Source organism: Schistocerca serialis, chromosome 1 (genome assembly GCF_023864345.2).
Source record: "Schistocerca serialis cubense isolate TAMUIC-IGC-003099 chromosome 1, iqSchSeri2.2, whole genome shotgun sequence".
NCBI lineage: Eukaryota > Metazoa > Arthropoda > Insecta > Orthoptera > Acrididae > Schistocerca > Schistocerca serialis.
This window is the reverse complement of record NC_064638.1, coordinates 1262973195-1263045283: the sequence shown is the minus strand read 5'-3', so window position 1 is coordinate 1263045283 and position 72089 is coordinate 1262973195.

Below are 72089 nucleotides of genomic sequence, written 5' to 3'. Positions count from 1 at the left end.
ACCTTACTATACCGTTTGTATTGGGCTGCTGCATTTAGATTTTGACTGTTTGTAACGTTTTGATATAATTGCCACTTTGTTCTACAGGATATTCTTATCCCTCTAGTCAGCCACCCAGGCTGCCTGTTTGTGCTAGTACCCTGTTGTGAACGTTCTAACAGAAAGAAACTTTCAAAGAGCACGAGAAAAGTCTTGAGGAAAGCATTACATTTATTGTCTACTGTATCAGCACTATAAACATCTTGCCACCCTTGTTCCTTGATAAGGATTACAAAGGTCTCTACAGCAACTGGATCAGCTTACCTAAAAAGTTGATAACTATATTTAACATGTGTTGCAGAACAAAAATCTTTTAGAGTTAAAACTTGTGAATCGTGACCTGAGAGGCCATTCACCTTTTTGCTAACAGAATGCCGTTCTAGTAATGAGGAATGAAGAAAAATGTTGTCAATGGTTGTTCTACTGTTCCCTTGCACTCTCGTTGGAAAGAATACGGTTTGCATAAGATTATATGAATTAAGGAGGTCTACCAGCATCCTTTTCCTTGCACAATCACTCATACAATTAATATTGAAGTCACCACATGCAACTAACTTTTTGTATTTCCTATAAAGTGAACCAAGAACCTCCTCTAGCTTTGGCAAAAATGTTGTGAAATCGGAGTCTGGGGATCTATAATGAACAACAGTTAGGAGTTAAACTCCACTAAATTTAACGACACCTGTACAACATTCAAACACCTTTTCAGTGCAGTACTTTGGAACATCAATTGACTCAAATGTGATACCGTTTTTCACATACCTGGCTACTCCCCCACACCGCAAAGAGCTCCTAGAAAAGCTGCCAGCCAACTTGTGTCCTGGTAAAGGAAGCCTCTGAATTATCTCCTTATTTAAGAAGTGTTCAGATATACTAATAGTTTCAGAGTCAACATCTATAAGCAGTTCACTAACTTTATCTCTAATACCTTGTATATTTTGATGAAATATACTAATTCCCTCATTACTCGGATACCTAATCTTTGGCTAAAGTGGTTTCTTTGTTAGAGAGACTTCCCTTAAGCAGGAATACCTATCAGCTGACTTCAGTCTAAAAAAGGTGCAGCTCTAACACCCACCAGTACAGGCATTTTCCCATGAGTGATCCCACCACCCGCACCTATGTTGTCACCTATAAGCTTTGCAAACCTCCCCTTTCCATACCTGTTGAGGTGCAGGCCACATCTAGTGAAACCTGTCCTGCTGATAGACTCCACCGACACCACTGAAATGTGACTCATGCCTTCTGTCATCAGCGCACCCGTAAGTCTCATGTTATTACGCTTGATGGCTGTATTAAAATGAGGCCGATCGTAACGCTGAAACAGTTCCACGAAATGCACATTCGTGTTGCCAGTCTGAGTGGCTATCTTTTGCAGGTCACCATCTATGTCATACTCCCCATCCCTATCAATACTATTACCAGCCCCTCCCACAATCACTACCGGATCCTCTTTAGTAAAATCCCTACATAACTCCCATATGTTAACAGTCACCTGAGCCAATCCTGCATTAGGCTTCACAATGCTGGTGACCTGGTACTCACTCCCCAACACTTCCTGCAACTGCTGGCCTACACCCAACAGCAGAACTTTCTTCTTTCTCCTAGACTTTCCAACTGTCCTAGCCACCGTGACTGCTGAGGTCTGCTGCATACTTTCTACATCTACTTCTACTAGAGATTCCTCTCCACTAGACTCTGACAATTGATGATATCTATTGCAAACATCAATAGTAAAACTATCTGAAAATCTACTTCTCCTAGCAGATCTCTTGCCAACAGCCAGCTTCCATTCCCAAACCCCCTTCTCCCTCCTCATCCTATCTAGCTCCTCCTGCGCGTTTTTCAACTGCACCTGAAGGGCACATATCTTACGCTCCTGCTCCTCTATCAACTTACTCTTGCTACATAACCTGCAGTTCCAGGAGAGGATCTCACCAGAATCTGGCTTCCCCACTGCATTCCCCCCAGTGAAAATACTTCGAACGTGTCTCACACCGCAATCCACTACTCACGAACCTACGGAAAAGCTCACACTTCTCACTCATGGTGAAATTTTACAGTTATTGAAACAAGAAAACTACTTTATCTAAGTTTCGCTACTACAATAAGAAGATGTTAAAAATTGACTACAATAGTCACAATCTTACTCTAGAAGGGAAGTAACTACTATTATTAACAGTATTATTCAATAGAAAATGAAAATATAACAAAAGACTAACACAGAAAGAAAATCAAACGTCTAATGACACATTAACGAAACTGAAAACAGTTCCCAAAAATTTTTTCTGAAATTATTTCACCAGAAAACACCAAAAACACTGGTTGAAGACTACTAAAGTTCCTAAATAAACCACTATACACAAACAATTAATTAGTACTTGGCTTTCGATGCAACTGGTCAGCGCGGAATTCAAACACAGGTAAGAGGTTAAGTTGCTCGATACGAAACACTCACAAATATCAGATCACAACACAAGAAAGGCGCAGGTGAATGGAGAAACCACTAATAAGTCACTTATATAGTAAATATTATCACAAAAACCGTTAAAATATATATCTGAAACCTAAAAATATATAAAAACTTAGAGAGCGGTCTCACACGCAGTCACGCTCTTGTGACGTCACACCACACTTGAAAGTCGCTTTCCCGGTGTCGACGGATAAATACAACATTGCAGTGCATGTGTTATTCCGAGCTATGATGCAAAGTTTCTTTTGACATCATTTATGTCCGAAGGAACTTTGCTTCGTAATTCAGAATAGCACAGTCACTGCAATGTCGCATAGTAGCTTTCATACAGTCCTGAGCCACCACCGTCTAAGGTGGCTGGGACATGTCAGGCGCATGGATTCTGTGCGAAAACCGAAAAAACCTGAAGTGTGAATAACTTAAGGAGCGTTTGAGGCCAGTGGGAAGACCGCAGCTTCCCTTCAAGGACGTCTGTAAGAGACATCTGAGCAAGGCCACTATTAATCCAAGTATCTCCGAAGGTACTGCTGATCATCGTGTCAAGTGACAACCAATAATGCGAAATGGAGTCAAACTTGTAAGGGACGAACGCATACAAGAACAAATCAGGAAGAGGACAAGACGTCAACGGAGAGTGGCTTCTGTTCGAAGTCCCTCAGGTTCCGCATGCCCAAACTACGATTACAATAGGGACTTCCACTCCGAGTGAATTTTTCAGCCAAAGCGTACATTGCAGACTCTGAGCCAAGTATGCTACACCACTGTCCTTTGAGCGCAGAAGAACGCTATATATGATGGTGCGTTGTTATCATACATTTTCACCAATTCAGTGTGGTATGTTGGAATTTTTTTTTCCACCGTCAAATGCTGAAACTGTATTTGCGCAAGATACTCCAATTTTCCAATGAGCTACCACCTTCTGCTTTGGCTCGTTTAGGTGCGTGATACAGTGGCAAGGGGATTTCAGTATGTGCTACTATTGGAGACATGTACCTGCAAGCAAACAGAAATGTAGATACGTTAGTATATATTATCAAGGACTTGAGTCAGCATTTTAATACCTCTCGTACTTATTATTGGTATTCAAATGTGGATTTGATCAACCACTCTTCAGAATACCCGAAACAGTAAACAAATTTTTCAATAATCACGTTTTATCTTGTAAGGTGGCTATAATATCTCACCTTACAAGCACCTATCCACATACTTTGTTGCGATCTACAAACACAATTAGGTATCATGTAATAGGTTATACATCGTATATACGAATATACAGGGTGAGTCACCTAACATTACCGCTGGATATATTTCGTAAACCACATCAAATACTGACGAATCGATTCCACAGACCGAACGTGAGGAGAGGGGCTAGTGTAACTGGTTAATACAAACCATAAAAAATGCACGGAAGTATGTTTTTTAACACAAACCTACGTTTTTTTTAAATGGAACCCCGTTAGTTTTGTTAGCACATCTGAACATATAAACAAATACGTAATCAGTGCCGTTTGTTGCTTTGTAAACTGTTAATTACATGCGGAGATATTGTAACCTAAAGTTGACGCTTGAGTACCACTCCTCCGCTGTTCGAGAGTGTGTATCGGAGAGCACCGAATTACGTAGGGATCCAAAGGGAACGGTGATGGACCTTAGGTACAGAAGAGTCTGGAACAGCACATTACGTCCACATGCTAACACCTTTTTATTGGTTTTTTTCACTGACGCACATGTACATTACCATGAGGGGTGAGGTACACGTTCGACGAGCGTTTCATAGGACGTGGAGGACGCATAAATTGGCCAGCCCGTTCGCCTGATCTTACACCTCTGGACTTCTTTCTGTGGGGTACGTTAAAGGAGAATGTGTACCGTGATGTGCCTACAACCCCAGAGGATATGAAACAACGTATTGTGGCAGCCTGCGGTGGCATTACACCAGATGTACTGCGGCGTGTACGACATTCATTACGCCAGAGATTGCAACTGTGTGCAGCAAATGATGGCCACCACATTGAACATCTATTGGCCTGACATGTCGGGACACACTCTATCCCACTCCGTAATTGAAAACGGAAACCACGTGTGTACGTGTACCTCACCCTTCATGGTAATGTACATGTGCGTCAGTGAAAAAGACCAATAAAAAGGTGTTAGCATGTGGACGTAATGTGCTGTTCCAGTCTCTTCTGTACCTAAGGTCCATCACCGTTCTCTTTGGATCCCTACGTAATTCGGTGCTCTCCGATACACACTCGCGAACAGCGGAGGAGTGGTACTCAAGCGTCAACTTTAGGTTACAATATCTCCGGATGTAATTAACAGTTTATAATGCAACAAACGGTACTGATTACGTATTTGTTTATATGTTCAGATGTGCTAACAAAACTAACGGGGTTCCATTTAAAACAACGTCGGTTTGTGTTAAAAAACTTACTTCCATGCATTTTTTTATGGTTCGAATTAACCAATTACACTAGCCCCTCTCCTCACGTTCGGTCTGTGGAATCGATTCGTCATTATTTGATGTGGTTTACGAAATATATCCAGCGGTAACGTTAGGTGACTCACCCTGTATAATGGAGACTGACATTGTCACAAACGCTTTGTAAATAATTATTAACGCCTATTGCATGAAAGGTGACGGAGTGTCTTTATTATCATACTATGAGACGTTGGAGCAACAGTGGAAATGAAACGGCAGGCGGAACTTAAGCCCTGGGTGGAAGGCCCACACAGGTGTGTTGGTCCTGCTTAAACACAGGAAGTACCAAGGCGGACGTTGGGACACCTGAGTGCTGGGGCACAATATACAGTCGCGACCGGCCTGTATTGTAGCCAGATGGGAAGGATTATTCTTCGGAAACTACAAAACTCTTTGAGCAGCTAAGAGGAACGAGGAAGCGTCACCTCGGAAGCCACGCAGGCTGCGTATTTCCAAGGATTTTTACTCAGAAGCGTACCATTGTACGAGTATAGGTTTTTGCTCGCAAACGTTCCGCGCTGGACGACAAAAGACTGAAATATGGTTGGTCGGCGTTCGGAAGAATCTGTAGAGACGGAGAATATTCCGTGGTTTCGGGAATATGATTCGTTTTCGGGATTACGATGGTGGGGAACTGAGCCTCGCTGGGAAGCCATCGATGGAGAGATGAAGTCTTCCGTTGTGAGCGCCCGTGTGTGACGGTCGCTCGATATCAGCTTTGTTGGTGCAGGCGCACTTGCTGCCTTTGCTCGCAGGAGAGTTTATAGTTAGAACAGTCAGGCACTGTACTGTTGCGGACCTATACGACTCTGGACTTCACCTCCGAGTTTGAAGTCGTCGTTGAGTACGCAGCGTTCAGTAATTGAGAGCACCTCTTCCTCCTATACTTACGGTGAGACGTTATCTGAACTCCGTCCTTGTGGCTGGGAGTTCGCGTTCCTCGTCTGCAGAACACAGAGATGAAAAAACAGTATTAGAGCATATTAGTCAGAGGACCGCCTTCTGCAGTCCTAGTGTTGGAAAGAGTTTATTTGTGGCTGGAGTTCTTCCATCGTCGCAGACTAGTTCGAGAACCATCACTTTGACACACCGGACGCTGTACACATGGTGATATCGCAGACTGATTCAGCTTATTAGGGCTATAAAAGCTTAACAGCTGTGATCACGTTAGTGTATTTCCACTGAGGTTCCACACCACCGTTGATCATCTTTGAAAGTAGTGTCTTCTAGTGTTTGGTACGTAGATGATGTCAGTCATTTCGTGCTACTCATATTAAATCGCGCAGTCATAATAAGTGGCAGAGTTAGGCAATTTATTAGTAATTTTACTTAGGAAATGTAAACATCGTAATATAATTTTTTTTAATCTACAATAAATATATAAGTAGGAACAGTGTTCATCGTTTAGTGGGATTAGTTGCCTTCATCATTCATTTATGTTTAGATTGTAATTTATAGAACTAAGAGATCCTAAGATCTGCTTCAGGGGGTAGTCAGACAGGGCCAAATCTTCATTTTAGCGTTTATTATTTTCCGTTGCGCACATTCATTTTACACCTGCCTGGAGTAGCATCATGGAATCTACTAGTGGCCATCAATATTAGAGCAAGATTTGTAGACATTTAAGTTACACACGCTTCTGTTTCTAATAAATTTATGCTGCCATTCTATCAGTGTTCCAGGAGTTTTCATGTTTCAGTCGTTGTACCATTTCGCAGTGGTTCATTACAATAGCTTCGAAAGAGGTTTCCCAGTACGAGCGCTCGGCTCATGGCAAACCGTTCCGTCTCATTACGCGAAGACCAGTGCAACGTTTCTGGTGTCTGTAGGGCCATTTCGATGTAAAACGCTCGGCGGGTGCTTTGGGTTTATCTCGCTGAATCTGCACCACTAAACGGCTCTGGGATTAGCAGAGGGGCCGAATTAACCAGCAGCAGAAATCTCGGCCAGAAGAGACGAGGGCCGGGCTTAAAGAGCTGAGCTAACTCTGTTTCAGTGAAGCGGACCTTGTAGCACATTTACGCGTTAAGTAGGCCTCCTTTTAGGGACGGAACGTATCTATGTAGATGGTTCTCGTAAATGAGGTTGCACATGATACAGAGTACGCATTTGGTGCTGTCAGAAGCTTATAAGGTATAATTAGCAGGCACTGATGCTCTTGAAAAGAACTACTCCACGAAATTGTTCACAGCGAGGAATAACATTTGTTACGTAGCTACTGATTACGCAGAATATACTGTATTTTAGATTTAGCGATATAGGATAATTTTACTAAGGAAATGTTATTAGCTGATTAAAGTTCTTGGAGCTTAGATATTCTGTCGTATCCGCTGTGTGCCAACAGTATGTGACGAGATATGGAGAGATTAAAAATTTTAGGGTTCTAGATTTCTAATTTCGCTACTATTAAGTCAAATGGCTTATTTAGAGATCATTAATGCAAAAATAGTATCCGAGTATACTTCTATAATTCAAATTGCTACATACGCGGAAGCAAAGAAATACTACGACGACTTTCAGTGGCGTATCTTGGATGACCATTTTCCAATAAATGGCTTTGAGTGACTGTCCGTTTACAGGCAGCTATACATAAAATTCAATTTTCCTCAACCGTTGACAGAATGCTTTCTTTTTAAGTAATTCTGGTTACAGAAGGTCCTTCTGGATCATCTTCGCTATCGAGGTATTCACTGGCAGTGAGTCAGACTTCGTTCACAAAACGTGCTCCGTCACATCATACTGGAGCCACATAAAATGCAGCTTATACTTTTATTAAAAATTAAGGATAATCAAGGAAGATGGGAAATATGCAAACAGAATTTTCGCGCTATCGAAAGAAAGCTAATATGATACAGTTCTATAGTCACCGTCTTACATCGCAATGATGATTATCTACTCCGGCAATGTACTGTTTACTGGCCCCCAGTTTGTTCAATAATAACTTTCCTAAATAAAGTATCATGTAAAGAGACTGCCTTAAATGCTCAGAGAAGCTCAGAATGTGTTGTTAAAAACCTTAATGTTTGTGAAAATGGTTTTCCCAATTAACATCTACATCATTAGTACACAATTTCCAACACCCAACTTGAAGCTACATTTCCACCTTTACAGCCTCGAACAGCACGAGGGAAAAACTAACAGTTAAACCTTTCCGTGCGATCTCTGACTTCTCTTATTATGATGAACATTTCTCCCTAAGTAAGTGAGCGCCAAAAAAAAACGCTGAGGAAAAAATTGGTGACTGAAATTTGTAGATGAACCTGTCGCAGTGGAAATCGCCTTTGTTTAATGATTCCCACTCAAATTCACGCGTATGATATCCGTGTCACTCTCTCCCATACGTAGCGATAATACGGAACGAGCTACCCTCCTCTGAATGTTTCTGGTGTCCTCCGTCAATCATATCTGAAGCGGATCCCACACCGCACAGCAACACCACAGAAGATGGCGGAGAAGCGTATTGTAAATCGTCTCTTTAGTAGATCTGTTGTATTTTCTAAGTGTTCCGCCAATACATCGCAATGAAGTTGAATTTACAGCTTTTACATGTAAGTGATTTATCGAGTAACTTAAATTTAGCGGATTCGTTTCTTACTCATGTGGTGGATTTCACACTTTTCATTATTTAGACCCTGCAGTCAATTGTCAGTTTTTGCGCCATACAAACATCTTGTCCAAACAATTCTGCAATTGATTTTGATCATCTTATTACTCAACTAAAAGGTAAACAACAGCATTCTCTGCATAGAGTCTAAAAGGCCTGCTCGAACAGTCAACTAAATCGCCTATGTAGAGGAGGAACAGCAGAGTTCCTATATCACTTCCTTGGGGAACGCCAGACATCACTTCTGTTTTACTTGATGATTTTCCGTCAGTTACTACGAACTGAGATCTGACATCACGTTTACAATCGCACAACTGAGACGGTAGTCCACAAGCATACAATTTGATTACAAATCGCTTATGAGCAACTGTATCAGAGGCCTTCTGGAAAATATGGAATTAATTTGTCATCCCCTTCGAGGGTACTCGTTCCTTCGTAAGAATAAAGAGCTAACTTCGATACAAAAGAGCGATATTTTCCCTACCCGTGTTCACTGTTTGTCAATAAATCGTTTTCTTCGAGGTAAATCATAGTGTTGGAACGCAATATATGTTGAAAAAAAGCACAATATATGTTCCACAAACCTACCGCCAACGGCCAATCAGCGTTAGTGATGTTTGTTGTTGTTGTGGTCTTCAGTCCTGAGACTGGTTTGATGCATCTCTCCATGCCACTCTATCCTGTGCAAGCTTCTTCATCTCCCAGTACCTACTGCAACCTACATCCTTCTGCATTTGCTTAGTGTATTCATCTCTTGGTATCCCACTACGATTTTTACCCTCCACGCTGCCCTCCAATGCTAAATTTGTGACGTCCTACCAACCGGTTCCTTCTTCTTGTCAAGTTGAGCCACAAGTTCCTCTTCTCCCCAATTCTATTCAATACCTCCTCATTAGTTATGTGGTCTACCCATCTAATCTTCAGCATTCTTCTGTAGCACCACATTTCGAAAGCTTCTATTCTCTTCTTGTCCAAACTATTTATCGTCCATGTTTCACTTCCATACATGGCTACACTCTGTACAAACACATTCAGAAACGACTTCCTGACACTTAAATCTATACTCGATGTTAACAAAATCCTCTTCTTCAGAAACGCTTTCCTTACCATTGCCAGTCTACATTTTATATCCTCTCTTCTTCGACCATCATCAGTCATTTTACTCCCCAAATAGCAAAACTCCTTTACTACTTTAAGTGTCTCATTTCCTAATCCAATTCCCTCAGCATCACCCCACTTAATTTGACTACATTCCGTTATCATCGTTTTTCTTTTGTTGATGTTAATCTCATATTCTCCTTTCAAGACACTGTCCATTCCGTTCAACTGCTCTTCCAAGTCCTTTGCTGTCACTGACAGAATTGCATTGTCATCGGCGAACCTAAAAGTTTTTATTTCTTTTCCATGGATTTTAATACCTACTCCGAATTTTTCTTTTGTTTCCTTTACTGCTTGCTCTATAAACAGATTGAATAACATCAGGGAGAGGCTACAATCCTGTCTCACTCCCTTCCCAACCGTTGCTTCCCTTTGATGCCCCTCGACTCTCTTACAACTGCCATCTCATTTCTGTACAAATTGTAAATAGCATTTCGCTCCCTGCATTTTACCCGTGTCACCCTTCGTATTTGAAAGAGAGTATTGCAGTCAACATTGTCAAAAGCTTTCTCTAAGTCTACAAATGCTAGAAGCGTAGGTTTGCCTTTCCTTAATCTATTTTCTAAGAGAAGTCGTAGGGCCAGTATTGCCTCACGCATTCCAACATTTCTACGGAATCCAAACTGATTTTCTCCAAGGTCGGCTTCTACCAGTTTTTCCATTCGTCTGTAAAGAATTCGTGTGTGTATTTTGCAGCTGTGACTTATTAAACTGATAGTTCGGTAATTTTCACATATGTCAACGCCTGCTTTCTATGGGATTGGGATTATTATATTCTTCTTGAAGTCTGAGGGTATTTCGTCTGTCTCATACATCTTGCTCGCCAGATGGTATAGTTTCTTCAAGACTGGCTCTCCCAAGGCCGTCAGTAGTTCCAATGGAACGATATGGGTCTGTAATTTAGAGGAATACAATTGCTAGGTACTGAGCTAATATGTCAGTGTGCTCGGGGATATGTACACTCGACAGCAAAAAAAGTGGGTCACGCCTTAATTCCAATGTGTAGGCTGCACCTGAATGTATGCAACCAACATAGCATATCTGTGTTTCACATCGTCGCAACCCTTCACAGTACAGTCGTTGTAAGATACACAATGGGTACCGCTAGAGACTACTAGAGAACACCGGTCTTTATGAGAGTCCGTCCAGATGTAAAGTTACACCACGATAGTACAGTCCTTATCGTTTGGAAACTAAACTTAATTACAATAAGTGACATTTCAAACGTTATGGGACAACTAATTTTGTCATATATATCATTCAGTAATCCTTAGGCAAAATTAAATATTTGAGACAGTATATGGATTTATAAAGTTGTATAGCGATTGGAAACAAGTTCTTTGTTGTCTAAAACGTTTACCCAACCACGCTGAACGTCGTTCAACCTTCAACGGGGAGTGGTTGCGCATCAACTTTATGTAATACTAAGCAGTTAAAAGAAAACGTGATTAACGGTGGCAAGCACTCTACGGAAATCCCAACATTAACAGCGAATCAACAGAAATATCATTGTTCACATTACTCATCAACAGTTATTTGTACACAAAGTTGTACTTTAAATGCCATGACCAGCGTCTTCGTTCTGGATCCGGATGCAAACCAAGAACGTAAAGCCATTGTTAACCAAGCAAAACGTTGTGCCTTATCGAGACTCGATTACTAGTCAGAAAGAGACGTCAAATATTGACGTTTGCACCATTATCAGTTATCAATTCTCAACCTGAAAGTAAATAACGATAATGTTTGTACGAAATCAGGAACGCTAACATGGCAATTACCTTCTTGGTAATTAACCTCAAAAGTCGTTGTATATTGTTGCATTGTCAAGGAACAAAGGATTCACATGTTTAAAATTGAAATGCCATCATGTAATGCTGGTGACAAGGATGCGAACCCAGCACCTAATCGGATTGTTGAATAAGTGCGTAAAATCAGAATGTAGATATCACAGATTGTCACCAGTAGTGGGGTTGGAACCTTAAATGACGACTGAAGTTGTATTGCCTGACCGGGATTCGAGCCCGGCGCCTACCGCCGTCGTTGTCTAACCAGGAACAGACGAGAAATGTCCAATGTTGGTCCACCATTAGTGAGATGTGCGCAAGTTTAACTAGAAATAAGGCGACGAAAACGTCTGTGCTGACTGAGAGTCGAACGCCGCACACATGGTTATGAAGACACGTTAATAATCAAGTTCTTATTCAGTAGTAGCTAGGACTAGCATGTTTAGTTGCAAACCTTAAGGTCTTTCTCATCCCTATTAACGTGTTGTCTAATATCTTCGATATCATGGTGTTAATTTACAAATATATTGACTGACGTAAAGAGCAGTGTTCTCTAGTAGTCGTGTATCATTGAGATCTAAATGAAGTGCCTCAGCGGTAAGTAATTTCCGTCGTGCAGCACGTATTGTTTCAGAGACACTGAGTACATGTTATAAGTGCACAAAACTTGTATTATACACTACGTATATACTATTATTTGGAGAAGCTGCCGCCAAATCTGTTTACTTTTACATTCCGCTTCAAGGGGTGATCGTGGCCTTGCGGCCCGGGTCTGCACTGGCCGCGGCTCGCGAGCTACGGGCCAGCCAGGCTGGCCGAGGCGAGACGGAAGTGAGCGAGCTGGCGGTGGCGTTGGTGGGCCAACAGCCCGGGACGAGCCACCACGGCTGCGCCGCATGCCTCAGCCTCTGCCGCTCCGTTTGATGTTTCTGTTACCTGCTGGGGTTGGATTTCTGCGAGAGGGGTGAGAATTCTTCAAAGGATAGAAGGAACTCTGGAGAGCGTGCAGTATGCCCACATATTGGAAAATGCGATGCTTCCATCAGTGCAAATGCTGTACGCAGAAGGGGACGTCATATTGGAAGTGGACCATTCTCCCGTTCACAAGTCTGCATTTGTTCAGCAGCGGCTCTCCAAGATTGGCGTCAATGTCATGGACTGGCCGCCACGGACGGCTGATATGAGCCCCATGGAAAACATGTGGGCTGACAACTGGCCATGAAACCAACCAACTACTGTGGACGCTCTTTGGGACTGCGTCCTGGAAGCCTGGGAGGTAGTTGCTTCTTCAGGCTGTTACGTCCGACGGCTTATACATTCTATGCCAAGACGCATGATAGAGGTAAAAAATAATGAAGGATTCTGGATAAAATATTAAAGTCCTTAAAATGTTTTGTTTTCGTTTTCGTCATTTTTCCTCAATGGGAGCTAGTGGAAGATCGGGTGGCAACAGAAAAGATACACTATGGGTTAGTTTTCTTTTGAGTTGCCTTTTTAATTCAATTGGGTTTCTTTTGAACATACTGTTCGTTAAATATTCTTTCTTGATTTCATTTATACCCTGTTTAGATACTTACAAACTAATCAGCGTAGATGTACTCTGTCACAGTAGCACAGTAAGTTTTGTTATTTCAAATACATCTCTCTCTTCCCCTCCATCCATGAACACAACCTCCGTCCTCCACACAATACGCAAACGATTTCATATTGTGTTTTCTCGTTGTTAATATCTCCTCTATTCTCTCTCACACACTCTCTCTCTCTCTCTCTCTCTCTGACACTAACGCCACAAGTGCCCTTCTATTCGATTCTACCAAAACTTTGTAAGCAAATCTAGTGGCTTCCACTGATGCTACATTTTCTCTTTTAATTGCTGCTGTCTTTACTCTCTATCATTCCTCTCAACACCTATAAAACCGTATTCTTTGATCTCTCCTTCCCTATAACCCATTCTTCGTTCTGAAAACAGTCCTTCCTTAACTACCGGTCCAAAGATAAAACGAACTGTGGCACACATCTAAGTGAGCAATACTTTGCAAGCATTTCACGCTTATATTTTGCACTTGTGCACTTCTATCCATTCCCAGATCCCGCCCTCCTTCCTGTTACCCGTCCCTTGACATCTGCATCTACATCTAAATGAATACTCTGCAATTCATAATTATGTGCATGGCAGGGGGTTCTGTGGTCTGGTAGAGTAATCTTGTATTGATGTGTAAAGCGCGGTGGTCTAGCGGTTCTAGGCGCTCAGTCCGGAGCCGCGCGACTGCTACGGTCGCAGGTTCGAATCCTGCCTCGGGCATGGATGTGTATGATGTCCTTAGGTTAGTTAGGTTTAAGTAGTTCTAAGTTCTAGGGGATTGATGACCATAGATGTTAAATCCCATAGTGCTCAGAGCTATTTGAACTTTTTTTTTTTTTTTTTTTTTTTTTTTGTAGAACATGTAGGTTCACATCTCACGTCAGGCGTAGATTTTTAACACACACAAGTAGCTCTCCTTCACCCCTAGTAACGCCAAGTGCAGAGCGCCAGTAAGCTCCGTAGTTCAATATCCGCAGTAAAGATAACATGCCTTCGCTGCCGACTGGGCATTCGTTTGAGCTGTGACAGATGGAGAAACCCCGTAAGGCAGAGACTCTGTCAGCAGGAAGCAGTCGTTAACTAGAAAACGTATTTCATTTAATGAACCAATGGCCATGTAAGTTCACAAGGCTCTTGCTTGATTTGAAACTGAGACGTTGAAAATTGTGGTGCTGGACTGGGATTCGAATTCGATTTCACTGTGTTCCCCAAGATTGCAAACTTTTCTAGGCCTCCTCGAAAGGCACCTATCTGGTTTCGAATCCCGATCAGCACAAAATATTCATTATTTCATTTCAAGCCCTAGCATGTGCACTCCGAACTACTAGTGAAAAATAGTTGCACTTTCAACGTCTCTTCGTACGTCGCCAGTTGTAACGCGTTCGTTTCAACTCACAGTCACATGATGAGCTTTTTATCACATCATTACAAGATCAAAGTTTCCTTACATCTTTTCAAGTTCAAACATTCCTATCCATGCTACTGGCGAAAACGGATTTGGGTTTGACGTTGTGTTCGCTGTGATCACCAACGACGATGTGTTGTGGATTCAACTTCTAGCCAGCAGAGTATTTTCCATCACATCATTGAAAGTACAAACATGCCACTCCTAGCTGTTATTGGATCAAATTTGATAGTGTGTTCATGACCACGTGCGAGGGGTTGGAATTCCATTCAGCACAGAACTTTTCGTCACCTGATGTCTAGCTAAACATGTGCACACTCGCTACTGGTGAACAAACAATAGCTATTTATCGTCTGTTCCTGCCTAGAAAACGACGGCGCTAGATGCTGGGTTCGAATCCCAGTCAGGCAAAAACAATTCTACCGTCATTTAAGGTTCCAACATCTCGCTGTTGGTGAAAATATTTGATATTTAACTTCTGATTTTACGTACTTCATTAACAATCCTATTAGGTGCTGGGTTCGCATCCCGGCCACAAGCTTTACATGATGTCATTTCAATTTTAAACATGAGCATACCGTGTTCCTTGTGAATGACACCATATTAAACGCCGTTGGGGGTATTTCCCAGGAAGGCAACTGTTATGGCAGGATTCCCAATTCAGTACAAATATTTTCATCATTTCTTTTCGGGATCTGAACTGATAACTGATGCTGGTGTAAATACTTCACGTCTCATTATGCCTAGTGATCGGGTCTCAATAAGGCACACACAAAGTTTGGCTTAGTTGGCAATGGCTATAGGTGCTGGGTTTGAATCCAGGTCCAGAAAGACGACGTTGGTCATGTCATTTAAAGTTCGAATTTGTGTACACGTAGCTGTTGATATGTTACGAGAACAATGATATTACTGGTGACTCGCTGTTAATGTTGAGATTTCCGTAGTGCTTGTTGGCGTTAATCGCGTTTTTTTTTTTTTTTTATTGATTCGTCCAATATCCAGTTTCCAGACCCACTCGCCGTTGAGCGAAGTTCAACACGTGGATAGAAAACCTTTTTGAGAGCGAAAAACTTTTTGCAATTGCTGTACAGCTTTGTAACTCCATATATTGTCTCAACTATTTGGATTACTGTACGATATATGTAAAGTAATCCGTTTTCTCAGAACTTTTGGAACTCACTTGTTGTAATTAAGGTTAGTTTATTAGTTTTATGGGATGTCTCATCGCTAAGAACGTGTTTTGTAATACGTTTTGTATGACGATATTAGTTGACATTTCGACTGGCTGTCATAAAGAGCTTTGGTCTCTAGTAGTCTCTTACGGTACCCAGTGTGTGTAGTCAAGCGACTGTACCCCACGGGGTTTTGGTGTTTAGAGGACCTGCAACACAGCTACGTTATGTTGGTTGTATTCGGCAGTGACACACCTTTTTTGCTGTCAAGTGTACTTTTAAGCTACTCATGTTGGCAGTTGTTCTTGATTCAAATTCTTGAATTTACTTCGTCTTTTTTGATGAAGGAATTTCGAAAAACTTTGTTTACCAGTTCTGCTATAGTGGCACTGTCGTCAGTAATACCGCCATTGTAATCGCGTATGGAAGGTATTGACTAAGTCTTTCCTCTAGTTCATTTTACATGCGACCACAATCTGTGGATTTTCCGGCACATTTCGAGACAGAGTTTCGTTGTGGAAAACGTTTAAAACATATCGCGTTAAAGCTCGCACTAAATTTCGAGCTTCTGCAAACTTTCCCAGTCTTCGACGCTTTCTGTAGTTTTAAATTTGGCATCCTTTTTTGTTGTTTCTGCAACGAAGCTCTAACTGTTTTGTGTACCATGGGCGATCAGTACCATGTCTAATTAATTTATTTCGTATATATCTCTCAATTGCCGTCAATACAATTTTTGTGAATGCTAACCACATGTAATCTACACTTACACTATCAGAGAAAAGAAATGGAGACTATCTCTTAGGGAGGCGCCCAGCGAATTTTAATCTGTTTTTGTAAATAGATATATTTTTGATTATTTTTGGTGATCTTGGATGTTATAGCATTTACTGTAGTTTCGCTACAACGACCTTATGGTTACTAATCCTTGTATTCGTCAGGTTACTGCCTATTTAATCAGGGTTATTCGTTGCTAAGAAATGTTTCCGCAACCATTTGCACTTTGAGTGGGCTCCTGGACTACTTGCTCAAAGTAATTTTCTGAGAAAGCATTCAGTTCTTTTTCTGACGATGTTTTACGACTTTAAACACGTATTTTGGCCAACAAATCGAGGTTAGATTGAAGTCACCAACAAATATAGTTGTTTGAGTTAGGGACCTACTTGCAAAGAGACTCGAGTTATCTTTGGCCTGTTCAGCAACTTTATTATCTAAGTCGGGGAGTCAGTAAAAGGAAGGAATTGTTAATCTACTCCAGTTGCTAAGTGTAAACTCTAACGGTACTAACTGAAGTAACAATTGCTACGTACATACTGCTGGAAGTACAAAGGAAAAAAAGTTGCTGATCAACCAAGTCGCGTTCCAGAAATTCTGAGGTGTTTCGAAAGAATGGGAGACACGCCGTCCAGTCACATTAATGTGGCCACCACCTATGCTCGACGTCAATGTACAATAATCATTCTAAGATGACAGGTTGCTGAACCAGCAGTGGAGGAGATAAAAATGGTTCAAATGGCTCTGAGCACTATGGGACTTAACATCTGAGGTCATCAGTCCCCTAGAACTTAGAACTACTTAAACCTAACTAACCTAAGAACAACACACACATCCATGCCCGAGGCAGGATTCGAACCTGCGACCGTAGCTGTCGCGCGGGTCCAGACTGAAGGGCCTAGAACCGCTGGGCCACAGCGGCCGGCGGAGGAGATATAAATTGTGTCTGTGGACGTGGAAAACAGTGCAGACGTTGCGTACTGCGGAAACGGAGCGATTTATCTGAGGTCAAAAAGGGTAGGACGTTTGGCTTTTTGGCAAAGGGTAGAAACATTTTCGAAACAGTAAGTTTTTAAATCTCTCGCGTTCCACCGAGATTAAAATATTCCATGCTTGGCAAAAAGATGCTATCCAAAACAGGCACCGGGGCAACGGTGATTTACCACGTGTCAAAGACGAGAGGAGTGCTGTGATCAGTCCTGCTTTTCCTCGATGGCCAGTGAAGACGTGACTGAAGACGTGACGGAGATCTGAGATGCAGTTTCATCTCATTTCAGGACCCCGTGGCTTCCTCAGCGCCACCCTTACGGCACAACAGAATGTCGACGATATTCTGTGCTCCGTTTTTTTGCCCTTCATGGCAAGCCGTCACGAGGTTACATGTCAACAACATAATGCCCACCCGCACACAGCTATGTGTTCGTGCCAGTGAAACCATACCTTGGCCAAAAAGTCCTCGCATCCCTCCATAGCTGAGAACGTGTGGACAATTATGGGTAGGACCCTGCAACCAGTTCCGGATTCTGATGAGCTAACTCGCCAATTGCACAGTACTTAGTATGACATCTCTTAGGAGGATATCCAAAAATTTTGTCAATCAATTCCAAATCGAATAACTGCTTGTGTAGGCGCCAGCGGTGGTTCAACGCGATATTGACTTGCTCAATTCGTGAAGCCCACCCATTCTCCTCAACATATGATCAATTCTTTTAAAACTGTAATAATTTGTATGTCTGTACATGTACATCACATTTACCGATTTTCGTCCACTTTAATAACTTTGAAAAGTCTTGACCACACATTTTACTGTCTTCAAAATCGCCTTCTGCGTTTAGACTTTCTGTCATTTTCAAAAGCTGTAAAATACAACTCAAAACTGGTATCAGAAGATTTGAAAATGTCTCACATTTCACCATGGATTAGAAACACACTATAATAAGTAGAGCATGGGTTTCTGGAGTACCAGTGTGATCTCACTCATTTAAAGTTGTTCATTACATACATTGTATCTCGTCATTATCCTCAAACACGAAACAAGTGCAGATTGCTACAAAGGGACAAATTGGAAACCAACTGGACTAAATTGGCAGGCGATCCTAGATACTCGGTACAGCTTCATTTGTTCGTTAACAACTCCACTTTTATCGTTAATACGTATGAAAGAATTTCATCAGCAGACAATTCACGTATATCGCTTTACAGTGTTCTATAAAAAGGATATTTCTTTATAAAACAATGTGAAACACCTTTAGAGAGGTCAAAAACAATATATTGGTACAGCATGAGGAATGATGCTAGGGACAAGAGGCCAATTGTCTGTTGAGAAACTGTTTTTGGGAACTTACTGCGTATAAATTATTAGCGTCATTAAAGGTTCATAAGTACTATTTTATAAGAATTTACAAAGTCTAGAAATACCAGTTGAGGCAAGTACCACTATTTTCTGACCAACAGGTGACACTCATGCATGCACTACTACTTCTGCCAATGGGAGCCAATGCTTATATACAGGAAACTCAGTTTGAAAAGGCGCAGTCTTGGAATCAAATACATCAATTCCGTCAATAGTATATGGCAACCATCCTTAACTCCTAAGAAGGAGTGGAAGAAAGGTCACAGGAGAATATGGGCTTGGGACAAGAAGTGAGAGAGGAGAAAGAATAACTGAGTTCTGTAATAAATATCAGCTAGTAATAGCGAACACCATGTTCAATAAATACAAAATTAGAAGGTATATTTGGGAAAAGGCCGGGTAATACGAGGAGATTACTGTTAGATTACATAATGGTCAGACAGAGACTCTGAAATTAGATACTAGATTGTAAGGCGTACCCAGGAGCAGATATAGACCCAGATCTCGATTTAGTAGTGATGAAGAATAGGCTGAAGTTTAAGACATTAGTCAGGAGGAATCAATACGCAAAGAAGTGGGATACGGAAGTACTAATGAATGACGAGATACGCTTGAAATTCTTTAAGACTATAGATACAGCATTAAGCAATAATTCAGTAAGCAGTACAGATGAAGAGGAATGGATTTCTCTAAAAAGGGCCATCTCGGGAGACGGAAAGAAAAACATTGGTACAAAGAAGGTAACTTCGAGGAAACCATGGGTAATAGAAGAAATACTTCAGTTGATCGATGAAAGGAGGATACACAAAAATGTTCCTGTAAATTCAGGAATACAGAAATAAAAGACGCTGGGGAATGGAACAAATAGGAAGTGTAAGGAAGCTAAGACGAAATGGCTGCATGGAAAATGTGAAGAAACCGAAAAACAAATGATTGTCGGAAGTATTGACTCAGAGTACAGAAAAGACAAAAGAACCTTCGGTGACATTAAAAGCAAGTGTGGTAACATTAAGAGTGCAACCGGAATTCCACTGCTACTTGCAGACGAGAGAGCGCATAGGTGGAAAGAATACATTGAAAGCCTCTCCAAGGATGAAGATTTGTCTGATGAGAGTGAATAAGAAACAGGAGTCGATTTAGAAGACATAGGGGACCTGGTATTAAAATCAGAATTTAAGAGAGCTTTGGAGGACTTAAGGTCAAATAAGGAGAAAGAGAAAGATAAAATCCCATAGAATTTCTAAAATCATTGGGAGAAGTGACGTCTATTTACGTTGGTGTGTAGAATGTATGAGTATAGCGACATACCACCTGTCTTCCGAAAATTATCTTCCATACAATTCCGTAGACTGCAAGAGATGGCAATTGCGAGAATTATCGCACAATCAGATTAACAGCCTATACCTCCAAGTTGTTGACAAGAATAATATACAGAAGGCTGGAAAAGAAAATTTGGCATGTGTTAGATGACTATCAGTTTGGCTTTAGAAAAACTAAAGGCACCACAGAGGCAATTCTGACGTTGCAGTTGATAATGGAAGCAAAACGACAGAAAAATCAAGAACCAGTCCTAGGATTTGTCGACCTGAAAAAAGCGTTCGACAATGTCAAATAGTGCAAGACGTTAGAATTTGTGAGCAAAATTCGGGTAAGCCGTTCTGTAGATATTCCCAAGAGGGAACAATAAGAGTGGACGATCAGGAACGAGGTGCTCGTATTAAAAAGGGTGTAAGACAAGGATTTAGTCTTTCGCCCCTACTGGTCAATCTGTACATCCAAGAAGCAATGGTGGAAATAAAAGGAAGGCTCAGGAGTGGAATAAAACTCGAAGTGAAAGGATATCAATTAAACAATTCGCTGATGACATTGCTATTCCGAGTGAAAGTGGAGAAGAATTACATGATCTGCTGAATGGAATTAACAATTTAATCAGTACAGAATATGGAATGAGAGTAAATCGAAGAAAGATAAAAGTAATGAGAAGTATCAGAAATGAGAACAGCGAGAAACTTAACATCAGGATTGACGTTTACGAAGCAGATGAAGTTAAGAAATTCTCGTACCTAGGCAGCAAATAACTAATGACGGACGGGTCAAGGAGAACATAAAAAGCAGACTAGCGATGTTAAAAAGGGCATTGCTGTCCAAGAGAAATCTACTAGTATCAAACATAGGCATTCATGTGAGGAAGAAATTTCTGAGAATGTACATCTGGAGTAAAGCATTGTGTGGTAGTGAAACATGGACTTTGGGGAAAGCACAATAGCAGAGAAAGGAAGCATCGGAAATGTAGCGCTAGAGACGAATGTTGAAAATTAGGAAGTCCAATTAAATCACGTGCCGCGCAGGGTTTGGTGTCAGGAAATGAGGAACTAAAACTAACAGATAACTCGCAATTTTAAACATGGCTGACAGCAGCAATCGTAAATAAATTTTCATTATCTAAAGCTTACAGCCAACCGGTTGTATACGTTTAAAGTAAAAACCTGAACCAGGTTTCGATACCAGTGAGGGTATTTCTTCTGAAGAAAGTTATGTAATTTATGCGAGTTCCCTCTGAAGAAGATAATGTAAGTGTATAAAAACATAATTGAAATTCTTACGTTAAACTTAGGCAAATGGTTGGCTGTAAACTTTATATATTCTAGAGTAACAGATGACATTTGCTATTCGGGCAGCAAAATAACTGATGGTGGCCCAGGAAAAGACAATATAAAATGGCGAATCGCTTTAGTACGGAAAGAATTTCTGAAAAAGAGGATCTGTTAACATCTAATATAGATTTTTTGTTTAGAAAGCCTTCTCTGAAATCATTTGTCTGGAATGTAGACATATAGTGGATGAAAAACAGTTGCGACAAGAAGAGAATAGAAACTTTGGAATTGTGGTGCTGTAGAAGAATGCTGAAGATTTGGTACGTAAAGCGCGTAATGAATGAGGAGGTACTGCAACTAAATGGGAAAAAACAAATTTTTGGCATAGCTTAACTAAAGAAGCGATCGGTTGATAGGACATATTCTGTGGCATCAAGGAATTCTTAGCCTGGTACTGAAGGCAAGTGTGGAGGGAAATATTCGTAGTGGGTGACAGGGGTAACAGAGTAAGAAGGTTCATTTGGATGTAGGTTGCAGCAGTTATTCTGTGACGAAGAGGCTTTCACGGGATACACTAGCTTGGAGAGCTGTATCTACATCTAAATCTACATCTACATGGATACTCTGAAAATCACATTTAAGTGCCTGGCACAGGGTTCATCGAACCACCTTCACAATTCTCTATTATTCCAATCTCGTATTGCGCGCGGAAATAACTATCACCTATATCTTCCCCTACTAGCTCTGATTTCTCTTATTTTATCGTTGTGACCGTTTCTCCCTATGGAGGTCGGTACCAACAAAATATTTTCCAATTCAGTGGAGAAAGATGATGATTGGAATTTCGTGAGAAGCTTCCGTCGCAACGAAAAACGTCTTTCTTTTAATGATGTCCACCTCAAATCCTGTATCATTTCAGTGACATTCTCTCCCATATTTCGCGATAATTCAAAAAATGCTGCCTCTCTTTGAACTTTATTGATGTACTCCGACAGTCCTACCTGGTAAGGAGCCCACGCCGCACAGAAGTACTCTAAAAGAGGATGGACAAGCGTAGTGTAGGCAGTCTCCCCTAGTAGATCTGTTACATTTTTTAAGTGTCCTGCCAATAAAAGGCAGTCTTTGCTTAGCCTTCCCCCACAACATTTTTATTTGTTCCTTCCAATTTAAATTGTTCGTAATTGTAGTTCCTAGGTATATAGTTGAATTATGGGCTTTAGATTTGACTGATTTATTGTGTAACACAAGTTCGGACTCATGTGGATGACCTCACACATTTCGTTATTTAGGGTCGACTGCCAATTTCCTCACCATCAGATATGTTTTCTAAATCATTTTGCGTTTTCTTTGGTCTTCTCATAACATTATTAGTCGATAAACGACAACGTCATCTGAAAAACAACCTAAGACGGCTGCTCAGATTGTTTCCCAAATCGTTTATATAGATAAGGAAGAACGAAGAGCCTGTAACACTACTTTGGGGAACGCCAGATATCACTTCTGTTTTACTCGATGACTTTCCGTCAATGACTAAGAACTGTGGCCTGTCTGACAGGAAGTCACAAGTCCAGTCGCATAAATGAGGCGACATTCCATAGGCACGCATTTCACTACAAGTCGCTTGCGTGGTACCGTGCCAAAAGCCTACCGGAAGTCCAGAAATACGGAATCTATCTCAAGTCCCTTGTCAATAGAACTCAACACTTCATGCGAATAAGGAGCTAATTGTGTTTCACACGAAAATCAAATGGTTCAAATGGCGCTGAGCACTATGGGACTCAACTACTGGGGTCATAAGTCCCCTAGAACTTAGAACTACTTAAACCTAACTAACCTAAGGACAACACACACATCCATGCCCGAGGCAGGATTCGAACCTGCGACCGTAGCGGTCGCGCGGTTCCAGACTGTAGCGCCAGAACCGCTCGGCCACCAGCGGCCGGCGTTTCACAAGAACGGTGTTTTCTAAACACGTGTTGACTGTGTGTCAATGGATCGTTTTCTTCGAGGTAATTCATAATTGTCGAACACAATAAATGTTCCAGAATCCTGGTGCATATCGACGTTAATGATATGGGCCTGTAATTAAGTGAAATATTCCTACTACCTTTCTTGAATATTGGTGTTACGTGTGGAACTTTCCAGTCTTTGGGTACGGTTCTTTCGCCGAGAGAACGGTTTTATATGAGCTAATGCATTAGAATACTCTGAAAGGAACTTAATTGGCATACAGTCTGGACCAGAGGACATGTTTTATTAAGTGATTTAAGTTGCTTCACTACTCCGAGGATATTTACTTCTACGTCATTCATGTTGGCAGCTACTCTTGATTCGAATTCTGGAATATTTACTTCGACATCATTTGTGAAGGCATTTGGGTAGGCTTTGTTTAGTAACTCTCCTTTGACAGCACTGTCTTCGATGGAATCTCCATTGCTATCGCGCAGAGAAGGCATTGGTTGTTTCTTGCCGTTAACATACTTCACATACCACCATAATCTCTTTGGATTTTCTACGAGGTCTCGAGAGAGAGATTCGTTGTGGAAACTATTTAAGTATCACGCATTAAGTCTGCGCAAAATTTCGATCTTCTGTAAAAGATCGCCGATCTTGGGGATTTTGCTTGTTTAAATTTGGCATGTTTGTTTCGTTGTTTCCGCAAAAGTGTTCTGAGCTGTTTTGTGTACCAAGGAGGATCAGCTCCGTCGATTGTTAATTTATTTGGTATAAGTCTCTCAATTGCTACCGATACTATTTCTTTGAATTCAAACCACATCTGGTCTACACTTATATTATTAATTTGGAAGGAGTTTAGATTATCTCTCAGAAGGCATAAATTGAATATTTATCTGCTTTTTTGAATAGGTATATTTTTCGTTTATTTTTGGAGGATTTCGGGGTTACAATATTCAGTCTCGCTTCGGCAACCCCGTGTTCACTAATCCCTGCATCCGTTTTGATGCTCGTTATTAACTCAGGATTATTTATTACTAAGAGGTCACGTGTGTTTTCATAACTGTTTAGTATTCGCGCGGGCTCATGAACTTACTGCTCGAAATTATTTTCAGAGAATGCGTTGAACACAATTTCGGATGATGTTTTATGCGTACCTCCGGAATTAAATATGTATTTTCGCCAAGATATCGACGGTAAATTAAAATCACCACCAACTATAATAGTATGAAACGGGTACGTGTTTGAAATCAAACTGAAGTGTTCTTTGAAACTTTCATCAACTGTATCATCTGAACTGGGAGGTCGGTAAAAGGATCAAATTATTATTTTATTCCGGTTGCCACAATGACCTTTACCCATAATAACTCACAGGAACTATCTACTTAAATTTCGCGACAAGGTAAACTACTGCTAACAGGAACAAACAAACCACTGGCAACCGTGTTTAGCCTCTCCTTTCGGAACACCATTAGGTTCTTCTCAAACATTTCGGCTGAGATTATATCCGGCTTTAGCCAGCTTTCAGTGCCTATGAAATCAGACCACATCAACAAGAATTTAAGTTTTTGCCATAACGATCATGAGATTAAATCTGAAGTATTACATGTTGTGGCAAGTGTGATACATCTTGCCTCGTTTCCTAAGTTGGCACTACCTCCAGCTGGTGTGCTTCTGCCGAGCGACGCCTGACCCTCTGATTGAGGGAACGTTCGACTGCGGGCGCAGATGTCCGAGAGCATTTATAGTCAACACTTTTGTGACTAGTTTGATGCGCCACGCCATGCCACCAATTCCTCCCCTGTGACAGCCTTTCCAGCTCAGAGAAGCACTTGCATCCTATGTCTTCCATTATTTGCTTGACTTATTCCAATCTCTGGCTTCATTTACAGTTTTTATCCTCTGCAGATCCCTCTGCTACCATGGAAGTTATTCCTTGAAGTCGAAACAGATGTTGTAGCACCCTGCTATGTATTCCATATATTCCTTTCCTCACCCATCCTGCGACGAATTTGTCCTTTTGGTACCTTATCAGTCCACTTAATTCTTCTGTAGTACCAAATCTCAAATGCTTCGATTATCTTCTGTTGCGGTTTCCCCAGAGAACATGTTTCGCTATCATACGTGGTGTACTCCAAACGTATATTCTCAGAAAGTTCTTCCTCACATTTGGGCATGTGTTAGATCTAGTAGATTTCTCTTGGCCGGGAATGCACTTTTTTTCCGGTGCTAGTCTGCGTTTTGTGTCCGTCACGAGCTACTTTGCTGGCTAAGTTTCTCGGTGTTGTCATTTCTGCTACGTTCGTAAGTTTCGTCTTTCTTCGAATCGCAATCAGTCGGTATGCTGCAGTATTAGACTGTTAATTCCATTCAACAGGTACTGTAATTCTTCTTCACTCTCACTGAGGATAGCAATATCATCAACGATATTTATCGTTGATATCATTTCACATTGAATTTTAATACTACTCCTGAATCTTTTGTCATTGGTCCTACGATGTACAGATTGAATAGTAGGCTAAAAATTGAAATGAGCGTATGGCATCGTTGGCCAGGAGGTCCCTATTCGGGGAAGTTGGGCCGCCTAGTGCAAGTCTTTCTTCATTCGACGCCACATTGGGCGACTTGCGCGCTGGTGATGACAACACAACATCCAGTCCACGAGTGGAGAAAATCTCCAACCCTGCCGGGAATCGAACCCGGACCCGCTAGCATGGTAGGCAAAGCATGGTACCACACACCTAAGCAGGCGGACAGTAGGGTAAAAGACTGCGTTCCAGTCTTGCACCCTTCCTAATGCGAGTACGTACGCCAGTGACTGAGTGCCGGCTGAGTTGAGCAGGCTTGAGCCGTTTTTAACCTGTTACAGTGGGTCGATATTCCTTCTGTTTCAGACACACAAGATATCTGGCAATTGTTGTGTATGTGGCTAGTTTCGATGGTGAGCATTATCTTCTCAACAGACACTGTAATACGCTTCTTATTAAACTGTAGCTATCCGACAGCTATTGGTAAACAGTGGGTCGCTACACTGTGTTTACAAAATATTCAATTGTTCAAATGTGTGTGAAATCTTATGGGACTTAACCGCTAAGGTCATCAGTCCCTAAGCTTACACACTACTTAACCTAAACTATCCTAAGGACAAGCACACACACCCATGCCCGAGGGAGGACTCGAACCTCCGCCGGGACCAGCCGCACAGTCCGTGACTGCAGCGCCTAAGACCGCTCGGCTAATCCCGCGAGGCTGTGTTTACAACCGACATTAATTTCGTTGCCGACTATGTGCTACGCTCGTTGTCCATTGATCAGCCACAACATTATGCCAACCAACCTGCTATCGATAAAAACCCGTCTAGGCGGCAGCTCGTCATCTGGCGAGCAATGACTGCTACACAGACCCATGCACAGTCCATGTAACATCAGGGAGCGAGCTGTCAGTTCGTAGAATGAGGAAGGAGCGCAATCTGAGTTCGACAGAGGGCAGATTGTGATGGCGGGAGAGGTTCGGCACGAGCATTTCGGAAACTGCACGACTGTTCGGGTGTTGGAGGATGGTGTGTTGAGTGTCTTCAACCTGTGGTGAAACCAAGGCGAATCAAAGTCCAGACGTCGTGGTATTGGACAGCCAACCCTCATTGTAGGTGTCGGACATCGTAAGCTGAACAGAGTGATAAAACAAGACAGACGGTCGACTGTGGCGGAACTAACATCAGACTTTAATGTTGGGCAGGGTACAAGTGTGTCTGAACACACAGTGCACCGAATACTCCTACCGATGGACCTCCGCAGCCGAGACCCTCAATGTTGGCACCATCTATCGGCCACTACAAGTGAAGTGATGCAGTGACAATCGGCACTGGACTTTGGCGCAGTGTCAGAGCGTTGTATAGTCTGGTGAATTTCGATACTTTCTTGATCATGCCGATGGGAGGGCGTAAATCCGTCATCTTGCAGGGGAACAGCTTCTTCACGTCTGTACTGAGGGAAATAGACTAACTGGTAGCGGCTCCATTACGCTCCGAGCAACATTCACTTGAGTATCCATGGGTCCAGTGGAGCTCGTTCAGAACACCATGCAGCCCACGTACACCCCTTCATGACGATCATGTTTCCCGAGGGCAATGGCAATTTCCATCAAGATAATGCACCACGTCCTGTGTCCAGGAGTGTGATGGAGTGGTTTCGAGGAACACAGTGGCGAGTTCAAATTGAAGTGGTGGCCCCAAAAATTGACAGATATGAACCCAATCGATCACATCTAGAATGTGATTGGACGTAGTGTCAGAGCTCGTCACTGGCACCTAGCCTGCATTTACTGGAATCAGGTGACTTGTGTGTGCAGATGTGGTGCCAGCTCCCTCCAGCGACCTACCGAGGCCTCACTGCTTCCATGCCACGACGCATCGCCGCTGTTACCCGTGCCATAAGTGGACATACCTGTCATTAGGTGGGTGATTCAATTTCATTGAGTAGGTGGTCACAATGTTGTGGCTGATCAGTGTATGTGATGCAAATGTTGTAATTCTTGTGTGTGAATGGCTATATATCGTTCACGTTGTGATAACGTTACTATGAGACTGGTTGTGGGTACCCAAGTACCAAGCGTTTTTAATAGAATAGGAAAATATTCTTTCCTTTTTCTAATACCGAACTGTTTGAGGTTAGTCTGTGACATTTAGTTTTATTTGTAAGTGCTGAGGTGGACTAATGTTCACATACAAACTTACATGTTGATGGACGGATGCAATGGCAGAGGGCTATGAACTACACAAGGAAAGCCATGTTGTCTTGATGATTCCAATCTATATAAAAACTCAGATCGTTACCAACTTGATTTGCACCGACTTCATTCATCTTTGTGATTTTCAATCGTGTTTTAAAATCATTAAAATTGAAATTTAATTGAGCCTTAAGGGAATAACTGATTCCGACTTTAATTGAATTGGTTATTGTATTGGTGTTAAGTACTTTATTTATAATTTCAGTATAAATTGGAAACTGTCCGTTTCAATTCTTTTTTTTATGCTTGCCTATATTTTATTATGGCACTAAATTAATATGGCTTTATTGAATTGAGTTTTTACTAACAAAGGCAGTGCTATGCTGAATTACGATTCCAGTTATTTGGACAGGCTGTTCGATTAAGTGAATCTAAATCTCTTTGTTTAAATTATCAACAACTGTATAAATATTGAACTGATAATGCAAACTCAGTCAATCTATTCCTCTTTTTCATCCTTGGGCTCCTGTCACGTGTAACAGTACGCAGATCTAATTACCATAATGAGAATTAATGCCATCACTTACGCATTATTGAATTGCTTCAATAAAAAAAAACATTCATACATGGAAGTTAAGCTTTATTTACTCTCACTCAGGTACAACCATTCCATTACGTACACGTCTACATTGTTGCTTTGCTTCAATAAAACATGAGCTGTTTTCAATATACTGTAAACATTCATACGTGGCATTTAATCTTTATTTACCCTCACTCAGATACGACCATTGCGAGGGTTCAGAAACATTGTTACACGCAGATTACTGGGTACAGATAGATGACATCGTGGCTCAAAAGTTCATTTGACTCTCCTTCAGATTCCTGTGATAACAACGTCTGCTTAGCGAACAGCTCCACCTTAACTAGTATTTAACATGTAACAAATTATCTACCTTTAGTCACAAAAAAATTACTGGTGACTAAATGACCGCTGTATAAAATGTGTACTGAATCAAAAGGTTAAGGGTGGTTTCCTCCGCGCAGACTCTGTACCTCTGTCTTCTTCTTACAAGGGGAGGCCGCCAATTGTGAAATTCAGATTCGATTCATAGTGCGCATAATAAAAGCTTATGGCCACAGGTGTAATGTGACAAAGCACCAAGATGCACTTCTCAGTCGTTGTCGAGAAAATAGACAGTTAAAAGAAACCGTTGCGGTGAAATACTGGCGCAGCGGTAAGCTCTCGGATTCGTAATCCGAAGGTCGCCGGATCGAGCTCGCGCCATGCAATTTTTTTATTATTAGTTTTTTGTAATTCATATATATATATAAAAAAAACAATAATAAAAAAATTGCATGGCGCGAGATTCGATCCGACGACGCTCGGAATATATATATATATATATATATATATATATATATATATATATATATATATATATATATATTAATGAATTGCTTATGCATGTTGGTGAAGTGCGGATCGCTCTCCAATTGTACCGCCTCCATTTTTCCGTTTTTTTAACAGGGTTTACCAAAGCTCTCCCGTCCGCACTGATTTTCGACGATTTTATAAGTTGCGCTAGGGACCGCATCTACCTTCTTTCGAAGTTAGCAGGCAACTACGCTGTTATGCGGCGGCTCGGTTCGACCCATTCAACATCTGTCCCTCAAGTGTAACGAGCGAGTAACGGAGTTTATATTTCATACCTGCCACAGCAAGTTTGTGTTCGTGGGGTCTCTATTCTAATTCGAACGTTTGACTTACGCTATACCTATTCGTTTCGGAATACCGTTTCTACGTCTTCCGTTAACCATACGTGGTTAACATTATGAAGACAATTAATAACATTTGTGAAATGCTGCTTTGTTTGCGGAAAACATAATGATGTTCGAAGTCGCCAGTTTTTCCACGACAACTTTCAACAACTTATTATATGCATAATTGTCGCAACTGATTGCCGGGAATTATATATATACATTAGAATTACAAAAAAAAAAAAACAAATACTAAAAAAAAGGGTGCGTGGCGCGAGATTCGATCCGGCGACCTTCGAATAACGAACCCGCGCGCTTACCGCTGCGCCACGATGCCGCAGAAACTTATTAATCGTAGAGAGTATTTCACCGCAACGGTTTCTTTTAACTGTCTATTGTCTCGACAACGGCTGAGAAGTGCATCTCGGTGCTTTGCCACATTACACCTCTGGCCATGAGCTTTTATTATGCGCAGTATGAATCGAATCTGAATTTCACAATTGGCGGCCTCCCATTGTTAGCCCAAGTGTATCTTTCAGTGTCCTTTTCTCACTATGTTACGTGTATTCATACTAGTCCAATACACAAAATATTACTCTTATGTTGTACATGTGGGTGTTCACTAATGAAAATCCTGCTGCCGCTGAAGAAGACTAATACAGGTGTCCTGGTGGACCGAATGCGTGAGTTCTAGGGAGCACACACACACACACACACACACACACACACACACACACACACAATAAAGTGACACAGAGTAGTGAATAGTAAAATACACTCCTGGAAATGGAAAAAAGAACACATTGACACCGGTGTGTCAGACCCACCATACTTGCTCCGGACACTGCGAGAGGGCTGTACAAGCAATGATCACACGCACGGCACAGCGGACACACCAGGAACCGCGGTGTTGGCCGTCGAATGGCGCTAGCTGCGCAGCATTTGTGCACCGCCGCCGTCAGTGTCAGCCAGTTTGCCGTGGCATACGGAGCTCCATCGCAGTCTTTAACACTGGTAGCATGCCGCGACAGCGTGGACGTGAACCGTATGTGCAGTTGACGGACTTTGAGCGAGGGCGTATAGTGGGCATGCGGGAGGCCGGGTGGACGTACCGTCGAATTGCTCAACACGTGGGGCGTGAGGTCTCCATAGTACATCGATGTTGTCGCCAGTGGTCGGCGGAAGGTGCACGTGCCCGTCGACCTGGGACCGGACCGCAGCGACGCACGGATGCACGCCAAGACCGTAGGATCCTACGCAGTGCCGTAGGGGACCGCACCGCCACTTCCCAGCAAATCAGGGACACTGTTGCTCCTGGGGTATCGGCGAGGACCATTCGCAACCGTCTCCATGAAGCTGGGCTACGGTCCCGCACACCGTTAGGCCGTCTTCCGCTCACGACCCAACATCGTGCAGCCCGCCTCCAGTGGTGTCGCGACAGGCGTGAATGGAGGGACGAATGGAGACGGTCGTCTTCAGCGATGAGAGTCGCTTCTGCCTTGGTGCCAATGATGGTCGTATGCGTGTTTGGCGCCGTGCAGGTGAGCGCCACAATCAGGACTGCATACGACCGAGGCACACAGGGCCAACACCCGGCATCATGGTGTGGGGAGCGATCTCCTACACTGGCCGTACACCACTGGTGATCGTCGATGGGACACTGAATAGTGCACGGTACATCCAAACCGTCATCGAACCCATCGTTCTACCATTCCTAGACCGGCAAGGGAACTTGCTGTTCCAACAGGACAATGCACGTCCGCATGTATCCCGTGCCACCCAACGTGCTCTAGAAGGTGTAAGTCAACTACCCTGGCCAGCAAGATCTCCGGATCTGTCCCCAATTGAGCATGTTTGGGACTTGATGAAGCGTCGTCTCACGCGGTCTGCACGTCCAGCACGAACGCTGGTCCAATTGAGGCGCCAGGTGGAGATGGCGTGGCAAGCCGTTCCACAGGACTACATCCAGCATCTCTACGATCGTCTCCATGGGAGAATAGCAGCCTGCATTGCTGCGAAAGGTGGATATACACTGTACTAGTGCAGACATTGTGCATGCTCTGTTGCCTGTGTCTATGTGCCTGTGGTTCTGTCAGTGTGATCATGTGATGTATCTGACCCCAGGAATGTGTCAATAAAGTTTCCCCTTCCTGGGACAATGAATTCACGGTGTTCTTATTTCAATTTCCAGGAGTGTACGAGTATATTACTCAATTTGGTAACACTGGTTGACTACAGATACATAACAACTGTTCTCTGAACTTAAGACGGAAGAAAAGTAATCTTCTGCCTTGATGTACTATTCGACGAACAGTTCCAAACTAACAGTACATAGTTAAATCTGTAGCCTGGCGGTCCTTGTCCATACCCGTTACTTCTATTCACTGTTCTGTTTCTATTGAGGACTAACCGCTGTCTGTTTATTGGGCACTGTTTCCCTTTCACTCGACTAATTGAAGACATGACGAACGTTCTGTAGGACTCCCTAGTAAGACTCGTACTGACTTCACAACTCGCTACTGACAATCACTGCTCGCGCACGGTGGCGCTTCTGCTCCAGGAAGCGTGATTCTCGCGGGAAGCACGAGTGGTTTGCTCCCATCGATGTTACTGCTACTGACGGACGTCTACGGTACTTCTGGTACCAACTGTCGCAAACTCTTCTTGTGTGGTATCTCAGTATACCAAATCTAACATCAAGATTCCTAAAATGTGACTAAAATCTGCTAAGGGCTAATTTAAGAAATACAGCAATCAGAAACATTTTTATGTCTTGGCCTTTATGCCAATACTCGTTTCCGGTTTTCATCTATGTTTGGATGGCCCAAAGATATCTAACCTCCAGTTAGTACATCGCTTAAAACATCGATTTCTATTCGTATAATGCAGCTGCCTTCCTGGTCTGTGGTGTGTCAACATGGTGGATGCTGCTCTGTTTTTTGTGCAGTATGTTAATTAAAAGTTTTACCACTGCGATTATAAATGCGAAAAATTGGAGCAGCAATCCAAACTGAAGTCCATGTTTTTAGCAGGGTTCTTCCTGAAGAATAAATGTATATCAGGCCAATTGAAGATGGTTGAAAACCCGAAACTGGTATTGCCATAGATAAAATATAGAAAAAATTGGCTGCTTGCTGTGGTTCTTAAAATAATCCGCAGCTATGTATCTCAACGACCAATGAAATGGATAAAGTTTCTGTTATCAGAGTAGCAATGTGAAAGACAGACTACTCTTATAATGTGCACTTCTATCCCTTCGTTTTACAGCTTTAGTGATTGCATTTTGACTTTTTTGCGAACATATTTTCTGTAAGCAAACTGTCCTTACAAGGTAGCGTAGGGCGTAATTCACTGGGAGAATAAAAACAAAATCATATGAACTGATATTGCCGGATGAAGGAAGAACGTATGACAATAGAGCAACTTATAAAATGGCTCTGAGCACTATGGGACTTAACTTCTGTGGTCATCAGTCCCCTAGAACTTAGAACTACTTAAACCTAACTAACCTAAGGACATCACACACATCCATGCCCGAGGCAGGATTCGAACCTGCGACCGTAGCAGTCGCGCGGTTCCAGACTGAGCGCCATAACCGCGAGACCACCGCGGCCGGCGAGCAACTTATATATGGGGAATTGTGACTGTGTAACTATGCATATCAATCATTTACTGTTTCAGGAAAATGTATTTGTGTCGAATAGTGCTTTTATGACTGTTATGCATCAAATTCATCTTCAAGTGCTAATGTTTATATCAAAGGTAATGATTGTATCTGGTTACACTAATATTTTTGAACATTCTATAGCAGTCTGTTCAGAAACCTTGGTACAATGGTAACTGTTCCAAAATAGGATCATTTATTAAAATCTGTTTTTTATCTCTGTTCTGTTCTCTTATCAAATAGTGCAAAGCATATGTATAATAACAAGACCAAAAAAGTAACTTTACCAAGAGTTGAAGAGCTTTAAAATATGTCAGAAAGAGATCCCAAGTGTGAATCAAGGATATTCAAGTAAGGTACACTCTGCTGTCCAACTCTTACTGATCCAGTGAGGAGTAACTTCAAACACACTCTTAGAACTAAGCTATTATACACTTGTTACTAGTACCGCAACACATACTCTTCGATAAAGGTAAGTCATTTCATTCTGTTAAACAAACTGTACATCACTGACATCTTTCTACATCAGAGAGACTCCTGTCTGTCTAAGCCGAGATACACAATTCATCTAATATAATGCCAAATCTCGTAAATGAACAGCAACTGCTGAATCAAATTTATTTACTGTGAAGCACACAAAATTCAACTCGTTTGTTTACGAAACGCACAATGGATCTAATTAGCAAATCTCTCGTTTTAAACTTGCTTTCCAGATAGTCTGCACTGCTCGTCGATACAAATCGAGAGACAGCCTCTCCAGCCCAGTGAGTTATTCCATTAGGCTGCGTTCATTAAAATTTGTTACTTGCAAGTTTTGTCTCGATGAGAAACTGAAAAGCGCGGCTGACTTCCATCTAGGTCGATGCTTTTACGACGTCGTTCGTCCCTCAGCTCCCCTCTCCCATTCCTTCCCACCCCCCCCCCCCCCCCACATCCGACAGCAGCACTGCTGCGACGTTGCGGCAGAGAGTGTAACGAGAACCGATGACGACCAGGGCACAGAGTATCTAACACCAGGGGTGGCATCGCAGTCATGTGTCACTCGTGGCTCAAGATAATTTGAACTAATAACAAAGTTGATTTAGTACTTAACCTTGTGTCTCCTAAAACTAATGATTTATCGTAACTGGAATCGTTAGTAATAACATGGGAAGTTACATGTATTACGACGTTAAAATGCAATGCATCGTATCTGCGATGGGCATTCATACTGTTTTTTTACTATCACCTCCAAAAAATAAAGTTACTTCATTTTTCTATTACATATCTGCATCCCTTGTATACATAGTCAATATTCAGGGATTGGCAGAAAGAATCATTCAGAGGGAAAAAGTCTAGTAAATATGGGCCCTAAAATGCGTACCTTCGAAGGTAGGAGCACTTTCTCGTCTTCGATACTGTGAAACAAATATTTTCCACTGATAATGTGTTCATAACTCTTAACGTATGCATTTCGTAAGGGGGGGGGGGGGGGGCGTCAAACGGGCCGACTTTGAGCAGGAGAGGCATCACAGGACATTATAATTTCCAGTGTCTATACTTTTACAAATAAAGTCATAAAACATTGTCAGCATCACCAGGAAGGATTCAGGATTCAGACTCATTTCAGTAGAAATTAGAAAACATAAAATAATTTTTTTTACATGTGAAATTTCATCTTTTTTCACTTACTTATGGCTGTTGCTATAGGTACACTTTTCTTCATAAGTTAGAGAGATTATTCGATGAATTTTGCACAGCGTACATACCAGACTTGCAGGTGTATGAAACTCTAGAATTTATTTAATTTATGATAAAGCGAATGAGCTGTTATATTTTAAACTTTATGTTTAGAAAAAACACAAATTTTATAGTTAATTACCTCAATTATTACCACTGTTTTTAATAGATGTGGAAAATTCTAGAGTTTCATACACCTTTAAGCATGGTTTGTATGCTGTGCAAAAGTCATCGAAGAATCTATCTTACTTATGAAGAAAAGTCTACCTATAGTAACAAATGCTCCCAATAGTAAGTGAAAAAAATTGTGAAATTTCACACGTAAAGAAAATTATTTCGTTATGTTTTCGAACTTCCACTGCTATGAGTGTGAATTCTGAATCCTTCCTGGTCATCCTGACAAAGTTTTATGATTTTATTTGTAAAAGTATAGACACTGGAAGTTAAAATGTCCTGTGGTGCCTCTCGTGCTCCAAGTCTGCCCTTTTGACGTCCTACCATTAAGAGCCCTTGCTTATTATGCTAATTTTGCTTCGAATAATTCTGTCGAAACCCTTAATATTGACCATACCTCCTCGGACACTGTGTATATAGAAGTCCTCGCATCTCAGAAGCGTAGCTCGGCCCAAGGGGTGCCGAAACACAAAGTTCATCCCTTTGACTAAGTGAAGTACCGAGTGGTAATTCATTTTCTGGTTTTGCACTGGAATAACGCTTAGAAGCTTAAAAAAATCTGAGATGAGTTGGTAGACGTGTATACACCATCTGTTTAAGTGGTAGAGATGGGGTCAAACTTGTGTGCTTGCCCCCCACTGTCCAGAGGGACAGTCACGTGAGTAGTTGTGGCCTGGTGTCCGATGACCGGCCTATCACACTCGAGGTGACAGTGGAAGAAGTGAAAATCAGTTCCGGATAAGTTTTCGACAGTTAGAAAGAGATCTGGAACATGACAACCGTCGCTGTCCGCTCGGTTCCGCGACTGCTAACAACCATTCAAAAAGCCTGTTGAAACTCGGCAGTATTGGAAACTCTACATACGTGTCAGGCCGATTCAAATGACTTCTTTATATGTCAAATCATACTGAAGAGTACTGGGTGTACGAGGGCTATTCGGAAAGTGAGGAACGATCGGTAGCGAAATGGAAACCACTGTGAAAATCCAACGAGGCTTTCTACACACTTTTGGGCAGTGTCTCTAGTATGCCCGTCGATCGCATCAAGACGCTCTTTCCGGTTGTGAGCGCACTGCGAGCGAGTAAAGGTGCCTAGAACAACGATGTCTCCCGCCAAGTAGGAGGGCACGCCAACAGGTTTCGCCTTAATGAATGCAGCCCACCTAACACAACTGCCGAGCACTCCCTTCTTCAGGGCAATTCTCAGCCACACTCTGCTCAGGCAGTAAAGACGCTCCTGCAGCCTTTTCTATGGGAAATATTCGATAGCCCACAACACAGTCCTAATAGGCCCGTCCTGAATATCATCTCTGTTCAAATGAAACGCTACATATGAAGACAACCCTTGGGTGCAGGCTACGCACTATAGACCAGCGTAGAGAACTATCGGAAAGCATGGGCGGCTGTCTTCCATGTCGATGGTGTTGGAAATTTGGTATCACGTTCCGAGAAGTGTCTAAGTCGGAGCGGCGACTATGTAGAGAATTACCTGGAAGGCGTAGCTAAATGTGCAGAGAAGACAGTTTTGATTTTCACTGTAGTTTCCATTTCACGATCGATCGTTCCTTACTTTCCGAACGACCCTCGTATCACAATGACACCGAGACATAAGGGCAAATCAAGCTGTAGTAACATGTGGACGCAGGCGAAGACCGAACCATCGTAGGCCAAGGTGATGCCGAGCGCTTTTGTGTGTTTCTTATGGTGCGGTGCTATCAATTTATGCTCTTAAGAGACTACCCGTCAAAAGAGCATACTGCTAAATGCCAATACCCACTTCAGGGATCCCATATCAGTCCAACTGCACACGCCCCACGGCATTACAGAGCCTCCACCAGCTTGAACCGTCTCCTGCTGGCACGCAGGGTCCATGGATTCATGAAGTTTTCTCCATACAGGGACACATCCACCCTCTCGATGCAATGCGGAACGAGACTCGTCCGACCAGGCAACATGTTTCCAGTCATCAACAGTCCAACGTCGGTGTTGACGGGTGCAGGCGAGGTGTAAAAACTTGTGTCGTGCAGTCATCAAGTGCGCACGAGCGTGCCTTAGGCTCCGAAAGCCCATATCGATGATGTTTCGTTGAATAGTTCACACGCTGATACATTTTGAAGGCCCAGCATTGAACTCTGCAACAATTTGCGTAAGAGTTGCCCTTGTGTCACGTTGAACGACTGCCTTCAAATGTCGTTGGTCCCGTTCTCGCAAGATCTTTCTCCGGTCGCCGTGATGTCGGAGATTTGATGTTTTACCACTTCATCGCTGTTTCGGAGATGCTGCGTCCCATCGCTCGTACAGCGACTACACCACTTTCAAACTCCTTTAAACCTCCATAGCCTGTCATTTTACCGATCTCACAACTGCGCCAGGCACTTGTTGTCTTACATAGGCGTTGCCGACCGCAGCACCGTATTCTGCCTCTGTAGATATCTCCTTTTGAATACGCATGCCGGTATCAGTTTCTTTGGCGCTTCAGTGTATATGAATATAAAACTATTTTTGTTGTAATTACTTCGCAAACTAATCATTACTGATGACAAAACGGATTGCGATGAATTGCTTTATCGAATTTTAGTACCCTGTCTGCAGCATAGTTTGCGTAGACTAGATATGGTTTCACTGGTTTTTTTGTGCCAGTTTGTGGTTTATAAATTCAACAGTATACAGGTTTTTGGGAAATGGCTGTGGTAATTTACGCAGAAGATTTGAAGCAGATCGTTTGCTAGATCCCGAGAAAATACGTAATTTGTACGAGAAAATAAAAATTTTGGGAATCGGGCAACAAAGTTTGGATTACCTTTTTGGCCCATCCTGGTCAATAGGATGAATTACCTTCATCTTCTGCAAATTCCTCCTCCAGCTTCCTCTCTGTCCTCCTTTTTTATTCTGGCTAGTATTTCTAGGATATTTACAGCAATGTCAGCAGCCCAAAGATGTTCCTTGTCTAAAGCAAGCATCGTTCATTCCCATATTTCGAAATACTTCGCACTTTACGACTTTGCCATCTTTGAAAGTAGCAACAGCATCATACTCGCCAAAGTGAAGTGTTTCTGTTCCAACAAACAGAGTATTAGGGATCCTTGACCACATAGCACTATTTACACTATCACTGAGGTTTCGAGCTTATCCAAGAACACATTTTTTAACAGTTCAGGTGCTGTTAAGTCTCTGAAAATAGGTTTCATCACCTCAATTACCGCATCAGGCAGAGTATGTTTATGGGTTTACACTTCAGTAGTCAGCTGTCCCTTTTTGTACTTACACCAACTGCTTTCTGCTTTGGGACATAAATAATGATGGGGAGTCTCATTGGTTGAAAAAGTATCTAAATGGTAAAGTCAGAACAGCCTTCTTCATTTCATCGAGTCTGTATGTGTTTCGCCTTGTAGGTATTGCATAATAGTTTTGTAGTTTGTCAGCTACACTGTCAGTTAACCTTTCCTTCCCATCCAACCCTTTACCATCACTGCGTTTTTGTTATTGTACGAAGCTTTCAGTCGCCGACGTCTTCATTCCATTCGTTTCTGTATATGTCCAATACACTTAAATTTCTGCATTGCAACGTTATCACCATAGGGCTTCAGTTCTTCAGTATGTTTGAAACTGTTAGAATCACCGTCACGAAGGCTATTCATATATCTCACTTTATCACACACAATGTAAAAGTATTTTAGCAACACCAGCCACTTCCATTTCTCCACTACTGCCACTTTACTTACCTGAGCAATTATTTTAATGTGTACCTTCATTTTTTGTGCGCGCCTATAATATTTCGATGTAACTGCTACATCTAAAACTTCCCCTGTATCAATACTAATGGCAGATATTACACCACGAAGTGATGTGTGTCCCTCTTTATGCAAGGTACCATCGAATGATGCAGTAAGGGCTCTGTTACCACTATTTTCTGTTACTGCGTTTCTACAGCTTTCTTCACAGATTCTATACAGACATCATCCACTTTAGATCCTAAAAATCTATTATAGGTCGTAAACATGGTTGGGGAATTTGGAAAATTCATCATGCCACGGAAACCTGCACCTACAGTAGCAACTTTACTGACTGTACGGAAGGCATAAACAAATCTAATGTTGTGTTCATAGATTTTGCTACCATTTTCTTCATTTGGAGTTACTGCAACACTGTTCCCAAAGGTGGTCATGTATCAACACTTACCACACTTTTTTCATTTCACTGGAAAGTCCTACATGACCTTTCTATAAAGCGTTATAATATTTTTTTTTATAGAGCGTTGCTGTCAACTTCACTACATTGGATGGTTCTTACACAGTTTGCAAAAAATCCATTGAGAATTGACCAATCAGATATTTCATTCACGTCCGATTCGCCTATAAAACATTCATAATTTTCAGTAACTGAACCAAGCTTACCCTGCGAAGTACTTTCTCACTTTCACTTCAATACCCAGGTGTACCAGTAACATTAGGTTCACACACTTGCTTATCGTCTTCATTGTTTACGGTAATAACATCTACCTTTGACTTTCCAACATTTCTCCTTTTCTTAAAAGCCTTTAGAGGATTTATAATCACTTTACGTTTATCCGTGATTATCCTTCAATAGAATAGAGACTTCAATGAACAGAATTCACTACGAATATTTTATTGTTTACAAAAGAGTAAATAAACATGAAACACAGACAATCGAGCGAACGGTGTATATCGAACAATTACAAGTTAGCAACAACATTTAATGACATGATGAGCGTGTAGGTTCATGGGTACAACATTTGACAGCAGTTTAACAGCGCCACCGTGGGTCACGCCCATGCAGAACATATTTCAAAAATATTTTAAAAACAGTTGTAGTGTTTTGAACTGAATAAATTAAATATGAATTGAAACGGGAAAGTGTGTAGACTGTAAAAATGCGAAAACCTTCCCGGAGCCCATTAAAGAAAAATATGGAAAAATGTATGCAGACCATACAGTCTACGCGAGCTAGGGAAACAGCAGGCACTAAGATAGTAAAATATAAAAATACATAAAAACGTTCTTGTCTAAAGTAAACGAACTTCAAGATTCACAATCCTAGCTTTATACATTTCTCAATTAGGATTCGTGTTACAAGCTGATTAGAGTAAGAACTCGTATCCTTCCAAACAGAAGGTACTGGACAAAACTTCCGTATACTACTTACACTGATAAGAATAAAATTTGAAGTGCAGATATGTAAATATGAACATAAAATCTTTTCGTGTTTCACGTTGAACCACCTGAATTTGAACTCACTGTTAGAACAGAAAATATATCAACTAACGAAATATTGCACACGTAGCTGATCTGTCGTAAGTAAATATATAAAAGACCAACAACTTGAACAATGCGCTTAATGGGCGCTGTCATTGAAACACATCCGTCACGATCTCCATTTCTGAAGAATGAGCAGTGTAAATACATTGTTGGCTTAGTTGGTGACCGTAAAATTATTGAAAAGTAGTTTACTACAAACCATTGAAGAAATGGCGTTCCTTATACAACATGTATGAATTTGTTAGGAATATATTCAGGGAACTTGCATGCAAGCATTTGGAAGACGAAACTTGCCTCAATGTTTTTAAGATCAGTAGATATTGCTTGATTCCAGCCAGTAATCTTATTTGTGGACCTAGCAATCCATTGTACTGAAAGAGATATTTCTCTTTCTTAGATGTATAATTATCTGGTATAATTTTCCATTTCCTTTCACTCTTGGTGAGTGTTAAGTTGCATGATATTATTTATGAATATGAAGCCCAAGCCCTTACATCTAACGTAGAAATCGTTTTAATTTTGTAACTGATTCGTAAGTAAATGAATGTTGAGTAACATGAATGATGTTTTTTTCTAAACTTCTCAACTGAATTTCCAATTGGTTAGTTAGTATTATTCTTACAAATAAATCCACCACTGAGGGTCACTAAATCATGTATCCTCTTGTGTGTGTGATTGATGCGAATGACAGTATTAATGTGGAGTTACCAGTCGTTTCATTATGCTTTAGCTAATATTAATTTCTGTCATTTGAACAGAAATAGTCAGTACTGAAGAGGAAATTTCTGTAATTAGTGACATTATGATGTGTCGATGACAAATGCGCTGAAAAGCGTTTTGAATTAAATCTCAATATAGGAGATAATTTGTTGTTTATTGTACAGAATTTCCAAAATAAACATCCCCAGTTTTGAAGTTTGCTGTCATTTGAAAGGTTATAATCCTGTGACAGCGATTCCTTTGTTTAGACATTCACTTCACGCGCTTAAATTGTAACTGGAGTACCTACAGTGTAAAAGTCGCATACACTGCAGAAAATGTCTCTGATTTTATTGAAAGTCGTATTATTTATCATTGGATACGGGATTGAAAAGATACTGCACCAATATTTAGGTAAAATTATGCAATTGAATACAAATATGCAACGAGTTTCGCAGTTTGTAAGAGAAAGACCTTTAGATTGCATTACCTCAGTTTGTCCACGTTTAGAATTACTTTTCGTCTTCTTTTTCTCGGTTTTTCGTCTAAATACTTTTTTGTAAAATGAATCGTTTACCAATGACGTTATCCTGATGGTAGGTATGCGTAAAGTACTGATTTGTTTTTTTAATTGTGACTTTCAGTGCTACGTAATTTAAGATAACTTCAACCTTAAGAATTCACTTGGCCCGGCAGATCGAACGCTGCGTCGTCGTTTATCGCCTTCTCCTCTTGCTCTGCTGCCTGTAACAGCCATTGATTTCCTGCAGTTCTCCTCAAGTTGTACAATTACCAAAGTTGATGGACCAATTCCGAGAAAGTTACGCAGGCGCCGCCGTCGTTTTCTGGGATGTCCTACATCTCACAGACTGTAGATTACTTTCGTAATTATTGGAAGCAGAACCACCCTCCACTTAAAAGTATCGAATGACTGTGTCGGACGTTCTCCTGTGGATTTAACTGGGAATCGTAACGTCAAACGCAGCAGCCAATGACAATTCAAGTGGCACTTAATTTTGGCGTTGTTCTTGCCGAAGAGTGTTTTCCTAAATTTAATTCGAAGTTACAGGCCTCAAAGAATAAATTGTGCCCCAAAACAGAGATACGTCAACACAGAATTACACATGAATGTTTCAGTACTAAGGGTGGCGATGGCTTGCGGCAGACACCAATGACACTGATTCTGTAATGGCGTAGTGGGTTGTGGAAATGAAGTAATGGAGAAGTAATGTTTCACCAAAAACGTTCTTAAGGATTACAGTAACAGTTTAATTGTCCTAGTAGTTTTACTGAGTCACGTTCTAATTATAACCACACCAACATTACTGACACAACCTTTTCTATTTGAATGAAAGTTCATTTACATTTTTCGGTACACGGCCATCTTCGTCTCATTTTCCCAAATATAATTATTTATATTACTCTGCCCAGTAAACCCTAACATTATACAAGTCAGTGTCATGTACCATTACGGCACTCAATAGTTAGACGATGCTGAACTGTGAGTACTCAAACTAAATACAGCACTGGTCGTCAAATTGTTTTGCTCAAGAGAGAATCCGGACATTGTGGGGCTGCACCCCCGACCATATATGTACCTAACCTCTTATTAATTTGTAACCTACATCAATTTCTATTTCATGAGCCAAAGCCGCCACCCTCTTCCCCCCCCCCCCCCTTTTCCCAGACTAGCTGAAGTACGGAAGCGTAAGTCCCCCTCCGGCACCCAAGTACATATCGCTAAAACCTCAGCACCTTCGTGTTGACCGTTCTCCGTTACAGCTTGCTGTCTGCATCCCTCAGCAACACTAAAGTATGATTTTGTGTTTTTGTGCTGTATTAATTAGTGCCGTATTGGTTAATTTTGTGTTGGTTAATTTTGTGTTGGTTAATTTTGTGTTGGTTAATTTTGTGTTGGTTAATTTTGTGTTGGTTAATTTTGTGTTGGTTAATTTTGTGTTGGTTAATTTTGTGTTGGTTAATTTTGTGTTGGTTAATAACAGTAACTGAACTTATATTTAAATGCATTACGCAATATGAGACCCGATCACAAATTTTAGCCGAATGTTTTCAGTGACATTTTTCTTCTACTCTTTGCGTTGATTTCAACAGCCTTAGAATAATAGGGGAATTCGGGGCGGAAGCAGATAATGTTTAACAAATTCTATAAAATAAGGGAAAACAAGGAAGCACTTCTTAAAGTGATAAAAAAACACCTTGGAGTGTAACCGAATGTACCTTATTTTAAAATCAGTTAAAACAATAGATTTTTGCATTTTTTACAATTTTTCAAAGAAACTCTTCCGTATTTCCCGTTCCGCCCCACCCACGGGGCAGAATGGGATAAGGGTATTTTTTGTTTTTGTTAAATTATTGCATAAACGTTGAATTTCAATTACGAATATCGTATTAAACTATGACAAAATGTTGTATAACAGGCAATTGAGACCAAGGGATGTGTAATTTAAACAATTAAAAAGTCCTTCTTCAAAATAAGAAAATATTTTAATGTCATTCTGAAAAATGTACAATGCTTAATAACCACCAAACCACTAACTACTAGCCCTTTCGACAATAGTCACACGTCAGTATTTCCTCTTCATCTTCACTGTCTATGCCAACACATGAATTGTGTGCCCACTCTGGCAGGCGACCCAGCCCTCATTAGAAACGGAGCAGAAGTCCCCACAGTAGAGACGCTCAACATTCTCCCTCTCCGAATCTCTCTTCTCCATCATCTTCTTCCTTTTATTTTTCTTAAGGTCTTCGATGTCCTCTGTTTTGGTTTTTTTGGGTGTACAGTTTGATATTTTTGCCTTAAGTTGCATTGCACCTGACGTCTCTGTCCTGACATTGTTTACATTTTTGCACCCTCCTCCTTTCGGTAGGCCTACTTTGCGTGCGACAGCATACTGCAGTTCCTTCATATAAGGAGAACCTGTTAATAAGACAGTTTTTCCTTTTCGTCTTGTAGTCCGCCGAGTATTTTGACAGATTAGTGGGATTGGAATGACAGCCTCGGGCGATATCTGGAAAGCTGAGTTGGTCGGCGAACATAGCTGGCTGGGAGAGTCTGGCATCCATGAACATTCAGGCTGGGTTTGCTTTCTACTTGCATCAAAATATGACGGGGCAGAACGGGACACTATCCCATTCTGCCCCGCCCCGTTCCGCCCCAAGAGCACTTTTGAGTTTAACAACTGTTATGGAGTGTAATAACTGACGTACTTAAACGCATTAAATAACTGAAGTATAACAAATGCCATGCACGTTAAGGGAATGGGTCATTTTATGGTATACATTTATCAATAAACAGCTTACCTGGCGTTGAATTTCACCAAACGTTAGAACAACGCAAGCGGTAACGTGACGGACAACAATTCACTTAGATCTCTCACTTCCCTTCCATTCGGAGAAATAGTTACATGCCCATACAACAGGTTGCAACACTGTCCAGTCTAGAAACTTGCAACTTCCCACTGTGCCTCACTATCCCATTCTGCCCCGAGTTCCCCTATCATATTTCTTGCTACATACAGGGTGACAATTATTTAACTACATTTAAAAAAACCTGAATTACTTACAAAGTATGGCGTGCACACGTTATAGAAATTATTATGTAAACGTCACTAAAGATATTCGTATTCAGGTTAAGACACGTCCGATATGCCTGCCGTCATTGGCGGTGATGTAACGCAGACAAATAGTGAAATTCTGTATGACCCGCTGATGTGTCGGAACATCGATGTTGTCGATTACCTACTGAATGACTGTTTTGAGCTCAGCAGTGGTTTTGGGGGTTGTTGCTTTACAGCTTATCTTTAATATGGCCCCACAAAAAGAAATCGCATGGGTTCAGATCCGGAGAATATCGGCCAGTGGATACGCTGGAGCCGGAATGTGGTCCCCGGAAAGCTCCTCCAACACATCAGAGGCTCTCCTGCTGCGATGGGATCGAGCTCCTCTTGCGTGAACCACATCTTATCGATATCACGGGCACTTTGGATAACGGGGATAAAATCATCTTCGGAAACCTTCACTTACCGTCCGGTACTCACTGTGCCACCAAGGAATATCACACCAATTATTCCGTTACTTGACTCTGCACACCACACGGTCACCCGTTGAGGATGAATAGACTGCTCGATTGCGGAATGCAGATTCTCAGTCCCCAAAATGCGCCAATTTTGCTTATTGACGACCCCATCCAAATGAAAGTGGGCTTCATCGACAAAACCAAATCCTAATACGCACAGCAAGTGAATTATGCGGTCATCTTTGCTCACTATTAGATCACTGACAAATTTATCAACGTCAGTTAAAATGAACGATATCTTAAAAATTGCTGCCTCTAGAGGTATTTTTGTTTGTTACTGAGCAGGAAAAGTACACTAGGAAGAGGCTTTCATCCGTGGCTGACAGTCCGGATTCGTATGTTAGCTACTAGTTGGGTATTATTATTTAAAAAAAATGTCTGTGAACCGCGGGCCGCACGGACATGATTCGATCCTCATGCGGCCGTGGACAGCAGTTTGACAATGTCTGTTCTAAAGGGAGATGGTCCTGGTCACTGAGAGTTAGCCGTGTAACCAAATTACATCAGCACTGATGAAAACGGAAAGTTTACGGTATGAACACCTTGAACGAACACTACTAAACCGATACTGGAATGTTTGCATGCCCTTAGGATATGCTGGTCAAAAGTGTACTATTGGCAAGCTTATTTTCAGAAAGCAAATGTTACAGATGAGAAATGGTGTGAATACATGATCGCTGTTATATATTTATAACGTTAATGAAACGTTTCAGGTGTCCATCACAAAACAGCCTGCCCAGACGACACGTGTTTACAAAATACAGCCTTCTTTCAGAGACTAGGAAAGGTCGAATCAATGGTGTGAGAGACCATCGTACCGACAGATCGCAAAGACAGCTGTCGTGCAATGACTTCCCATGTTGTAGTAATGTGATTGTTCCAGGACAGTGTGCAAGAAAAGGAGACACGCGTGATTACAGAACGACTACGCCAGGAGAGGACTATCCAAAGCCGTATTGCAGTTGGATAGTGCAAGACTCCACTCACAGCTGACACGGTGATCGCGTTCATAAATGTGAGAACACAATTCGATCCCTGTTTGGATTTTCGATGCCCTGATCTGTCCCTCATGGAGCATGTCTGGGATACAATGAAGAGATCTGTATTTTTATATAATCCAACGACCACAAAGAAAACAAAACTTCATTCGTGTGTACGTGGGTCGCGCACAACACATATTGGTGTTGATCAAGGATGCATGTTCCGAAGGAAACACCAACGTGTAGACGGAAGAAAACTGAACACTTGGACCGAGCGTTCTGTTTTTACAAACATCGGATATTCTAGTATATATTACGGCATTTTTAATGCCCAGTTGGCCGCGAAATGGAAACCATACTAAGACTCAAAAGTCTGCAGCGACAGTTTCCAGCTTTTTCCCTACGTAGACGCCTCTACAACTCAAATATTGGTCTTAGCGTGGTAGGAACTTTCAGACAACCTCGTCTGAGGCGGGATCCCCGCCTGCGGACTTAGCATTTCTCTGCGCTGGTCTGCATCTCGTTATCTGTACCAAACTGCTACCTCCATAGTCAGAGTTTCATGTGAGCAATCAGTGGGAGCAACGTCCTGACTGTATGGGTGATCAGAACTTCCCCATCGAAAGCACTCCAGGAGCGTTTTGTTCTAGCTGCGGTGTGCGGCCGAGCACTGTTACGAAGGAGGACAGTACCTGATGACATTCTTCTCGTTTTGCTCTGAATTAGCCTTTGTAGACGATTATCTCTAATCTGTTGATCCACTCGCCGAAGAAGATTATTTGTCGACACTGCGCTCAGAACCGAAAAGAAAGACGTAACGGTATCGACAGGCCTGCCCTGCTTTAGACAGTGCTCAACACATTACCGCAATCGTATTCTCGCCGTTGTTCAGATTTCACGTCCTATCGCACCTTTAAAAAAAAAAAAAAAAAAAAAAAAAAAAAAAAAAAAAAAAAAAAAGCGTGTGTGGGAATTCCTTCGGTTAAAATTACGAACATAAGAAATTTCGAGAACCTTTCAGAGATGATAAATGCCAAATAACAGACAGTTGATGGGTTGTCGTGTTTCAACTGGTGAACTGCAGCACCCTGTTCAGTGAGGCTAACAGCTACCCTACCCCCCCCCCCCCCCTGCACGCTCCACTAATCCCTACAGTATTCATGCAGAGAAAAGGCAATTAAGTTATCATCTATAAAAGACTGAAATTTCCGGTAAGATTATCGTACATTATGACTACCAGTAAGGCATATTCCAATGACGTGGGGACAATTTAAAACAATCGTGTTTCTCAGACGAACATCTATATTTCGCATATTCACGTGTCGTACAATAATTTTTCGTCTTTTCACGAAAAAGCAAATCACAAAATTTCGTTAACAACAAAATACTTTGCACAGATGTAAATGAGATCTTATATTAACATTTTTTTCCAGTTCACAAAGACAATAAAAAATGAGCGAGGGAAGTGATCTCTTTCCTGCTAGTAAGACAGAAAAAATAGAAACAGTGCAATCTGAAACTAGAGTGAGAGCTAAGAGTTTCGTACCCTCACACGAGGGTCGTCTGCGCACCGCAGGCAACGGCATCGGTCAACACATTATTGGATTCCTGCGCTTCCACCACGTTTGCGCCTGTGGCACTTGCCGCCTGGAATGTACGCTGACCCGCCGTGCACACACGCACACACTGTCGCAGAGCCAAAGTGCAAAATCATCTGGGCCGTTGTTCAATACAACAGTTACTCAGAACCATAAGAAACTTGTCGGCGAATGGTTTATCATCCGTTGATACCTTGCCAACAGAAGGAACTGGAGCATGGCCAGGTGTAACAATATTCATATATCTAAGCCACGTCTACTAAAATGTCCGCTATGAAAAAAATAAATTTATTCCAATGAAATGATACGATGATGATGATGATGGGGTTGTGGGGCGCTCAACGGCGTGGTTATCAGCGCCCGTACAATTAACCAATCTTTGCTCAGTCCAATTTCGCCACTTTCCTGGATGATGATGAAATGATGAGGACAACACAAACACCCAGTCATCTCGAGGCAGGTGAAAATCCCTGACCCCGCCGGGAATCGAACCCGGGACCCCGTGCTCGGGAAGCGAGAACGCTACCGCGAGACCACGAGCGGCGGACGAAATGATACGCATGGATCTTGTAACATGATACGGACTCATACACATCGTCGAGAGCTCCTTCTCAGGTACCGACGTTGGAAGTTTTTGCTATTACCCGTTACGATATGATATTAAGAACAGGGTGAAATATATCGGAAAGTCGTGCCCAGTTCAGGACTACCCAGCGGCACAGGAGAATAAAAATTCTTGACATTGTGAGCGAGGGCAGTAAGACAACAGGCTCACTCTCCGAGAATTACTCATTAATTCATAGGAAAACTGTCAACATCTTAGGCGTTTAGCTCGTAAAAAAAAGATAAAGAAAAGAAACGCTCTGCATATCTCATTTGCAGCATAAGCCAGCAACGCTAATATGCTGCTAAAATAAACTTACTATGAAATACCATCTAGCAGACACGAAATATTCGGCAACAACACCCTTTCGCCTATAATGGATCTATTTTAAAACAGCACTTTTCACGTTACCAACATTTTGACTAACATTGTTGTTAACAAGGACCAGGAACGTACAGAAGTAAATTAATCGCTTCATATGGAGTCTCTCACAGAATGCTAGTTCTTTTCGTATGAAGCCATTATTTACAGTAATTAGATTGAATTCGGTTTGCAAGGGGAGGACCAAATGGGCGATATTTAAAAACCGAAGGAGCTGTAGAAATAGTTTGCTGATGTATGCACCACGAACGTTTCTGACACTAAAACGTAAGGACATAATTCAGGCAGCAATGTGGCTATACTAGTTAATACAGTTTTGCCTAAAATGTAAGGGCATTTGATTACTTCTACTTGACGCGTCAAGGCTAACATCGCTTGACAGTCTAATAGCTGTGGCCGGGTCACCAGATAAATGTCACCGAATACAATCAGAAAGATTTACCATTGGTATTATATAGCATGCAGTAGAAATTTAACGTGCGCTACAAAATAATTATAATTTGCTGTAGTGATATCATGCAGCAGAACTATTTTCTATAACCTCCTACTGATTATGGCAATTATATCGTATGTTCCAATGATAATACGTGCCCCAAACCTGTGATACATCAAGTTCAATCATCGCGATTAGTAGGGTGTGCCATGGATGTATTTATGGTTGTACCTGTAAAAATCGTGGATTGAAGAACTAATTATACCTAGTCGCAGAGGTCTCTTTCCAAACACCAAATAGTTTTCATTCAGACCAACCTAATTTGTAAGCAGGAGTCCAAGCCCCTTCCTTCTCAATGCGTATATGGTTCTTGTCTTACAGCAGTTGACGCATTTTCAGATGTAGATGTCAAATTACGTTCATTAGATTTTGTGCACTTAATAATATGCTACGTTATCTGTTTGCTCAAATATGTGTAGTTTATGAAACCAAATGCGTGAACAGACGCGTTCGACGCCAAAATCAGTACCGGGTGCAGCAGCTGTTCCGGCAACGCAGTCCCCAACTCCGACGTAACGGAGATTGTAGGTCCAGAGGCAACTGGAGGCTGCGTTTGTGATACGGACGGGATTTTGCGGTGCGCTATCGTCTCTGTGTTGGACAGTATGAAGTTCCGAGAAGCAACATGAATTTTTTGGGGTCCATGCATATCAAAAGGCATGAGCTTGGCTTCTCGGTGTGACAGTGCAGGGATGGAAGAAAAATTTAAATTTGTAATGCAGTTCTGATCTTGGACAGGAGCCACTGCTGCTTACGATATACGAAAAAGACCTCGCTGTTCACTTATACACCTTATCTATATTATTAACATAGTATGTACCTCTGTGAAGCTGTTCACACACGATGTATATCTATACAGAAAAGTGATATCGCTTGGAATATGTTACCAAATGTGGAGAGACTGGAAAACCTTATATGACTGGAACCTGGAGTAGAGGCTGACAGCTGACTCAGATAATAAATAAATGTAATACGCACAAGTAAATGAAAAGAGACGACGTCGTTTGACCAACCGATCGGCGGGTCAGACACAACCTTCAAGTGTCTATGTGATTTAAAATGGAAGGATCCACAAATCGAGCCCTAGAAAATGTATCCAGCTCTAGAAACGATAGAAAAGGTGCCTACCAGACTTATTTATTGGAAGAAATCCTTGGATGTGTCAATCACGCATGAAAGTGATCGCAACAGTTCGTGAGTAGAACGTGTGGATAAAAATCCTAAGTGAAGTTAGCTAAAAATTCTTTTTTGATTACTAGTTTCAGCTCATTGACGAGTAATCTTCAGGCCAATAAGAATTATTATTTAATTCGGTGTGTATTAGCCGCCAGACATTACATACACATTGTCATGATCTGTTGAGCTGAACCGCTCTCGTCGTCATGTACACACTAAAGTCAGTCGTCATGGTTACATAATGTACAACGTTAGTCATATATACGTCCAGTGCTTTTATTGCCACACTTGTGTTTAACTGGGAAGTGACTGACAGTGGTAACTGTGATACAGTCCATGTGTAGATATAAAGATTGTGTATAATTCCCAAAGCTACAGGGAGAAGGAAGTGCGTTTAAGAATATCGGTAGCAAGTGGAACAATAAATATCGAGTGGAATGACAAGGAAAGAGGTAAGGTTTTGGTGGCACGATTTTTCTAAGGGCAGAAAAGATATGCGAGACCATGAAATGTTAGGGAGACACAAAGACTTCCTTTGACACCTTGAGCCGTGTCGAAGGGTTGAAGAAAGCCGATCTTTGCATTCATGTGAGGCAGACTGCACAGAAACTCTGCACCACTGTTAGCAGCTGACAGCGTGCTTAACACATTGGACTATCGGGGGGACGCGTTCTCGCAGAACACCGTAGCTACTCTATGTTATGAACAATCCCAGGCGAAAAGGGTTGTCTCTCACGCACTTAATATGTTATCAGATGGAAGGTGTACCATTCCTTTGCCGTATAGTCACAGTGGACCGATTGTGAGGGTGATACGTCGTGTTATGGGAAAACATAACCAAAACGCAAGCTAAGCAGAGCTCAAAGGCTGCAGAAAGTGAAAGCGTACACCCAAATGAGTTTAAAGTTTCAAATACAATTTAATTTTATTAAACATTAAAAAAACAACACACACACACACACCACAAAAAACAATTAAAAATTTTAAACTCCAGGCCTGAAGGGCCACTGAATATTCACAACAATAATGTCAGACTGACAACCTTAAGATTCAAGCATAAGACATAATCACGGTCTGAATGACCCAACACTTTTGATTAATTATTGACCAATACAATAAGTTACTGAAATGAATGTCTTATCATTCAGCCAGAAGGGCCAATCAAATATAACCACAAATGCTGTTTTGATAATGCTACAAGAATGCAAAACCAACAATTAATTTATTCCGTCCAAAGGAGCAGTAAAGACGAAAAAACAAATTCATATACCAAATTTTTTTTTAATGAAACAAGCTAACAAGATAAAATTAATAACTAAAAGAGAGTAGTGACGTCACCACTCGGCCTGAAGGGCCTGAATATCAGTAGTAATGAATATTTGAGAATGGTTGAAGTTAGTGAGTTAGCACTTAAAACCAGCCCGTGCTCCACACCACTAGAAAAAATTTACAATCAGCTGTGCTAGGACTGCCTGCTTTAGCAATATGGCACAGACCAGCAGAACAACCAGATACTTCACCAAAGTGGCGAATCGTCGACATATGGCATAACAGCAACACTCTATAACACATAAAATGAAAATTACTGAACGCTGAAACACATGGTTGAAAATATAGCGTCTATCTAGGCAGGAACTGTTAATGACGCCCACTGGCCTTCGTAAATTTTCGACTTATTTGTTATTTATTTATTGTTCCGTGGGACAAAATTATGGAGAAGTCTCCAAGGTCATGGAACAAGTCAATACATGAAATTATAACACGATAGTAGAAACCGATCAAATGAAATATAAAAAACATATTCAGGCGATAAGTCGTAAGTTTAAATAAAGAAATTCAACAATGTAACACTGGAATTTGCTTAAATTTTTAGCTCTTCCAAGAGCTCCTCGACAGAATAGAAGGAGTGAGCCATGAGAAAACTCTTCAGTTTAGACTTAAGAGTTCGGGCTACTGCTAAGATTTTTGAGTTCTTGTAGTAGCTTATTGAAAATGGATGCAGCAGAATACTGCACTCCTTTCTGCACAAGAGTCAAGGAAGTGCATTCCACATGCAGATTTGATTTCTGCCTAGTATTAACTGAGTGAAAGCTGCTAACTTTTGGGAATAGGCTAATATTGCTAACAACAAACGACATTAAAGAAAATATATACTGTGAGGGCAATGTCAGAATTCCCAGACTATTGAATAGGGGTCGACAAGAGGTTCTTGAACTTACACCAAATATAGCTCGGACAGCCCGATTTTGAGACAAAAATACCCTTTTTGAATCAGAAGAATTACCCCAAAAAATAATACCATGCTACATAAGCGAATGAAAATATGCGAAGTAGACTACTTTCCGTGTTGAAGTGACTTATTTCAGATACTCTTCTAATGGTAAATACAGCAGCATTTAGTTTCTGAACAAGATCCTGGACATGGGATTTCCACAACAACTTACTATCTATCCGAACACCTAGGAACATGAACTGTTCCGTCTCGCTTATAATATGCCAATTCTGTCTGATCAAAATATCGGTTCTTGTTGAATTGTGAGTTAGAAACTGTAAAAACTGAGTCTTAATGTGATTTAGCATCAAATTATTTTCCACAAGCCATGAACTTATTTCATGTACTAAATTATTTGACACTGTTTCAATATTACACACAAGATCCTTCACTACCAAGCTGGTGTCATCAGCAAACAGAAATATTTTTGAATCACCTGTAATACTAGAAGGCATATCATTTATATAAAAAAGAAACAGCAGTGGCCCCAGCACTGATCCTTGGGGAACGCCCCATTTAACAGTGCCCCATTGGGACTGAACATCACTACCACTCTCAATATTGCGGAGAATTACCTTCTGCTTTCTGTTCTTAAAGTAAGAGGCGAACCTATTGTAAGCTACTCCCCTTAGTCCATAATGGTCCAACTTCTGCAGTAATATTTTGTGGTTAACACAGTCAAAAGCCTTCGTTAAATCAAAGAAAACACCTAGCGTTCGCAACCTTTTATTTAATCCGTCGAAAACCTCACAGAGAAAAGAGAATATAGCATTTTGAGTTGTTAAACCACTTCTAAAACCAAACTGAGCATTTGACTGTAAATTATGTGAATTTAATAATCCAGTAACCTTGTATATACAACCTTCTCGATAACTTTAGCAAACACCGATGGCATAGAAATAGGTCTAAAATTGTCAACATTATCCCTGTCTCCTTTTTTATAAAGTGGCTTCACTACCGAGTACTTTAATTAGTCAGGAAACCGACCACTCCTAATGGAAAAGTTACAGATATGGCTAAGTACTGGGCTAACATACATTGAACAATACTTCAGTATTCTGCTAGATATCCCGTCATATCCATGAGAGTTCTTGGTCTTTAGTGATTTGATTATTAACTCAATCTCCCTCTTGTCAGTATCATGGAGGAGCATTCCAGGTAACAGTCTCGGAACACTTTTTTCTAAGAGCGCTATATGATTCCCTGTTGGGACTAGGTTTCTATTTAGTTCACCTGCTATATTCAGAAAGTGATTATTAAATACTGTACATACATGCGACTTATCAGTAACACGGACATTCCCACTACGCACTGATTCTATATCCTCGACCTGTCTCTGCAGACCAGCAACTTCCTTTATGACTGACCATATGGTTTTAATTTTATCCTGAGACTTAGCTATTCTATCTGCATACCACATACTTTTTGCCTTCCTAATAACATTTTTAAGCACCTTACAATACTGTTTGTAATGGGCTGCTGCATTTAGATTTTGACTGTTTCTAACGTTATGATATAATTGCCACTTTGTTCTACAAGATATTCTTATCCCTCTAGTCAGCCACCCAGGGTGCCTATTTGTGCTCGTACCCTGTTTTGAACATTCTAACGGAAAGCAACTTTCAAAGAGCACGAGAAAAGTCTTGAGAAAAGCATTATATTTATCACCTACTGTATCAGCGCTACAAATATCTTGCCACTCTTTTTCCTTGATAAGGTTTACAAAGGTCTCTACAGCAACTGGATAAGCTTTCCTAAACAGTTGATAACTATATTTAACATGTGTCGCAGCACAAAAATCTTTTAGAGTTAAAATTTGTGCATGGTGACCTGAAAGGCCATTCACCTTTTTGCTAACAGGATGCCCTTCTAGTAATGAGGAATGAACAAAAATGTTGTCTATGGTTGTTCTACTGTTCCCTTGCACTCTCGTTGGAAAGAATACGGTTTGCATAAGATTATATGAATTAAGGAGGTCTACCAGCATCCTTTTCCTTGCACAATCACTTATACAATTAATGTTGAAGTCACCACATATAACTAACTTTTACTATTTCCTATAAAGTGAACCAAGAAACTCCTCTAGCTTTAGCAAAAATGTTGTGAAATCGGAGTCTGGGGATCTATAAATAACAACAGTTAGAAGTTCAGCTCTGCTAAATTTAACCACACCTGCACAACATTCAAACACCTTTTCACTCCAGTACTTTGAAACATCAATTGACTCAAATGGGATGCCATTTTTCACATACATGGCTACTCCCCCACACCGCAAAGAGCTCCTAGAAAAGCTGCCAGCCAACCTGTATCACGGTAAAGGAAGCCTCTGAATTATCTCCTTATTTAAGAAGTGTTCAGATATACCAATAATTTCAGAGTCAACATCTATAAGCAGTTCACTAATTTTATCTCTAATACCTTGTATATTTCGATGAAATATACTAATTCCCTCATTACTCGGATACCTAAGCTTTGTCAAAAGTGGTTCCTTTGTTAAAGAGACTTCCCTTAAGCAGGAATACCTATCGGCTGACTTGAATCTAAAAAAGGTGCAGCTCTAACACCCACTACTGCAGGAATTTTCCCATGAGTGTTCCCACCTATGCTGTCACCTATAAGCTTTGCCAACCTTCCTTTCCCATACCATTTGAGGTGCAGGCCATTTCTAGTGAACCCCGTCCTGCTGATAGACTCCACCGACACCACTGAAATGTGACCCATGCTTTCTGTCATCAGCGCATCCCCACGTCTCATGTTATTACACCTGACGGCTGTATTAAGATGAGACCGATCGTGACGCTGAAACAGTTCCACGAAATGCACATTCGTGTTGCCAGTCTGAGTAGCTATCTTTTCCAGGTCACCATCTACGTCATACTCCCCATCCCTATCAATACTATTATCAGCCCCACCCACAATCACTACCTGATCCTCTTTAGTAAAATCCCTAGATAACCCTCCTATGTTAACAGTCACCTGAGCCAATCCTGCATTGGGCTTCACAATGCTGGTGACCTAGTACTCAATCCCCAATACTTCCTGCAGCTGCTGGCCTACACCTCTGCCACGAGAACTACCTAACAGCAGAACCTTCTTCTTCCTCTTCGACTTTGCAACTGTCCTAGCCACCGTAACTGCTGAGGTCTGCTGCATACTTCCTACATCTACAGCTACTAGAGATTCCTCTCCACTAGACTGACAGTTGGTCATATCTATTATGGACACCAATAGTAAAACTATCTGAAAATCATCTCCTCCTAGCTGATCTCTTGCCAACAACCGGCTCCCATTCCCCAACCCCCTTCTCCCTCCTCATCCTATCTAGCTCCTTTGCGTTTTTCAACTGCACCTGAAGGGCACAGATCTTACGCTCCTGCTCCTCTATCAACTTACTCTTGCTACATAACCTGCAGTTCCAGGAGCGGAGCTCACCAGGATGCCCACTGGATTCCCCACTGTATTCCCCCCAGTGAAAATACTTCGAACAAGTCTCACACCGCAGTCCACTACTCACGAACCTACGGCAAAGCTCACACTTCTCACTCATGGTAAATTTTTATAGTTATTGAAACAAGAAAACAACTTTATCTATGTTCCGCTACTACAATAAGATGTTTAAAACCTGACTACAATAATTACAAACTCACTCTAGAAGGGAAGTAACTACTATTATTAACAGTATTAATCAACAACAAATGAGAATATAACAAAAGACTAATACAGAAAGAGAACCAAACGTCTAATGACACAGTAACGAAACTGAAAACAGTTCCCAAAAGGTTCTTCTGAAATTATTTCACCAGAAAACGCCAAGAACACCGGTTGAAGACTACTAAAGTTCCTAAATAAACCACTATACACACACAATTAATTAGTACTTAGCTTTCAACGCGTCGCTACAACTGCAACTGGTCAGCGCGGAATGTAAACACAGGTAAGAGGTTAAGTTTCTCGATACGAAACACTCACAAATATCAGGTAAATGTGACGACCAGTACTGAATGATAATACCACTCAACAAATTGTAAAATACAAGATCGTTATTGCACTTGGGTCACAATAAAAATTTCAACCACAGATAATATTTTATGTTCAGTGATATTTACACTTGACAATATATCAGCAGATCATTGACTCGTGATTTCGGGCACGCCTGAGCCTACTAAAATTGCGAAACACCATGGCACACGACCTTAGAGCAAAACACACCCGACGACACGGGCAGAAATTGAGTGAGACACGTCAAGAAATTGTCACCGTTAGTCCAGAAGGCAGACAAGCATTCGCCGACAGGTTGCAACCAGCACCAACTCGAGTTATGTCAATCGCCCCCGTTCCGCCATAGCAACGCGGATACGCCGCGTCCACAGTTGCCACGCCGAGCTTCTTTATCACACAGCCCGTGCAGAACGACTGCCGCCGTCCGGAGTACACACACGCTCGTAGCAATCACGTGCGTTCACAGGAAGTTATACCACCTTTCCCACAACATTGCGCTGCCACACGACCGGAAAATAAACTCCCCGTCTCACTCTGGCAGCAGCACTCGATACTCCCGTCGTCAGCAGGTCTCTATACAGAACGAAGCGCCCTCCGAAATTTAAAAGCAAACGGACCAATCGTGGCTGAGCAAAGCCAAGGCTCCGGAAGACGACACACCACACCTAGGCAAAAACGAAAGATGATACGGTTCAGAGGGCATCGTGTAGCGCCCGAGACAACGAAAGCAACATTACCATACGTCGTCTTTAAGGCCACATTCCCCATTGCTGTCGTACCCGCGAAGGAAGTTACGATCACAGTCGTTTGCGACACGAAGGATGTGCTGCTGATTGATTTCCACATACATGAGAACCTTGAACTGTGCCAGTAATTACGCCACTCAGGAACGTCTGGGAAGGTGATTCGGAGGAACTGTTGTTGTTGGACAATAATATCCCACTATAGCAGTATACAGCCTCTGTAAAGCAAGATATTGTCCAACGTTTCGGATGTAGTTTATAAGAAAATCCTATTCACACCCAGATCTCTTCACGATATTAGCACCGTTGTTATCTCGAGATAATTTCACTGTTTTCATTTCTTTTCTTATATCCTATGAGGCTGCCGCAAAGGTGATAAACATCATAGCTGCCAATTTTTCTTTTCAGCATCTCCCTCCACTCTGACATTCTCCGCCTCAACGACTGCAAGTAGCCCTTCCATACAGGACTGACACACTGCCTTCTTTGAGAATGCCCTTCGTTATAGTTTCTACAGCTCGTAATTTGTTACTAATTGTCACACTCTCATGGAAAACTTCTTACGCGTAATGGTAGGAAGAGGGAAGAGGTACTCCTCCGCATTTACTAGCTTTACCTTCCTTTGGAATAGTATTTTTCAAAGCTATAGCGAACCTCGTCGTCAGCTCCACTACCAAGGTTCAAAATATTGAGGGATTATGAAACTTCCTGGCAGATTAAATCTGTGTGCCCGACCGAGACTCGAACTCGGGACCTTTGCATTTCGCGGGCAAGTGCTCTACCATCTGAGCTACCGAAGCACGACTCACGCCCGGTACCCACAGCTTTACTTCTGCCAGTACCTCGTCTCCTACCTTCCAAACTTTACAGAAGCTCTCCTGCGAACCTGCACGATTGCTTCTGTAAAGTTTGGAAGGTAGGAGACGAGGTACTGGCAGAAGTAAAGCTGTGGGTACCGGGCGTGAGACGTGCTTCGGTAGCTCAGATGGTAGAGCACTTGCCCGCGAAAGGCAAAGATCCCTAATTCGAGTCTTGGTCGGGCACACAGTTTTAATCTGCCAGGAAGTTTCATATCAGCGCACACTCCGCTGCAGAGTGAAAATCTCATTCTGGAAACATCCCCCAGGCTGTGGCTAACCCATGTCTCCGCAGTATCCTTTCTTTCAGGAGTGCTAGTTCTGCAAGGTTCCAGGAGAGCTTCTGTAAAGTTTGGAAGGTAGGAGACGAGATACTGGCAGAAGTAAAGCTGTGAGGACCGGGCGTGAGTCGTGCTTCGGTAGCTCAGTTGGTAGAGCACTTGCCCGCGAAAGGCAAAGGTCCCGAGTTCGAGTCTCGGTCGGGCACACAGTTTTAATCTGCCAGGAAGTTTCATATCAACGCATACTCCACTGCAGAGTGAAAATCTCATTCTGGAAATCGAGGGATTATGTTACACCGGGAAATGCGGTCTGTATCTGGAAACAGACGTTCCAGAATCTTGTTTGCGAGGAAAACCAATTGTGTAGAGGCACCAAGGAATAACATCCAAAGTACTAGAGGAAGCTATATAGAGGAAAAACTGTAGGGGAAGATAGAGACTGGAATAAACTATAAGACAGAAAAAGATGGACCATGAAGGAATTATCCAACTGAGACAGGTAGCGGTAGGTGTGGTGTGCATGAACACACAAACAAATCATCGCATGATTTATTCAAGAGAAACAGCTTTACTAAGTGAGTTAGTCAATAACTTGTTAGGCGTCCCTCATGCTTAGCACTGATTGACTGAGTTGTTGCACGCCCTCCTAAGATATATTGTGCCAAATTCTGTTGAACTGCCACATTAGATCGTCAAAACCACGAGCTGCCCATAATACTCCAAACTTTCTCAGCTCGAAAGAGATGTGGCGATCTTGCTGGCTGCGGTAGTTTGGCAGGTACGAAGACAAGCAGTAGAAACTCTCGCCGCGGGCAGGCGGGCATTATTTTGCTGAAATGTATGCCCAAGACGGCTTGCTGTGAGGGGAAACAAAACGGGGCATAGAATATCATCGACGTACCACTGTGTTGCAAGGGTTCCGTGGATGAGAACCAAAGGGGTCCCATTACAAACTGAAATCGCACTCCAGACCATCACTCATGGCTGTCGAGCCATACGGCGTGCGACAATGATGTTGGTATACCACCGGTGTCTGGGGCTTCGCTGGTCATCGATGCAAAATTCGAAGCACGACTCATCACTGAGGACAATTCTACTCCAGTCAGTACATTAAATGAGATTCCAGGCGGAATGTGCCCGACACAATAACAAATGGGCTTAGTGTACACATTCTTCAGAACTTTTGAAGAATTGTTATGACTCACTTCTTCTGATGTGCCAGTGGCCTCGCCGCAGTGGTAACACAGGTTCCCGTCAGATCACCGATGTTAAGCACTGTCGGGCTGGGCTACCACTTGGACGGGTGACCGTCCAGTCTGCTGAGCGCTGTTCGCAAGCGGGATGCACTCAGCCCTTGTGAGGCAAACAGAGAAGCTACTTGATTGTGAAGTAGCGGCTCCGGTCTCGGAAACTGACATACGACCAGGAGAGCGGTGTGCTGACCACATGCCCCTCCGTATCCTCATCCAGTGACGCCTATGAGCTGGGGATGACAAGGCGCTCCCCTCCTCCCCCCCCCCCCCCCCCACACACACACACACTACTTGTCATATTTTTTCAGAGTTGATTGAGTAATTATCATCTTGACTGTGATTAAACAACTTGAAGTCAAATACGAAACAATTTCACTTTATTCCAATGAAATTGTTTGGGTTGTTCTTGATAAAAGATTTATGTTCCATGGGAGTTGTGAATTTAAGCTTAGTCACAATCTCTCTCCCCTGATCCTACGCTGCCAAATACCTGAAATATTTGTCATCTGGCAGCGTAGGAACATCTCACGGATTGTTGGGCATTCCAAATAGCAGTCACCAGGGGTTTCAGTTTAGGCGCCTTTCGTGTGGTATCTGACCTGGGTCGATGGCAAAACCTTACTGCACCTGGAACTGATAGGTCGTTTAGAGCACTCTAGATCATTCACCAAGAAAAATTAAGGGCCACACGATAGCAAATTCACCACAAATTCCGACCTACATTATGTAACGTTTAAAAAGGAAGAAGATAAACTCGCATCAGTACACGAAAATGCACTAGCACTCAAGTGTTTGTCTCTCAGCGCATTCAGTATCATAACGGCAAAATGTGATGTAGAAAGGCCACCTGCTTAAACATGAGTATTCACATAGTTTTAACTTTTCCTACACTGTCATCTCAAGCAGGAAAACCAAAATGATTATACAGAGAAAAATACGACAGCCACTGCCTCTTTTTCCACGAATCCGAAATTTTCAGCCTAGACTGGAATATATCTATCCAGGCTAAAATATATGCCACGTATGGAGGCAACTTCTTGGTACAAGATGTAAGAGCAGCAAATCATGCACGTATTCTGAAATTAAAGTTGATCCTTGACGAAATGATTGTCATGTATTGAGCACAGGATCCATTAGGAGTACAACAACGATTGAAATGAATGTGGTATACGTATAGCATAGAAACTCTAACCGCTATCCATAGAAAGAGGATAATATTACTGGTATTGAACTTCCACTGGAGACTAAAATAGAATACTTAATCATTCAGGAGCAAATATGGCGCCATTGCAGATCAACTTAGTAATTTAAGGTGAGAATGAAGAAGACCGTATCATTTTCATTCCTGTCACACCTGCGAACTACCGTATATTTTTTGATTGACCTAGTTCTGGGTTTCAGTGTGACCATGAAAATAATTTTTAATGGAACGTCGATATTCTGATGGCTTTGATGGGGCTCTCCACGAATTCCTCTCACATGAAAAAGTGAAAACATATGGGAGGGTGGTAAAAGAGCCCCTGATGTAGCTCAGTATATGGCCAAAACAATGTTCCAAACATTACTGAATCTCAATCATATTCATAACTTTCAAGTAACTATATGTCAATGCGAAATGAAGTCACACCAATGGTTGGTCATAAAAACAATAAAGTTGATTCCATGAATATTGTCATGATGGAGTTCATCCTTTTATATACATTCAGCCTTCGATGTGATACATTTCTTCCCAACGATGGAAAACTTAGCGGTGACTTTGCATGTGGTATGTATTTATCCGTTTTAAGAAGTGTTCCCCTTTGAAATTTATCTTTTCCTCTTACTGCATGCGTGTGGCGCAAGATTTCCAGTATCTTCACGGGGACTTGGTCTGATACTTCTTTCTTCGTCATTCAGAGCTTTTGACCACATTTGAAACACGTGCATCAACTAAGCGCAGTGTCACATAATCAGATATTGTTACCATAAACTCTCACCAATTCATATAGTGCAAACTTTCACAGTCGATATTTGCGATGTTGTTGATGTTTGTTTTACGGACATTAAGCCGTGATACAAGCCAGAATTCTCTGTATAACGTTTTGTCTTACAATGTGGGAGAGATGATGAGAGGCTTTAATGACCCACAAAGCAGTTACAGAATCAAACAACATCAGCAAGACGAAATCCTTGTTTTTGTGCAAGCAACAGTCTGTTCGTCACGACATCACTCTGCAGCATCGCTGAGTCACGTAGACGTACGCTACGAAGCTTGTTGTGGGGAACAAGTTACATTGTTTTGCTTAGGAGTAGAGCCTGCAGCTTGTCTAATTTCAGTCCTTCTTTTCTGTTGAAACTGTTTATGTGCTTTTGATTTCTTATAGCGACTCTGTACATCAAATATCACTATCCTATCCAGTCACATTAAAGTGATCACTTCCCAAAAGCCGGGATAACCATCGTTTGCTGCTAGACGTGGAGGAAGAGAATCAGTGAGATTCTGGAAGGTAGTAACAGGTATGTGGAGCCAGGCGGCCTCCAGTGCCGTAGGCTGAGAGTCCATGGCGCGAACACCCTGATCGGCATGATCACACAGATTCCTTATTGTGTTTCAATCTGGTGAGTTTGGTGCCCAGGGGGATACGGTGCTCTTCGCACTACGCATGTACTGCAGCTGTGTGACACGTTGAACTGTCCTGTGGCAGATGCCACCGCGCTGAGGAAATATACACTGCGTGTAAAGGTACACGTGGTCCCAAAGGGTAGGTGTATACTCGTGTTGATCCAGTGTGCTAACAGAATGACGAGATCGTACTGGGAATAATACAAACACTTTACTCAGACCCTTAGGCCCTCTCCTCCGGCATGCACCCTTCTGACGATTATTGCAACGTGTTTACTTTCAAACGTTTCACGCATACACGTCAACGGCAACCTGTCATCTGAAAAGGGTCCATGCCACTATCCAGTGGACATTGTGAAGATAACACTACCGACTGACATACATTTTTTTTCCTGTTGCTAGATTTCCTTTTACTTCTTTTCTGCTTTACTTTCATCATACATGTGCCTGACCGAGACTCGAACTCAGGACCTTTGCCCGCGAAAGGCAAAGGTCCTGTGTTCGAGTCTCGGTCGGGCACACAGTTTTAATCTGCCAGGAAGTTTCATATCAGCGCACACTCCGCTGCAGAGTGAAAATCTCATTCTGGAAACATCCCCCAGGCTGTGGCTAACCCATGTCTCCGCTATATCCTTTTTTTCAGGAGTGCTAGTTCTGCAAGGTTCGCAGGAGAGCTTCTGTAAAGTTTGGAAGGTAGGAGACGAGATACTGGCAGAAGTAGGGCTGTGAGTACCGGGCGTGATTCGTGCTTCGGTAGCTCAGATGGTAGAGCACTTGCCCGCGAAAGGCAAAGGTCCTGAGTTCGAGTCGCGGTCGGGCACACAGTTTAATCTGCCAGGAAGTTTCATATCAGCGCACACTCCGCTGCAGAGTGAAAATCTCATTCTGGAAACATCCCCCAGGCTGTGGCTAAGCCTTGTCTCCGCTATATCCTTTCTTTCAGGAGTGCTAGTTCTGCAAGGTTCGCAGGAGAGCTTCTGTAAAGTTTGGAAGGTCGGAGACGAGATACTGGCAGAAGTAAAGCTGTGAGTACCGGGCGTGATTCGTGCTTCGGTAGCTCAGATGGTAGAGCACTTGCCCGCGAAAGGCAAAGGTCCTGAGTTCGAGTCTCGGTCGGGCACACAGTTTTAATCTGCCAGGAAGTTTCATATCAGCGCACACTGCGCTGCAGAGTGAAAATCTCATTCTGGAAACATCCCCCAGGCTGTGGCTAACGCATGTCTCCGCTATATCCTTTTTTTCAGGAGTGCTAGTTCTGCAAGGTTCGCAGGAGAGCTTCTGTAAAGTTTGGAAGGTAGGAGACGAGATACTGGCAGAAGTAGAGCTGTGAGTACCGGGCGTGATTCGTGTTTCGGTAGCTCAGATGGTAGAGCACTTGCCCGCGAAAGGCAAAGGTCCTGAGTTCGAGTCTCGGTCGGGCACACAGTTTTAATCTGCCAGGAAGTGTCATATCAGCGCACACTCCGCTGCAGAGTGAAAATCTCATTCTGGAAACATCCCCCAGGCTGTGGCTAACCCATGTCTCCGCTATATCCTTTCTTTCAGGAGTGCTAGTTCTGCAAGGTTCGCAGGAGAGCTTCTGTAAAGTTTGGAAGGTAGGAGACGAGATACTGGCAGAAGTAGAGCTGTGAGTACCGGGCGTGATTCGTGCTTCGGTAGCTCAGATGGTAGAGCACTTGCCCGCGAAAGGCAAAGGTCCTGAGTTCGAGTCTCGGTCGGGCACACAGTTTTAATCTGCCAGGAAGTTTCATATCAGCGCACACTCCGCTGCAGAGTGAAAATCTCATTCTGGAAACATCCTCCAGGCTGTGGCTAAGCCATGTCTCCGCTATATCCTTTCTTTCAGGAGTGCTAGTTCTGCAAGGTTCGCAGGAGTGGTTCTGTAAAGTTTGGAAGGTAGGAGACGAGATACTGGCAGAAGTAGAGCTGTGAGTACCGGGCGTGATTCGTGCTTCGGTAGCTCAGATGGTAGAGCACTTGCCCGCGAAAGGCAAAGGCCCTGAGTTCGAGTCTCGGTCGGGCACACAGTTTTAATCTGCCAGGAAGTTTCATATCAGCGCACACTCCCCTGCAGAGTGAAAATCTTATTCTGGAATTATGGTTCTGTTTACAAAATGTAGTTATTACGAACGTGATTGCCATTTTCAGTTATTGTGATGGTCTACGCTTTCATATTTGTTAAAATGTTATTTCAATTAAATTTCTGTGGATAGTCTGATATGATATTGTGATTCTGTATAAAACTATAAATCAGTCTAATCAGAATCTTCGAAAGAATTATGTGAAGCGAGGTATATGAGCTGTGTAAAATCATATTCGAGAGGTCGAAAGAGAAGACATCAAAAAAGAGTTTGCAGAGAGAAAAATAGAGTCGATGTGATGATAGTGCTGCGTGTGTACTGCTACACATTGTGCTCGTAGCCAGTGAAAAATGAACATGTTTGGACAGCGTTACATTTACGATCTCTGTGTGTACCACGATTAAAGGACTGGTGACTGTATGTGTCACGTTGCTCATTTGCGGGAACTGTGTTTTGACTCATTAAACATGAAATGTTGATATGCAGACTGGTAAGCTATGTGCACGCCGTAAAGATACTGTTTCCGATCACAGGCAGCACAGACGCTCTAGTGTTTACCTCGGGCTGTGGAATGAAACAGAATCTATGTTTACACATTTTCGTGTCGAATACTCATACAAGGAACTTAAACTATGAATATATGCTGTGATAATCGCCGCGTAATTGTACTGATTACGTAGACTTCTTGCATGGTTCTTATTGTTCTGTTTAAACAGATTTACAGCACAATTAACTTTATTTACTCTTGTAGAGCAGACGAATATACCGTGAGAATTGCCGTGCAGCAGTCGCAAACTATGGATATGAAAACTGTGGCTGATGTGTGCAACAAATATTGTGACGTCAGATTCTTCACGAATTAATGGAAAGTAGCGTGTCGTATGTTCGTCGATGCATGCAGAGACGCAGAGTGGAATTAATTCTGCGAACATCGTGCTTTCCTGTTAGATTTGTAACAGACACCCCCTATCAAGGAACTCAGCGACACAATGCCAGTTATTGGATTACACGCTTAACGATCACGGACTAACGAGGATGACGTCGACAACTCGCCGACAGCATCGGCTAAATGGAAACCGGTTTGAAGGAACATTTCCACTAAGAGACATCGTGAACTATATCGTTCTACTCAGTGTTGCAAAAGTTCATATGCACCAGCAAGAGCAACTTATTACAGTTCTTAATTTCACTTGATTGTAAATTATCATATTGCAATGCTGTTTTGACTTCTTTTCAGCAATAACCTCCAGAATATTAGTTAAAAACTGGTTTCGTCCATCAACATAATTCTTTCTATAATCATAATAAAACTTCGACTCATTGATTAATGACGTAGTCTGTATTATTGCATGCAGTTGCTGCCGGTACTAACGAAGTAAAAGTCAAACAGTTCTGTTTCACTTCATCTGCTTTTATCTGCCTAGGCTTCTTTGTCTGTGAATGTTGTAAGCGTTTATCTGAATTTGCGTCTTTTATTGTTCTGCATCTAACACGACGAATTTTACGCTTTCATGCGTTAACCACCATTGCATTAGCAGATAGAAACCCGTCACGGGTTGTTCAGTTTGCTTAGGATAATATTTTTAAGTCGTAACCTGTTTGATTTAGGCTAATGTGTGATCATTCATAATATTAAAGTTTTTGGGCAATTATTACATGTAGGAATGTAATGTTAAGCCAAACTGAAGAATAGTAGAGTATTCCTGGTTCCAGTTACCTTAAAATTTCCGAGCATGGTAAATTCAAGGGAGACAGATCGGAGTATTGTCAGTACGAGTAGCACAACAACATCGGTTCTACCACAGTCGAGATTCGAGGAGTTGCTGTTTCCGATGAAACAGTTGCATTTTGATACCTTCTAATCCACTATCGCCTCAACGTCCAGTTGCGGTATTGCTGTGCAGATTCCAGTCTTAGTGACCAATGAACCGTGGCCAGTATGGCTGCACAATCCAGGCGCCTGATGTGCATGCCCATATGCAGCAACGTTCACTGAACGATTGTTGAGAAGACACTATTGGTAGCCACTAGATTCATCTAGGCGGTAAGGTGCTTAATTCTTGCACATCTGTTCACTCATACACCTGTCTGCAGCACTTTGCCCATAAGCCAGTTATCATGCCCTCTTGGAGGCCAGATAAATTGTCCCATTTCTGCATTACGACAACGACTGCACAGCTTTCCCACGTCATCCCGACACGCTTAACATACCCTACACTGCTAGTGCTGCCATGTTCCATCTCTGATTGGTTATTGCACGTTCATTTCGAACGTAGGCGCTGGTTACATTTATGTGACTTGACTGTGTGTTAGATCTTGCTGAAAGCACAGTGACAGAAAATGCATGTTGTTTGTTGTGGTCTTCAGTCCTGAGACTGGTTTGATGCAGCTCTCCATGCTACTCTATCCTGTGCAAGCTTCTTCGTCTCCCAGTACCTACTGCAACCTACATCCTTCTGAACCTGCTTAGTGTATTCATCTCTTGGTCTCCCTCTACGATTTTTACCCTCCACGCTGCCCTCCAATGCTAAATTTGTGATCCCTTGATGCCTCAGAAGATGTCCTACCAACCGATCCCTTCTTCTAGTCAAGTTGTGCCACAAACTTCTCTTCTCCCCAATCCTATTCAATACCTCCTCATTAGTTACGTGATCTACCCACCCTATCTTCAGCATTCTTCTGTTGCACCACGTTTCGAAAGCTTCTATTCTCTTCTTGTCCAAACTGGTTATCGTCCATATTTCACTTCCATACATGGCTACACTCCATACAAATACTTTCAGAAACGACTTCCTGACACTTAAATCTATACTCGATGTTAACAAATTTCTCTTCTTCAGAAACGCTTTCCTTGCCATTGCCAGTCGACATTTTATATCCTCTCTACTTCGACCATTATCAGTTATTTTACTCCCTAAATAGCAAAACTCCATTACTACTTTAAGTGTTTCATTTCCTAATCTAATCCCCTCAGCATCACCCAATTTAATTTGACTACATTCCATTATCCTCGTTTTGCTTTTGTTGATGTTCATCTTATATCCTCCTTTCAAGACACTGTCCATTCCGTTTAACTGCTCTTTCAAGTCCTTTGCTGTCTCTGACAGAATTTCAATGTCATCGGTGAAACTCAAAGTTTTTATTTCTTCTCCATGGATTTTAATACCTACTCCGAATTTTTCTTTTGTTTCCTTTACTGCTTGCTCAATATACAGATTGAATAACATCGGGGAGAGGCTACAACCCTGTCTCACTCCTTTCCCAACCACTGCTTCCCTTTCATGTCCCTCGAGTCTTATAAATGTCATCTGGTTTCTGTACAAATTGTAAATAGCTTTTCGCCCCCTCTATTTTACCCCTGCCACCTTCAGAATTTGAAAGAGAGTATTGCAGTCAACATTGTCAAAAGCTTTCTCTATGTCTACAAACGCTAGAAACTTAGGTTTGCCTTTTCTTAATCTAGCTTCTAAGATAAGCCGTAGGGTCAGTATTGCCTCACGTGTTCCAACATTTCTATGGAATCCAAACTCATCTTCCCTGAGGTCGGCTTCTACGACTTTTTCCATTCGTCTGTAAAGAATTCGCGTTAGTATTTTGCATCCGTGACTTGTTAAACTGATACTTCGATAATTTTCACATCTGTCAACACCTGCTTTCTTTGGGATTGGAATTATTATTTTCTTCTTGAAGTCTGAGTGTATTTCGCCTGTCTCATACATTTTGCTCACCAGATGGTAAAGATTTATCAGGACTGGCTCTCCCAACGCTGTCAGTAGTTCCAATGGAATGTTGTCTACTCCCAGGGCCTTGTTTGACTTAGGTCTTTCAGTGCTCTGTCAAACTCTTCACGCAGTATCATATCTCCCATTCCATCTTCATCTACATCCTCTTCCATTTCCATAATATTGCCTTCAAGTACATCTCCCTTATATAGACCCTCGATATACTCCATCCACCTTTCTGCTTTCCCTTCTTTGCTTAGAGTTGGGTTTCCATCTGAGCTCTTGATATTCATACAAGTGGTTCTCTTTCCTCCAAAGGTCTCCTTAATTTTCCTGTAGTCAGTATCTATCTTACCCCTAGTGAGATAAGCCTCTACATCCTTACATTTATCCTCGAGCCATCCCTGCTTAGCCATATTGCACTTCCTGTCGATCTCATTTTTGAGACGTTTGTATTCCTTTTTGCATGCTTCATTTACTGCATTTTTATATTTTCTCCTTTCATCAATTAAATTCAATATTTCTTCTGTTACCCAAGGATTTCTATTAGCCCTCGTCTTTTTACCTACTTGATCGTCTGCTGCCTTCACTACTTCATCCCTCAGAGCTACCCATTCTTCTTCTACTGTATTTCTTTCCCCCATTCCTTTCAATTGTTCCCTTATGCTCTCCCTGAAGCTCTGTACAACCTCTGGTTCTTTCAGTTTATCCAGGTCCCATCTCCTTAAATTTCCACCTTTTTGCAGTTTCTTCAGTTTTAATCTACAGTTCATAACCAACAGATTGTGGTCAGAGTCCACATCTGCCCCTGGAAATGTCTTACAATTTAAAACCTGGTTCCTAAATCTCTGTCTTACCATTATATAATCTATCTGATACCTTTTAGTATCTCCAGGGTTCTTCCAGGTATACAACCTTCTATCATGATTCTTAAACCAAGTGTTAGCTATGATTAAGTTGTGCTCTGTGCAAAATTCTATCAGGCGGCTTCCTCTTTCATTTCTTAGCCCCAATCCATATTCACCTACTACGTTTCCTTCTCTCCCTTTTCCTACACTCGAATTCCAGTCACCCATGACTATTAAATTTTCGTCTTCCTTCACTACCTGAATAATTTCTTTTATCTCGTCATACATTTCATCAATTTCTTCATCATCTGCAGAGCTAGTTGGCATATAAACTTGTACTACTGTAGTAGGCATGGGCTTTGTGTCTATCTTGGCCACAATAATGCGTTCGCTATGCTGTTTGTAGTAGCTAACCCTCACTCCTATTTTTTATTCATTATTAAACCTACTCCTGCATTACCCCTACTTGATTTTGTATTTATAACCCTGTAATCACCTGACCAAAAGTCTTGCTCCTCCTGCCACCGAACTTCACTAATTCCCACTATATCTAACTTTAACCTATCCATTTCCCTTTTTAAATTTTCTAACCTACCTGCCCGATTAAGGGATCTGACATTCCACGCTCCGATCCATAGAATGCCAGTTTTCTTTCTCCTGATAAGAAAAATGCATATGATGTTATTTATATACATTTGACGATGCTGGTGCTGATTTTGCATTTAACATTTGATGATGCCACAATGGCTGCAGTACATTTCGAATTTGTTTTTATAAAACAGGTATGCCTCTTTATACTTAATGAACACAAACACATATATATGTCAGTAGTACTTTTCATTATGGTCTATTTGTAGCTTTCAAGCTGTAGACAATCTGCGAGTGTATTCATGGTTTTTTCCATTTTTTTGCTGCAGATCTGATGATGGTCTTATAGATCGAAACCGGAAATCTGTTAACAAAAGGTTTGTGACCATAGACGTAAATTGAAGGAAACTTTTTGTATAAGGGTCACTGTTTTATTCGCGACAATGCCGTAGCTTGTGAGAATTCGGTGGTTTCTCGGGCGTCACTGCTACTGCAGATTTATCCATCTCACCCACGCGACAATTGCTCTGGTGTTCCTTGAGGCGGTTGTTAATGCTTCTTTTCATAGTACCTATATATACTTGGTCGCAAGTGCTAGGAATTTTATAAAATACTGCAGTGGTAAACGGTATGTGCATGTCCTCAAGTGTTGAAATACTCGTGCATCTTTCTTGTTGGTTCAAACAAACTACCAATATAGTTTTTTTTTCTGAGTCCTATGCTGAAGCAATTTGTGACAGTTTTTAGAAATGAATAGAAAACTTTTCCTTTAGTTGGGTCTTTCTTTTGTGGTAAGTTCTATGGATCAAACTGCTGAGGTTATCAGTCCCTAGGCCTACACAGTACTTAATCTAACTTAAACTAACTTATGCTGAGGACAACACATACTCCCATTCCCGAGGGAGAACTCGAACCTCCGATAGCCTCTGATTATGTCTTCTCCATTGGAAGACGAAAGATTTGGCAAAAAATTATGCCGTGAACACCATCAATTGCTCATGTACATCCACATCCACATCTACATCTAAATGATTACTCTGCTGTTCACAATAAAGCGCCTGGCAGAGGGTTCAATGAACGAACTTCGAGCTCTCTCTCTACTGTTCCACTCGCGAACGGCGCGCGGGAAAAACGAGCACTTACATTGTTCTGTGTGAACCCTGATTTCTCTTATTTTTGGTGATGATCATTTCTCCCTATGTAGATGGGTGCCAACAGAATGTTTTTGCAATCAGAAGAGAAAATGGTGATTGAAATTTCATGAGAACATCCCATCGCAACGAAAAATGCCTTTGTTTTAATGATTTCCACTCCAATTTATCTATCGTATCTGTTATAAAGTGTATATCACAAATATCAGCATAGATTGCTGCAGCGTTATTCTTCTTCACACAGAAAAATGAATTGTCACAGATACTCCAGCTTCTCAATAGGCAGCTGCGCCATTTGCTTTTGGCTCGACTTGTGGCTTAATACAGTAATTTGTTGGATCACGTCTTCAAACATGCGTTTTGTAAACAGCCAATGAAAACACTTGCGTATCTTTAATTTTCTACATGATAATTAAGCTGTTTCATAATACCTCATTCTGGACATTTTGTTCATCTTTATATCTCTTCAAGATACCATCCTTGATGGCAGTTGTGTTAAATTAACTGGTAGTCATAAAATGAACATACGACACAACATCCCACGAAAGGTCACTACCTAATTAAGCCAATTTTATCTGTTTTCCGTCTTTCCCTTAGTTGCTCTAAATACGTGGAGGTATGTACTGTCTATGCATCTAAATGAAGGAAGTTTCTTTATTTCCATACGCGTTTCGCTTGATTTATTTGGGAAGCATCATCAGTGGCCTGAAATACGTGTTTCTTTTTATACATTCAATAAACGTATCAGATATTACATTTTGTCGTGTTTTCTCTTGCTTTTTAGGTTAAGAGCAACTTTTGTGGCCCAAGTTCCGTCTTGTGACTGTGTGAATGTATCGTTCGATGTTACTTACGATTTCCAGCATTGTTAACACATGTAAGTGTTTCAGGAGATGTATTTGTTGGTCTTCATACACCAGCTGGCCGATTTCTGCCGTTGTTTATACACATTCGTCACATCGCATGCTCCATATTCACAT